This window comes from Apium graveolens, chromosome 7, assembly GCF_009905375.1.
Source record: "Apium graveolens cultivar Ventura chromosome 7, ASM990537v1, whole genome shotgun sequence".
Classification (NCBI taxonomy): Eukaryota; Viridiplantae; Streptophyta; class Magnoliopsida; order Apiales; family Apiaceae; genus Apium; species Apium graveolens.
This window is the reverse complement of record NC_133653.1, coordinates 8,205,166-8,277,254: the sequence shown is the minus strand read 5'-3', so window position 1 is coordinate 8,277,254 and position 72,089 is coordinate 8,205,166. Positions and strand designations below refer to the sequence as shown.

The following is a 72,089-nucleotide window of genomic DNA, read 5'->3' as shown; positions in this document are numbered from 1 at the left end:
GCAACTATGTATTCAGCCTCTGCTGAAGAAGTTAGGGGTGAGCAAACAAAAACCGAAATCGGACCGAAAAACCGAAAAACCAAACCGAAAAAACCGTAACCGAACCGAACCGACAGAACGGTTTGGTAACGGTTACAGTTTTATCCCTATAACCGAACCGAAAAACCGAACCTCTTATAAATAATATAATTTTTATAATTATGATAATATAATAATATTAGCTAATGGTATAATTATTATAATATAAAATAAGTATACATAAATATATTATTTTCTTGTGCTTCCATTGTAATATTCATACTGAGAATAAAAGACAGTCTATGTGTTATTGTCATGATATCTAAGAGAACAGAACTATGGCTGAATTCTTTACGCACAATCTCTGTATTTTGAAATAAATCTCTCTTTTTTGTATAAAGACAGATTACCATTAGTTTACAAACCTCATAATCTCCCTTTTTGTTGTGCCATAAGGACAATAAGTGCGAGTAAATATAAGTTGGTATTTTTTATAATAAAAAAATTTTGTTATATCAATTCTAAATTTATATTTTTATGTTATAGTAATATTTTCGGACTTAATATTATAAAAATGATAAAACATTTTTACAATTTAAAAAAAAAAACGAAAAAACCGAAACCGATCCACGGTTAACCGAACCGAAAAAACCGTTGTGCACGGTTCATTTACGGTTAATAGCTAAACACCGAACCGAACCGACATATACGGTTTGGTAACGGTTTTCGACAAAAACCGAACCGAACCGAGCTGTGTGCACCCCTAGTAGAAGTTGACACGGATTGTTGTTTCTTTCCATACCATGATACAAGTCTTTGTCCAAGAAACTGACAACTTCCACTAGTGCTCTTTCTGTCAACCCTGCATCCAGCAAAATCAACATTTGTGTAGCCAACAACTTCAAAACCAGTTGCCTTAGGATACCATAATCCCAAGTTTGGAGTCCCCTTCAAGTATTTGAAAATCCTCTTTACAGCCATCAAATGTGATTCTTTTGGATTTTCTTGAAATCTTGCATAGAGACATGTAACAAACATGATGTCTGGTCTACTTGCAGTTAAATAAAGCAATGATCCAATCATCCCTCCATAGCTTAAAATATCTACACTTTTGCCCTTTTTATCTTCATCCAACTTTGTTGCTGTAGACATAGGTGTAGATACAGGTGAACATTCAACCATACCAAAAAATTTCAATAAATCTTTGACGTACTTAGTTTGGCTGATGAAGATTCCATCACTTCTTTGACTTACTTGAAGTCCAAGGAAATATCTTAATTCCCCCATCATACTCATTTCATATTCACTCTGCATAAACTTGGAGAATCTTTGGCAAAGCTTTTCATTTGTAGAACCAAAGATGATATCATCCACATAAATATGAACTAGGATCATATCATCACTATGCTTCTTGTAGAAGAGAATCTTATCTATAGTACCTCTAGTAAAACCATGTTTAAGAAAGAATTCTGACAATGTATCATACCAAGCTCTAGGTGTCTGCTTTAGTCCATATAGAGCCTTGAGTAACTTATACACAAAATCTGGAAATTCCGGATCTTCAAAGCCAGGTGGCTGTTGCACATAAACCTCTTCTTCTAGCTCACCATTTAGGAAGGCACTTTTGACATCCATCTGATATACTTTGAAATTTGAATGTGCAGCAAATGCTAAAAAAATTCTTATTGCTTCAAGTCTTGGAACTGGAGCAAAAGTTTCATCATAATCAATTCCTTCTTCCTGTGAGTAGCCTTTTGCAACCAACCTTGCCTTGTTTCTGGTAACTATACCATTTTCATCCATCTTGTTCCTGAACACCCATTTTGTTCCAATTATACTTCTGTTTGCAGGAACTAACTCTCAAACTTTGTTTCTTTCAAACTGATTCAGTTCTTCTTGCATGGCAGATATCCAATCAGGGATCCATTAGAGCTTCTTCAGTTTTCTTAGGCTCTACTTGAGACAGAAAACATGCATATAAATACTCATTAGCAGTTGCACTTCTAGTTCTCACACCAGCAGTTGGATCACCAATAATTGCTTCTCTAGTGTGACTTATATCCTACTTCCTTGTGTGAGTTTTTTGACTTGTGCCTTCATTATTTTCTTCATTATTGGTATGACTAGTAGATCCTTCTTCTCTTTCCCCCCCCCCCCGAGTTTGTGCTATCAAATTCAGGTGTTTGAGATGAGCTTCCATTCCCATGATTTTCCTGTTCAGTAGTCTCTTCATTCATCATCTGTTGTGCATTGACTTCATCTTCTTCATCATAATCACTATCAATGTTAAGGTTTTCAAATGCAAGGGCTTCAGCTTCATTTTCATCAAGGCATTCTAAGCCTGAACACTTGTCATCATCAAAGGTCACATCCGTGCTTTCCATAATTTTCTGTTGAGAAATTACATAGACCTTGTAGACAGTTCTTTCCAATAAATATCCCAGAAAAATTGCTTAAAAAAACTTTGAGTCAAATTTTCCCACATATTCAGAGTTGTCTTTTTAAATGTAACACTTGCTTCCAAACAAATAAAGATGCTTTACAGTAGGCTTTCTCTTAGACATGATTGAGTAAGGTGATTTGCCATGAATCTTGTAAATAAGATATTTGTTTTGAGTATAACATGCAGTATTAACAGCTTCTTCCCAAAAACTTATTGGCAACTTGACATCTTGTAGCATTGTTCTTGCAGCTTCAACTAATGTTCTATTCTTTCTTTCAACTACTCCATTTTGTTGAGGTGTTCTAGCAGCAGAGAATTCTTGAACAATGCCTTTGTTTTTGCAGAATTCACTCAGTGTTGCATTTCTGAATTTTGTTCCATTATCACTTCTCAATCTCTTCCCACAGTCTTGATCTTCAACCTGTTTCTCTATCTTCTTAATGTGTTCAATTATGATGTGTGGAGTTTCATCTTTGGAGTGCATGAAATCAACCCAAGTCTATCTTGAGAAATCATCCACCATCACAAGTGCATATTTGTTTCTTGAAATTGATAAGACATTTACTGGTCCAAACAAGTCCATGTGAATAAGTTGCAATGGTGCACCTATGAATTCACAGTTTTTGACTTGTGACTTGATCTTTTCATTTTTCCTTTCTCACAAGCTTCACAAACTTCTATTTGAGTAAACTCTAGTTTTGGCATGTATATAACTAACTCCTTCTTGACCAAGGTGTTGATTGTCTTGATGTTCAGATGTGAGAGTTTCTTATGCCATTAGTTGTTTTGCTCTATAGATGCCTTGGTGTAGAAGCAACAAATACCATCCTCATTTGTTGAGTCCAAGTCTGCAACAAACAGGCTTCCTTTCCTTGCTCCTTCCAGAGCAACTTCATTGGTTTTCTTGCTGATGAAAATACATTCTTCTTTTTCAAATAAAACTTTAAAACCTTTTTCTGCAAACTGGCTGACACTGAGAAGATTTACTTCAAGACCAGCTACCAATGCTACATCATTAATGACAACATTTCCAGAAACAATCTTACCATATCCCATTGTGAATCCTTTGTTTTGTCTCCAAAGGTCACCAATGGGTCAGCTTTCTCCTCAAATTGTGATAACAGGGCCCTATCACCTGTCATATGTCTGGAACATCCACTGTCTATGATCCATATGATCTTCTTCATTTTGCCCTGCACACAAGGAGTTTTAAGTGTGTTTAGAAACCCAAGCAGTGTTGGGCACTTTCTTCTTGTTAACTGATTTAACAGAAGTGGAATGTGTTGTTTCAGATAAAATAGAATCCATTAATTGTTGTGTATTTTCCCTGTTTGTTGTAGACCCAATTTTTGTTTCTTTGAGGTCTACTCTCAGCTTGTGGCAACTTTTCATTACTTTCAAGTTGCAAGGGATCCAATCAAACTTGTCACAGAATGAGTATGGATCATTTGCATCTGCTTCATTATATTTGCAGGCTCCTTCAACTGGCTTGCTAACAACCTTTTTACAAATGTGAGTTAGGTGATTCACAGAGCCACATTTCTCACATTTCTTTCTTGGAGCATCTGCAATATAAGCAAAATTGTTGCTTTTGTTTATCCCAATCTTTCCATTTCTATTTTTCTTCTTCTTTCTTGCATCTTCAGTTTTTGTTTCCTTGACATGTGTCTTGGAATCTCGGTTGTCCATGAACTTCTTTTCAAATTTGAAAGATTGAGTTGCTTCTGTATTTTTTTTCTCATTGTCTTCATCAACAATTTCTTGCTTTATAATCAACTCTTTTTCACTGAAGTTAACTTCACATGTCTTGAACATAGGTGAAACAACCATTTTCAGCATAGCCGGAATATTTTCATTTTCTGTTGCTTTTCCTTTGTCACCTATATCTTTCTTCTTGTTGTTCAAGGCATCATAATCAAGACCAATAGCAATATTTACGCATGGCTTGTTCTTCTCATGGTATTTTCCAACCAACTCAGATGTATTCTTGAAGGACTTTAACTTGACTTCATTCTTTTCCAGCTTCTCCCTTAACACTTCTTCAATCTCACTTGCACACTTGAGCTTGTTCTTCAGATATGCATTTTGTGCTCATCTTCTCTACAGTTTCCTTATACTGACTCACATTTAAATCAATGGCAGTAAGAGTTGGTACCTATGATTTTGATGAGGATGACTCTCCTTGCTCCAAGGCCATTAGTGCATAATTTCCAACTTCCTCATCTTCATCATTATCAGAGTCATCCCAACTCTTTCCCTCTGCAATATAAGCTTTGTTTTGTTATTTCTTTAGAAGAGCTTCATACTTTGCTTCCGGTTCAAGATAAGCTTTGTCTTTATTTACTTTTTTGGGTTTCCTGCATTCTGTAGAAAAATGGCCTAGTTCATCACAGTTGTAGCATATTATCTTTGATTTATCAACAAATCCAGTTTTGTAACCATTTTTACTAGTAGATGTGTACTTCCCTTTTCCTTTCTAGCTGTTGTTTTTGTTGAATGACTGTCCCTTTACCCTTGAAGAATCTTGGCTTCTTTACTCTAATGTTGGAGAACTTTCTTTCCAGATAGGCCATTGACTGATCAAGCTCATCAAGTTCATCCAGGGTGTAGAACTCATCTTCTTCCAATTCCAGAATGACTTGTTCCTGTGAATCATTGTTTCTTTGCTCACTTGTTGAGGCAACCGGAGTCTGGGATCTTTGCTCATCATTAGAGATTTGGCTTTCATTGACAATTAGAGCACTTGAACCATCTATAACATGCCCTTGACCAGCTCTTAATGATTTCCTTTGAAACATTTGTAATTCATATGTTTTTAGGATTCCATATAGAACTTTCAGTGTTATTCTGCTCAAGTCTCTCTCTTCTCTGATTGCTGAAATTTTCCGTTCCAAATGATAAGGGAGTGTAAAAAAAACTTCAAGTTCACTTCTTCAGCTTCATAGTATTTATCATGCAGTTGCAAGTCATTTATCAGCTTGTTAAACCTTTCAAATACATCAGTGATACTTTCTTTTGGCTTAGTCATGAAACCCTCATACTCTGAAATTAATATCCTTCTTTGATTAGATCTAACTTCCTCAGTTCCTTCGCAGAGTATTTCAATCTTTTCCCAGATCTGCTTAGCAGTGTCATAGTTGACAATGTTGTTGTACATTACATTGTCAAGTGACTCTATCAAGATCAGTTACAAGCCACTATCTAGGGAAACTTTTTCTTTCTCAGGCTCAGTGTACTCAAAAGGGTCTTTAGGAGCATAATGGGCTGGGATGACCATGTCTCCATCTGTAGATTGCTCAACTCTAACCATATGAGTGAATGGCCCATTTTTGAGAATCTGAATGTATAGTGGATTGGCCATCCTGATTAACAACAACATTTTCTTCTTCCAAAAAGTGTAGTAAGCTTTATCAAAAGTAGGAATTTTAATGCTACTGACTTTCTATGTGTTCATTCTTTCAAGATCTTGATTCTGTTTGCTTTCAAATTTTGCTCTGATACCACTTGTTAGGTAATGAATCACACACAGAGGGGGGGGGGGGAATGTGTTTTTATGCTTTTCTTGAAGTGTTTATGGTTATGAACAAAGTAAATTAAATCTTGTGATATGTGTTAATACTGAAATTAAACAAGCAATAACAGTGAACACAAATCTTTCAAAACTCACTTAATTTTGTATTAAAATTAAGACTGTTTTGCTACAAAAATTTTAGGCTCTTTCTTGATAAAGAGCTTAGCTTCTTCCTTGAGAGAATACAAGTTTTTTCTAATCTTAATTGTTACATCTAACAAAAGGACCAGTGTTAACTTTATATGATAGTTAACTATTGGTTTACACAGTTTATAATAAGAGATGTTATTCACTTTAGTAAACTATCACTAATCATTCCATTTTAGGAAAAGCATATCTTCCATTTCTGGCTTAGCATATCTTTGCATATTGTGTTAAATTTGATCTTCCTTTGTCACTTAATCCTCACCCTTGATCTTGCACACTCTTCAAGCTGCGTTTTGTAGACTTGTCAATCCAACTGGTTGGATTGTTTATTGATTGTCAATCTTGGATATTGAACTGGTCTGCACTTTGTACTTTAAATTTTACCTCGAGATCTCCAGTTTGGTATATAGAGAACTTGACATCTCGATAAGTATATTGGCTTATCGAGATCTCTCATAACTCTATAGTTGATTTGACTTGTAGAGGTCTCTGAGTTCTCAGTAAGAGAATTTAGCTTGTCGAGATCTCTCCACTTCATGTCTTCACTATGGCTTATAGACATCTCTGAGTTCTCTAGTGACTAATTGACTTGTCGATAACTCAGAGTTCTCTGGTGATATTTGACTTTTCGATATCTCAGAGTTTTCTAGAGTTCTCTAATGATATTTGACTTTCGATAACTCAAAGTTCTCTAGTGATATTTGACTTGTTGATAACTCTGAATTCTCTAGTGAAGAAATGACTTGTTGATATCTCCATTCTTTATGTCTTCAATTTGGCTTGTCGATATATCTGAGTTCTCCAGTAGCTTTCCTGAGTTTTCTATAAGTCATTCTGGAGTTCTCGAATTACTTCTCTATAACACTAAATCTGTGACATGTAGAGATCTTGACTTAGAACATTTTTCTCAAAACATATTTATTCAACTCCATTCTTCATAATTCTTCTGAGGCATGATCTTCTTGATCTTCTTCCAGATATAATTCTTAGGCTTGAAACTGTTTAAAAAAAACTCCAGTCTTCTCTTTGACATTTTTACAGACTTTAAATGTTACAATACAAAATGCAAACTAAGATTACAATACTACTTATGGTTGTCAATTTGACTTAGTCTTGTTATTGTACAAGCATGTCTTGCACAACATTAATTAAAGAGTTACTACAATTGTTTACATGGTACAGTTACTGATACGATAAATATGAGATAATTCTTACTTTCCTTTGCACATAATTTAATGATTGAATATGAAAGCTGACATATTAAATATAATATTGTACAAGTGACAATATGAATACATTTTTCAATATACTTCATTTTCTATGATATATATATTAATAATTAGGTCAGTAATTCATGGTTATAAAAATTAGAAATTGAAATAAATCGGTTGATCTACCGATTTGCGATTTATCAAAAATCGAAAATTTATCGAAATATTAAATAGAAATAAAATCAGACATATTTTTATATATTTTTAAAATATATAAGTAAAATAATTATACTTGAGATGTGTAAAATTGTCATGTTGTAATTTATACATCCATACCAAGTTATAACATTGTTTTGTGTGCATCATTAATTACAATAATAAGAATCTCAACTTCAGTATAAAACCCCCTCATAACTCACTCTTTAAATAGTATACAAAGAGAATATCTCTTATAATTCATGGGTTTAATACCTGATACACTAACATTGTCGTTTTCAGATTAACTAACATATTAATTTATTTGTTGAAAATAAATTTATTTTATATAGTGTCTTAAAAAAATAAGAATTTAGTATATATATAGGCAAATATGATTAAATTTTAGATATATAATTATGGGTTGATAATATTCAATAATAAATGGTAACATATATAAAATTAATAATATTAACGAGTTAGGTATAATTAACATATGTTATTAAACATGATAATTATTGATATTTATTAATAAATGGTAGTAATGACTTAGGTGTAATTAATATATGGTATTAAATTTGATAAATAATTATTTTTTTATCGTAGGTAACCCACAGTCGCTACCTTTCGGGTGCGTACGGGCTCACGCAATAGCCTGCAAATCACGTGAACCAAGGTAAACCGCATTTAAGCGACATGCTCTGGCTCAGGAGGCATAATCATAAATTCTACTCCCGTGGGATTCGAACCTGTGACCAAAAAGATAGTTATCCACTCTTTAACCAACTGAGCCAACCCTTGCGGTAATTATTTGTATTTATTAATTAGGGGTAATTTAGTAATTTAAGTGGAATAAAATGTCTCATCCAACCCCCTATTTGCTCTATATTAAATATATAATAGATTTCTAACTTTTTTTGAATTTCTCGATCAAAGACTCAAATATTAATGTTATGCATATGTGTCACGTATTTATGGCTTTTTGTACTCTGATTGAAGGCTATTTATACCGTTCATGGGTGACCAATGTGGTGACATATATTTTGGTCTTTTGGAGGCAATTCGTGTGCCATTTTGTAGGCTTGTATGTGTGTTTTAGCTAGATTTTCTATATCGTATTTTATTACATTTTGTGTCTAACTAAAGTTTTTTTGTTAGACTTTATCTTATTAATTTGTAGTTATGAAATATATATATACACACACACGTTTCTTTTAAAAAAAATAATTACAAGATATAATTTTCTCTTATGATTTTTAATATATTTCCCCTTGTTTCATTTGTCCTTATTTTCAGGATGCTTAAAATTTGATTTAACGGGCGTCCTCATATCCAACTTTAAAATACAAGTAGCTATCCAGTGACCTCGAATTACAAAGACAATTTAGCTACAATTTGATGACATGGGGGATTTTCATAACAAGCAGAAGACACTAGTCTGTTTCTTAGTTTTTTGTATAGGATGTAAATTTTAGAACACACTTTTTTTCCCTTTGAGTTTTTTTCCATAGGTTTACTCTTGCGGAATTTTAACGAGACCTTTTTTGTGGTTATCTTTTCAGACATTAAGGTTCTATTATCTAAACTTCCGGGGACATCTCTGCATGACCTTCGGTTAGATGATAAACTTTATGAATAGAAGATATGTACCTTTCGAAATTTTATAAATAAAATTGTTTCATCTTGAAAAAAAACTCACATTTTTAACAAAAAATGCACGAGATCAAAAAAATGAAACGAATTGTACACTTTTGAAAAGTAAGGCATACGTTATGATACGCGAGCAAGTCAATACCGTTGTTAAAATAAATGTAACTTTTACTATAATTCAAAATCAAAAAATAGTTTCCGGTGCTAAAATATAACGTATGCTCCAATGATAAATGCGATATAACATCGAACATAAAAGTGGTTTCTCCTGCTAAAATAAAACTTATGCTCCAATGATAGATGCGATATATATCACCAAATATATTCAAATAAAGTTATATTTTAATTTATCTATCTTTAAATATACAATTATATTTGTCACTATTATTTTATCAATGTATTTTGACACTTACATTATGTGGCAATTATAACAACATTTATATATTCGTTTTATATTTAACACAAACTATAACAACTTGTAATTTTATATAAAACTTTAGCACCTAATTGGTGTTATTTTTTTATTTATGTGCTATGTTTTATATATATATATATATCACCCTTATTAGCATTTGGACTTACTCTCATAATATTGCATCTAATTAAAAATAACATACAAAATATTTTTTAAAAGAAAAATATAGCTCTAAGTAGTATTTTGGGGAGTTATATAAGTAAATAATGTATTTAATAATAAATAAATTTTATTATTTTTTAATTAAGTTGTAAAATTACAAATATACTGTTCGTGTATTAAAAAGACTTTGCCAGGTCAATATATTCTTAGAACATTATATCCTATATATAATTAGCATAAGGGAGTTAATATGGCATTGTTTAGTCGTCAGGGGTACAATAGTAATTTTAGAAATAGTAGTATCAAGTAAATAGACACATGTTCGACTCCTCACAACTACAACAATTAACTTATTATATTCTATAATATTTTATATATGACTAAAGTAATAGTTTAACTATTTGGCTAAAACAATAATTCTAAATGTATAAAACATAACGTGTATGCAATAGACACCGGTATTAGAGCAGACACAAACGAAATACATAACATATAAGGAAAATCATAACTATTTGGCTAAAACAATAATTCTAAATGTATAAAATATAACGTGTATATAATTCAATGCCATAAAACACAAGTATAGTATACAATAGACACAAACAAAATATATAACATATAATTCAATGGAGTGAAGAAAAAATCAAAATTTATACTTAAGAACTCAAAATTTATACTTAAGAACTAAATGTTCAGAAAATATAATTTATAAATCATCTTGTGCATCGCACGGGTATGAAGCTAGTTTTTTCTCAAATAAATAAAGAAATAAACCAACCAACCAAATGTACTACATATATACCGCATAAAATAGTGTATGTGGAGCGTATATTGTACGCAGCATTACTCTCATTTAAACGAATGAATAGTCTGTTTTCACAAAATATCCCCGCTTCTGTTTGCACAAAGAAGTGTGTTATAGATAAACAGTGATATATAATAATATGTAAAAGTACGTAAAAACTCAACATAAAAATTTGCTCATATAATCTATAAAGTAAGCGAGACAATACCTTTATCCATGATTTTCTTCACATGAAACTTACCTAGACGATGAAAACCTGTGTTGATTAGATGAGTTAAACTCTTCTCGTCCGACCAGATTGTTGTTAAATCTTGTAAACACATTTGCCATCCTTCGTAATCCCAAGAAGACAATCGAAGATCGTTCGGATAATAGTAACCCGAGGAAAAAATATTGATGTGTACATATATGTTATTTTTCTAGAATAAATAAGTCTAATATAAATAATTTATATGATTAGATCTTCTATTTGTCAACTTAATCTCTGTTTGAGATTGATGTTAAAAATTGTTATGTTGTTACAAAAAGTGCGAGTGGAAAAAGTGCCTTTATAAAATTAGATGATTGTTTAATACTACATTTGTCTCATTCATTTCTACACACTTTCCTTTTTTGGATGTTCCACTCAATTCTATATATTTCAAATCTTACCCGAAATAGTAAAGTTTTAAAATATAAAAATTAACCCCATCAACTCATTTCTTCAACTACACCCACTATATACATTAGATATTGATTAGACCCACTACTTCACCCACTATTCTTACCTTTTTCACTAAATTACACATTTTGTTAACCTCCGCGCCCAAACGATTTGTATACAAATCAATGGGACGGGGGGGGGTAGTATTTTTTTATATATTTTTTTTAAATTAAAAAAATAATATTTTTGGTGAAATTTGATAGTAAAATCAGCAATTGCTTCCGTAAAAGCTTAAAACCAATTTTTTAATAGAAGGACTTGTTTTCTCTGAAACAACTTTTAGCTGTAATCCCAAACATCGGTCTTGTTCCCTGACAATCATGTGTAAGGGAACTGTTATCCAACACATCACTTCCCGACCGTTGGATATCCAACAGTCAGGATTTAAAAGAAAAAAAAATACCGTTTCGCACAAAATATCTGCGTAAAGCCATCCATTCTATGTAACATATCCGCGGGACGCATAATTACTTTTTTACCCTTAATGACCTTCTGCGGATATTTTACGCGGAAACACCAGAATCAGATTAAATGGGTTCAGACGACCGGTTTAGGATGTTAACCCTAAAATTCAAATTGAGAGCAGTTTCTGACGATTTTCTGGAGATTCTTTTTCTTTATCACTTTATCTTCGATGTCCCAACTCAAACGGCATTAAGGTTCATTTTATAATCAAGAATCTGCATTGTTTTGCATTCTAGGGTTTAATTTTTGGTTCTTGACTGTGTAATTGCGTATATATATGATTACATGTCCGATTCTTGAGGCCCGAGATATGTATGATTATATGTATAATTCAGTTTTTGGATTATATGTATAATTTATTTTCTGGATTCATTTTTTGGATTAGTCCGATTCGTTTTATATGTTTAATTTTTGATTTTTGAATTCGGTTTTGGTTGATTATGTCCGATTATTCTTTTTATATGTATATATATGATTACATGTCTGATTCGTTTTTATATGTATGTTTGTGTTTTGTGTATAGTGAATAAATCATTTTTTTATGATTTTTCAAACGAATTTTTCAATTTTTTTGAATATTAACTGTCACAATGCTTAGTTGAATCGTTTCTTTAATTACACGGGTCTTATCATTGTTATTGTTATTCCACATTTAAATTTGATTGTAAAAATTCGATCTTGGCGGCTTGTGCTTTTGTTGAGTATAGTGATACAACCTAAACATAATTGAGATGGGCAATTATCAAAATTAATTGGCACGTGTTAATATTGACCTTGAATATAATAAGGCATTTGAATATTTTGTACATCTTTCATTATTTAATTTTGTAAAAGTAATTTTGTGTGACTTAAAGTGTTGTACAAAATCCTAGGTTTCTACCATTTTGAACAATGAAATAGAGAACATGTTTAAAATCTAAGAGGTTTTTTGCAATTTGTTGGGGATATGAACAAATGAAGTTTGTTTGATTATGTCATTATTTGTATATATAATCAAATGATTATATGGTTTATGTTTAGTTTTTTGAATTGTTTTCATGTTTATTGTTTCATGATGGATAACATATTGCCGGGTCTAGTTAGTCATACTGTTATCTTTGATAACGAGTATCACGTGAGTTCGGATGTTTGGGAGGGACATGAGTGGGGTCCTTTGGAGTGTTATTGTGGGAAAATGAACATGTGTATTTGGGTTTTGTCTGATGCTCAGAAGGACTTGTTGCATAGCCTTGATTTTAGTGCGTTTGCAAATCCGGGTGTGGTGTTGCCGAATGATGTTAGGCTTGTCTCGGCACTTGTGGAGATGTGGCACCCCGAGACTAACACCTTCTTCATGAGACAGGGGAAATGACAGTGACTCTGGAGGATGTTGGCTATATCTCGGGTTTACCGATTGTTTGACGTCCGATAGTTGGTGACGGTCTTGAGAGTGGTGTGGGGTATTTTGTGAGCCATTGGTTTGAGCCATTGGATGAAGAGGATGTGAATTTGGCATTTGGCAGAGCCGGCATAAAGTACACATGGTTCTATCAAAGATATGGGAGGGTTGATCCGGGTCCTGATCCGAGGAGGATTATTATCCACACACAGGCATACTTGCTTATGGTTGTTGGTTCCGTTCTGTTTCCCACCAGTAGTAGGAATGTGGTGCACCCAAGGTACATTAGACATCTCAGCTTGCTTAGGGGTTTGCGTACATGGTCTTAGGGTTCTGCGGTTCTTTCATATTTATACTGTGGGCTAGAGCATGCAACACAGAATGGGGCAAAAAGTATTTCTTGTTGTACGTGGTTGTTGCAGTTGTGGGTATATGAACGGTTCTTGATTGGGAGACCACTTCCCGATCCTACTAGGGATTCATATCCAGTTCCTGAGTTCCGGACTAGGCCGGTTGATGAGGTGGTTGTTGAGGACGAGGAGGTGGAGGAGGAGACAGAGGAGGAGCCTAAGGGAAATAAGGGGAAAAGGGGAAAGGAGGTGAAAGGAGGTGAAAGGGAAGCATGTGAAGGGAAAGGAGGTTAGGGGGAAGAAGGGGACGGAGGTGAAGGAGATTAAGGGTAGGGGAAAGGGATGGAAGGGTAAGGGGCATGCTGATGATGTTCTTGATGATGTTATGGATGAGGATGTTCCTGGGGATGGGATTGTTGTTGCGGCTAAAAGGAAATGGGATAGTGGTAGGCGCGATAGTAGATTGACGCCTCATCATAGTTTGCCACATTATAGAGGCGAGTTTGATGGAGTTGCAGCTAATATTGTAGCGTGGATGCCATATGCCCACTTTCACGAGGTGGAGGAGGATTCAGATGAGGATCATGACCATATCTGTTGAGGATTGGGAGGCTCGTTTCTTTGGTCTTTCCAGGTTTCCAGTGCTATATTATGATGTTATTGAGTATCAACATTCTGATAGGGTGATGAGACAGTTCGGGTACAGACAGGGTATCCCACGGTCACCAGTTAACATGACATAGTATATGAAGCCTATGATTCTGTTCAATCCCAATGACTGGCAGGGTATATGGTTTGCTGAGATTGGTGAGTGGACCCATTTTAGTCATCATCCGGAGGTTGTAGTGGCTGACCTTCCAGACTCAGTTGATGACACAGGCTATATGCAGTGGTACTCATTGCACAAATGCGTGTGGGGAAGCCACAACCAGTGCCAGAGCCACAGTACAGCACGAAGGAGTTGTTTAACAAATCCCATGTATTTTATAATTCCCCCTGTACTCCTATATTATTTGGCCTTTTCCTCCCTTGCATTATAGTCGCATCTGATTATATGTCACAAATATCTTTGCAGACACAGAAGGGGTTAGCATGCCTGCAGGCTATGGATACCAGCATTTCCCTTGAGTATGAACAGGAGTTTGGGAGTATTGCACCCATGTTTGTGAAGTCATACTGTCGATTCATGCAGGGTATTAGAGGTCCGACATATAAGGCTCCATTGTTCTAGCATGTGTTAGTGTAGGTGCCCTAGAGGCAATACATTATTCTTTTATAATCTTTATGTCAGTTGATCATTCAATAAATGTATTTATTATGACCTTAATTACTGCGATATTTTGTTAGCATAATAAATGTCCTTAGAATCATGATACAAATTGTATAGTTTAAGTACATGAATTGAACTTGAGATTATATAATATATCATATTCTTAAAGGTCCCTAGTCGAGTATTATTATATAGGACAATAATAATACATAGATAGACTAGTATGTTGTTTGACAAGATAACCACATCTCATTGGTTATAAGTATGGGGATACTAAAGTCAATACATAGGTACATGTGAGAGTACATGGTACTGGACAGACCCACAGTGAGATTCTTCATGTTTAATAAAGTCATAAGAAAGACTCACAGTGATAATGTGTAACGATCCTTTGACTTGAAATCATTATATTTCTATACGAGGATTAATATACTTTGACTACATTAAAAATTACTTTTGATCGGGTGATGATAAAAGTGGACATCGGGTATATCATGAGTCGTATGAGAAATATGAATGATAGATAAAGGATTTAACCCTCCTATAATTAGGAGAGATATTATTGGCCTCTTGATTGAGTGAGATTATAAAAGCATGACCATGCTCAAATGATGATTTGTCTCGATAATCTACTCATGGATCAAGTAAACCCGGATTAAATGTTGAAGAGGATGACTAAATACATGCCTCGAGTTTAATCTATAATATGTATGGTTAAAGGGATGATATTACACGAAAAATATTAATCACGAAAGGTTTTATCTAATCACGATTTAATTATTGTTTAATTGGGTAACAATGATGTATTACTAGATACCGCTCATTGTTTATAATTTTATTAGAGAATAAAATTATTGCCAATTAAATAATAGCCTATAGGGTCGCACAAATAGAGCACTTAATGGAATAGTTAATTTAAATTATGGATTTAAATTAATTGATGATTATTTGAATTTTATTATAATTAAGTAAGACTTAATTGAGATAATATAAATTCGAATTAAAAGGAATGTTTTTGCCCATAATAATTAAGTATGACTTAGTTATTAATTAAATAATAGAAATTCGTTTTTATTATTTAATCCAATACCTACTAGGGTTGGGCTTTGCTATTATGGGCCTTTTTAATCAGCCATTATAAATAGATAATGATAGGTTAAAGAGGCTTGTACGTTTTTAAGAAAAAACCCTAGCAGCAAAGAGAGGCAGAGGCAATTCAGATCGTCAAGAAGGAGGCTAGTACATCCATTCCGTAGTCAAGTTCGTGAGACGTTCTTGAAGGTGCTCGTGTGGATACCATAGAGGTGTTTCTCCGAGAGGTAGACACAAAGCGTGATAGCTAGGATCTCCGTTGAGTTCGTGAAAGTTAAGCTCTTGAAAGGTATGATTCGTTATCTCCATAATCTGCCCATAATTATACATGGATCATGTTTTGGGTTTCGAATTTTTGTTTTATTTACGTTTATCCGCTGCGTTTTATGCCTTCGGAACCCAACAATGGCATCAGAGCTACGTGTATAAGGGGCTGATTTGGTTACGTGTTTACTGTATTTTTACAAGTTTACATGTGTGATGAGTCTGCCATGATAACAGTTATGTTATATGAGTCTGCCATGATAACAGTTATGTTATATGAATGATATGATGAATCTGTTAATGATCTATATGATGATACTAGTATGTTTAAGATCTGTCATAACTCATATGTATGCGATCTCTTAAAATATGTATACTGATACATGTTTTTGGTAACTGGGATATGGATCGTGTGTATACTGATACATGCTTCTGGAATAGTATTCTGATACATGTTTTGCTAGTATTCTGATACTTGATTTTGCACACGGAGGTCGATCCGCGTGCTTAGGGTTTTGTTTTTAAATTTGTGCTTATGACATATGCTTTACTTATTTATTATTCTTGATTGGATCATGATAAGTGATAAATAGTATGTCATCTTTATATGATCTATCATGTTCTTTAATGGTTACTTGAGCATGGTGCATAGTTATGGCCTTAAGACCCTAGTTGTAATGGTTTATTCTTTTGGTTTGTAATAAATACGACTTGCATGTCATTTTCTATTTGTAGTTGTTTTATCTCGAATGTAACTCGAGTTCTTTTATAAGTTCATTAGTATAATTCTTAATGTAACATCCAAGAAGAACAAGGGAAAGAGGAGGCATCCTATGGAGGCCAAGGAGACAATGGAAGCAATAGAGGAGACATATGTAATAGTTATTTTTACACCATAGACTGACCTTGATCTTTTCATTAGCCTGAAAAGATCACATAGGATTGGGCCATAACTATTGCACATTTACTTTACGCACTTTTCATATGATGTATAAATAGTATGTGTAGAGTAGAAAATGTATGTTTTAATTAGATTAATGATGCATGTATGTATTAGATACATCACCCATGCCAGGCCTTTAAACAAGATAAAATCTGTAACGACTCGAGATTTAAAATTAACAAACGATCATGATATTCTCGTGTTTATGAAACACGGAATAAAATACGAATTTTCTTTATTTCTGACATGGGGCGATTTTGTCAACAACGGGTTCATAGAACTTGTAAGGCTGTGGGTTTTAAGCGAGACCGATGTGACTCCTCCACTACCTGAAAATCAAACCATTGACGAGTATTGATTTGAAGTATTTTATTCAAGGAAAAATTAGGAATCTCTTTATGATGGGATCATGATCGTTCTAAATTAAAAATCCCTAAGTAAAAATATTAAGTTTTAATCAGATGCTTTCCAATGAATGAACACTCATTAAATCCTAGATCGATAAGGGGAAGGGCTGTCAGTGGCAGGGGACTCCTATCTATCATGGTGAAATGCGACGAATATAAACGGTTATATTCGGACGTTTTATCATTGGGTCTAACTTAAGTGAGTCATCATAATAAGGTGAATATAAACGGTTATATTCAACTATTATGAACTTAAAAGCATAGAGTTTGGTTAAAAATCTATTAGATAGATAAGATCAATTGTTGTTCACCAAAATATCCAAGAATTATATATGATATAATTGACAACTGTTGTCTACCTAAATAATCATGTTTTAAGGATACCAAGGGTTGACTTAGAACATGACGAAATATGGATCTTGGCTCACTAGAAAGATTTATGGGATATACTTTCCGAATTAATAGTTAGGGCTATTAATTTGATAAAAAAATAGTGGGAGATATATTATGAATATATCATAATCATATGAACATAAAATTTTAACTCAAATAATCTAATGTTTATTTTGCGCTTTTATTATTGTAGATACTGAGTAATGGCAAACAACACAAACACACTATCCGTACGTTTAGTCCTTGAGAAGGACAAGCTGACAGGAGGAAACAACTTCCTAGACTGGCAGAGGAATTTGAGGATTGTCCTCAGGCAGGAGTGCAAGCTTCATGTCATTGATATTCCTCCTCCAGGCCCCCTTCCTGAGGGTGCTACTGCTGATGAACGAGCAGCACGCACGAGGGATGAGAATGATGCAAATGATGTTGCATGTCTTATATTGGCAACTATGAGTGCTGAGCTTCAAAGACAACATGTGCATATGGATGCATATACTATCAATGAGCACTTGCAAAGCATGGTGCAAGCCAAACTCGTCAAGAAAGGTTCAACACGAGTAAGTCACTTTTTAATTGCAAACAAGGGGTGAGTGAAGCAGTTGGCCCACATGTTCTGAAGATGATTGGTTACATTGAGTACCTTGAAACTTTGGGTTTCCTGATTGGTCCGGAAACTGGTATTGACCTAATCATGAATTCTTTGAACAACAAATTCACTCAGTTTGTTGTGAACTACAATATGAATGAATTTGACAAAACACCTATTGAATTATTGCATATGTTGAGAACATATGAGACCAACATGAAGACAGCTGAACCTGCTCCCATACTGATGGTGGGAAATAAAGGTAAGGCCAAAGGGAAGGGCAAATGGAAGGGTAAGAAGAAGATTGGATCTGATTCTACACCCAAGCCAAAGTCAGGTCCCAAACAGGCTTTAAAGCCTAAAGGTGGTGTGGCCAAGGGTGAATGTCACTACTGTAAGAAAGATGGTCACTGGAAGAGAAACTGTCCAATTTACTTGGAGGATCTGAAGAAAAAGAAAGCAGTTCAGATTTCTGGATCAGGTATTTATGTTATAGAAGTCAATTTGTCTATTTCTACATCTTGGGTATTTGATACTGGATGTGCTTCTCACATTTGTATAAATGTGCAGGGCCTGCAGAGAAGTAGAACTTTGGCTAAGGGAGAAGTGGACCTAAGAGTAGGCAATAGAGCAAAAGTTGCTGCTTTAGCTGTAGGGACTTATTATTTATCTATGCCCTCTGGGCTTGTTTTAGAACTAGAAGACTGTTTTTACGTGCCTGCGATTCGCAGAAACATTATTTCTGTTTCTTGTTTGGACAAGAAAGGTTTTTCGTTTATAATAAAGAACAACACTTGCTCTTTCGCTTTGAATGATTTAACCTATGGTGTTGCGTGTTTATTTAATGGTTTATATGTTCTTGATTTAGATAACCCTGTCTGTAATATAGAAAACAAACGACTTAAAATGAATGACTCAAATCAAACATACCTCTGGCATTGTCGTCTAGGCCACATAAATGAGAAACGCATATCCAAATTACATAAGGATGGATACTTGGATAAGTTTGATTTTGAATCATACCAAGAATGCGAATCTTGTTTGCTTGGTAAGATGACTAAAGCCCCTTTCACTGGTAAGGGTCAAAGGGCCACTAAATGTCTGGAGCTAATACATAGTGATGTATGTGGCCCAATGCGTGTAATGGCTAGAGGAGGCTACTACTACTTCATAACATTTACTGATGATTTCAGTAGATATGGATATGTATATCTTATGAAGAACAAATCCGATTCTTTTGAAAAATTTGAAGAATACAAGGTTGAAGTAGAGAAGCAAATTGGCGGAGATGCAAGTATTAAGATCTTACGATCCGATCGTGGGGGTGAATACTTAAGCACCGAATTTAGAGAGTATTTGAAAGAGTGTGGTATTGTATCACAACTCACTCCTCCAGGAACACCTCAATGGAATGGAGTTTCAGAGAGGAGAAATCGCACCTTGTTGGACATGGTGCGATCGATGATGAGTCATGCAGATCTTCCAATTAGTTTCTGGGGTTACGCTCTAGAAACAACGGCTTTCACACTTAACCGTGTTCCTACTAAGAAGGTTCAAAAGACTCCATATGAGATATGGAAGGAGAAACGGTCAGGCATGAACTTTATGAAAGTTTGGGGATGTAAGGCGTTTGTGAAACGTCAAGAATCTGACAAGCTTGGACCTAAATCCGAAGAGTGCATTTTTGTAGGATACCCTAATGAAACAAAGGCGTATTATTTTTATAGTCCTTCTGAGCAGAAAGTGTTTATTGCTCGAGATGCTGTCTTCATGGAAAGAGATTTTGTTTCCAAAAGAAACAGTGGGAGAACTATAGATCTCGATGAAGATCGAGAACCGCAAAATAGCATTGAACATGAAGTGGAACAAGATCAGAATAATGATAATGCTCAACAAACACAGGTTGTTCATAGATCTGGTAGATTTCGCCATGAGCCAGAAAGATATGGATTTCTCATGACTCAGTGTGGTGATTTGATGCTCATAGATGAAGATGAGCCTCTCACATACCAAGATGCTATGAACAGTCCAGACTCTAAGAGATGGCTTGAAGCCATGAAATCCGAGATAGATTCCATGTACGAAAACCAAGTATGGACTTTGGTTGATCCACCTGAAGGGGTAAAACCCATAGGGTGTAAATGGGTTTTTAAGAAGAAAAAGGGCATGGATGGAAATGTTCAGACCTATAAAGCTAGGCTGGTTGCAAAAGGTTTTAAACAAATTCATGGCATTGACTATGATGAAACTTTCTCACCAGTGGCTATGGTCAAGTCTATAAGGATTTTACTTGCCATTGCAGTATTCCATGATTATGAAATCTGGCAAATGGATGTCAAAACATCCTTCCTTAATGGAAGCCTTGAAGAGGATGTGTACATGACACAACCTGAGGGTTTTGTCGATCCAAGGAATGCTGGCAAGGTATGTAAATTGCGTCGATCCATTTATGGATTGAAGCAATCCTCTAGGAGATGGAATATCCGTTTTGATGAAATAGTCACAGAGTATGGCTTTGTTCAAAATGAAGATGAACCGTGTGTTTACAAGAAGGTTAGTGGGAGCTATGTGGCATTCATAGTACTATATGTTGATGATATACTACTAATGGGGAATGACATACCTTCTCTAAAGGCTGTTAAGACTTGGTTAGGGAGCAATTTCTCCATTAAAGACTTAGGAGAGGCATCCTACATTCTAGGAATGAGGATCTATGGAGAAAGATCTAGAAGGATGATCGGTCTAAGTCAGAGCACATACATTAATAAGGTTTTGCATCGTTTTGGAATGCAAAATGCAAAAAGGGGATATGTCCCCGTGTCTCAAGGGATAACGATCTCTAAGGACCAGTGTCCAAAATCATTGGATGAGAAGGACCACATGAATAAAGTTCCATATGCTTCAGCAATTGGATCTATCATGTATGCAATGGTATGTACTCGCCCAGATGTCTCGTATGCTTTGAGCATGACGAGCAGATACCAGTCTAATTCGGGTGAAGGTCACTGGACGACAGTTAAGAATATTCTTAAGTACCTGAAAAGAACTAAAGATTCATTCTTGGTGTATGGAGGAGAAGAGAAACTCGTTGTAAAAGGTTACACCGATGCAAGTTTCCAAACAGACAGAGATGATACTGTATCACAGTCTGGTTTTGTGTTTTGTCTAAACGGAGGTGTTGTAAGCTGGAAGAGTTCAAAGCAAGAAACAGTAGCTGATTCTACAATGGAGGCTGAGTACATTGCAGCTTGTGAAGCAGCTAAGAAGGCCGTTTGGATTCGAAAGTTCATTTCTGATTTGGGAGTGGTTCCATCGATCGCAGATCCCATTGATCTATACTGCGATAATAATGGAGCCATTGCACAGGCTAAAGAACCTAGATCACACTCCCGGGCTAAACATATACTCAGGAGATTTCACCTTATTCGAAAGATTAATGAAAGGGGTGACATACACATATGTAAAGTGCACACAAATGATAACATTGCAGACCCACTGACCAAAGGCTTGTCGCAGCAGAAGCACGATGGTCACACTAGTTCCATGGGTATTAGATATATGGGTGATTGGCTCTAGTGCAAGTGGGAGATTGTTAGTGTAGGTGCCCTAGAGGCAATACATTATTCTTTTATAATCTTTATGTCAGTTGATCATTCAATAAATGTATTTATTATGACCTTAATTACTGCGATATTTTGTTAGCATAATAAATGTCCTTAGAATCATGATACAAATTGTATAGTTTAAGTACATGACTTGAACTTGAGATTATATAATATATCATATTCTTAAAGGTCCCTAGTCGAGTATTATTATATAGGAAAATAATAATACATAGATAGACTAGTATGTTGTTTGACAAGATAACCACATCTCATTGGTTATAAGTATGGGGATACTAAAGTCAATACATAGGTACATGTGAGAGTACATGGTACTGGACAGACCCGCAGTGAGATTCTTCATGTTTAATAAAGTCATAAGAAAGACTCACAGTGATAATGATGTAACGATCCTTTGACTTGAAATCATTATATTTCTATACGAGGATTAATATACTTTGACTACATTAAAAGTTACTTTTGATCGGGTGATGATAAAAGTGGACATCGGGTATATCATGAGTCATGAGTCGTATGAGAAATATGAATGATAGATAAAGGATTTAACACTCCTATAATTAGGAGAGATATTATTGGCCTCTTGATTGAGTGAGATTATAAAAGCATGGTCATGCTCAAATAATGATTTGTCTCGATAATCTACTCATGGATCAAGTAAACCCGGATTAAATGTTGAAGAGGATGACTAAATACATGCCTCGAGTTTAATCTATAATATGTATGGTTAAAGGGATTATATTACACGAAAAATATTAATCACGAAAGGTTTTATCTAATCACGATTTAATTATTGTTTAATTGGGTAACAATGATGTATTACTAGATACCGCTCATTGTTTATAATTTTATTAGAGAATAAAATTATTGCCAATTAAATAATAGCCTATAGGGTCGCACAAATAGAGCACTTAATGGAATAGTTAATTTAAATTAATTGATGATTATTTGAATTTTATTATAATTAAGTAAGACTTAATTGAGATAATATAAATTCGAATTAAAAGGAATGTTTTTGCCCATAATAATTAAGTATGACTTAGTTATTAATTAAATAATAGAAATTCGTTTTTATTATTTAATCCAATACCTACTAGGGTTGGGCTTTGCTATTATGGGCCTTTTTAATCAGCCATTATAAATAGATAATGATAGGTTAAAGAGGCTTGTACGTTTTTAAGAAAAAACCCTAGCAGCAAAGAGAGGCAGAGGCAATTCAGATCGTCAAGAAGGAGGCTAGTACATCCATTCCGTAGTAAAGTTCGTGAGACGTTCTTGAAGGTGCTCGTGTGGATACCATAGAGGTGTTTCTCCGAGAGGTAGACACAAAGCGTGATAGCTAGGATCTCCGTTGAGTTCGTGAAAGTTAAGCTCTTGAAAGGTATGATTCGTTATCTCCATAATCTGCCCATAATTATACATGGATCCTGTTTTGGGTTTCGAATTTTTGTTTTATTTACGTTTATCCGCTGCGTTTTATGCCTTCGGAACCCAATAATGGCATCAGAGCTACGTGTATAAGGGGCTGATTTGGTTACGTGTTTACTGTATTTTTACAAGTATGCATGTGTGATGAGTCTGCCAAGATAACAGTTATGTTATATGAGTCTGCCATGATAACAGTTATGTTATATGAATGATATGATAAATCTGTTAATGATCTATATGATGATACTAGTATGTTTAAGATCTGTCATAACTCATATATATGCGATCTCTTAAAATATGTATACTGATACATGTTTTTGGTAACTGGGATATGGATCGTGTGTATACTGATACATGCTTCTGGAATAGTATTCTGATACATGTTTTGCTAGTATTCTGATACTTGATTTTGCACACGGAGGTCGATCCGCGTGCTTAGGGTTTTGTTTCTAAATTTGTGCTTATGACATATACTTTACTTATTTATTATTCTTGATTGGATCATGATAAGTGATAAATAGTATGTCATCTTTATATGATCTATCATGTTCTTTAATGGTTACTTGAGCATGGTGCATAGTTATGCCCTTAAGACCCTAGTTGTAATGGTTTATTCTTTTGGTTTGTAATAAATACGACTTGCATGTCGTTTTCTATTTGTAGTTGTTTTATCTCAAATGTAACTCGAGTTCTTTTGTAAGTTCATTAGTATAATTCTTAATGTAACATCCAAGAAGGACAAGGGAAAGAGGAGGCATCCTATGGAGGCCAAGGAGACAATGGAAGCAATAGAGAAGACATATGTAATAGTTATTTTTACACCATAGACTGACCTTGATCTTTTCATTAGCCTGAAAAGATCACATAGGATTGGGCCATAACTATTGCACATTTACTTTACGCACTTTTCATATGATGTATAAATAGTATGTGTAGAGTAGAAAATGTATGTTTTAATTAGATTAATGATGCATGTATGTATTAGATACATCACCCATGCCATGCCTTTAAATAAGATAAAATCTGTAACGACTCAAGATTTAAAATTAACAAACGATCATGAGATTCTCGTGTTTATGAAACACGAAATAAAATACGAATTTTCTTTATTTCTGACATGGGGCGATTTTGTCAACAACGGGTTCATAGAACTTGTAAGGCTGTGGGTTTTAAGTGAGACCGATGTGACTCCTCCACTACCTGGAAATCAAACCATTGACGAGTATTGATTTGAAGTATTTTATTCAAGGAAAAATTGGGAATCTCTTTATGATGGGATCATGATCGTTCTAAATTAAAAATCCCTAAGTAAAAATATTAAGTTTTAATCAGATGCTTTCCAATGAATGAACACTCATTAAATCCTAGATCGATAAGGGGAAGGGCTGTCAGTGGCAGGGGACTCCTATCTATCATGGTGAAATGCGACGAATATAAACGGTTATATTTGGACGTTGTATCATTGGGTCTAACTTAACTGAGTCATCATAATAAGGTGAATATAAACGGTTATATTCAACTATTATGAACTTAGAAGCATAGAGTTTGGTTAAAAATCTATTAGATAGATAAGATCAATTGTTGTTCACCAAAATATCCAAGAATTATATATGATATAATTGACAACTGTTGTCTACCTAAATAATCATGTTTTAAGGATACCAAGGGTTGACTTAGAACATGACGAAATATGGATCTTGGCTCACTAGAAAGATTTATGGGATATACTTTCCGAATTAATAGTTAGGGCTATTAATTTGATAAAAAAATAGTGGGAGATATATTATGAATATATCATAATCATATGAACATAAAATTTCAACTCAAACAATCTAATGTTTATTTTGCGCTTTTATTATTGTAGATACTGAGTAATGGCAAGCAACACAAACACACTATCCGTACGTTTAGTCCTTGAGAAGGACAAGCTGACAGGAGGAAACAACTTTCTAGACTGGCAGAGGAATTTGAGAATTGTCCTCAGGCAGGAGCGCAAGCTTCATGTCATTGATATTCCTCCTCCAGGCCCCCTTCCTGAGGGTGCTACTGCTGATGAACGAGCAGCACGCACGAGGGATGAGAATGATGCAAATGATGTTGCATGTCTTATATTGGCAACTATGAGTGCTGAGCTTCAAAGACAACATGTGCATATGGATGCATATACTATCAATGAGCACTTGCAAAGCATGTTTGCAAGCCAAACTCGTCAAGAAAGGTTCAACACGAGTAAGTCACTTTTTAATTGCAAACAAGGGGTGAGTGAAGCAGTTGGCCCACATGTTCTGAAGATGATTGGTTACATTGAGTACCTTGAAACTTTGGGTTTCCTGATTGGTCCGGAAACTGGTATTGACCTAATCATGAATTCTTTGAACAACAAATTCACTCAGTTTGTTGTGAACTACAATATGAATGAATTTGACAAAACACCTACTGAATTATTGCATATGTTGAGAACATATGAGACCAACATGAAGACAGTTGAACCTGCTCCCATACTGATGGTGGGAAATAAAGGTAAGGCCAAAGGGAAGGGCAAATGGAAGGGTAAGAAGAAGATTGGATCTGATTCTACACCCAAGCCAAAGTCAGGTCCCAAACAGGCTTTAAAGCCTAAAGGTGGTGTGACCAAGGGTGAATGTCACTACTGTAAGAAAGATGGTCACTGGAAGAGAAACTGTCCAATTTACTTGGAGGATCTGAAGAAAAAGAAAGCAGTTCAGATTTCTGGATCAGGTATTTATGTTATAGAAGTCAATTTGTCTATTTCTACATCTTGGGTATTTGATACTGGATGTGCTTCTCACATTTGTATAAATGTGCAGGGCCTGCAGAGAAGTAGAACTTTGGCTAAGGGAGAAGTGGACCTAAGAGTAGGCAATAGAGCAAAAGTTGCTGCTTTAGCTGTAGGGACTTATTATTTATTTATGCCCTCTGGGCTTGTTTTAGAACTAGAAGACTGTTTTTACGTGCCTGCGATTTGCAGAAACATTATTTCTGTTTCTTGTTTGGACAAGAAAGGTTTTTCGTTTACAATAAAGAACAACACTTGCTCTTTCGCTTTGAATGATTTAACCTATGGTGTTGCGTGTTTATTTAATGGTTTATATGTTCTTGATTTAGATAACCCTGTCTGTAATATAGAAAACAAACGACTTAAAATGAATGACTCAAATCAAACATACCTCTGGCATTGTCGTCTAGGCCACATAAATGAGAAACGCATATCCAAATTACATAAGGATGGATACTTGGATAAGTTTGATTTTGAATCATACCAAGAATGCGAATCTTGTTTGCTTGGTAAGATGACTAAAGCCCCTTTCACTGGTAAGGGTCAAAGGGCCACTAAATGTCTGGAGCTAATACATAGTGATGTATGTGGCCCAATGCGTGTAATGGCTAGAGGAGGCTACTACTACTTCATAACATTTACTGATGATTTCAGTAGATATGGATATGTATATCTTATGAAGAACAAATCCGATTCTTTTGAAAAATTTGAAGAATACAAGGTTGAAGTAGAGAAGCAAATTGGCGGAGATGCAAGTATTAAGATCTTACGATCCGATCGTAGGGGTGAATACTTAAGCACCGAATTTAGAGAGTATTTGAAAGAGTGTGGTATTGTATCACAACTCACTCCTCCAGGAACACCTCAATGGAATGGAGTTTCAGAGAGGAGAAATTGCACCTTGTTGGACATGGTGCGATCGATGATGAGTCATGCAGATCTTCCAATTAGTTTCTGGGGTTACGCTCTAGAAACAACGGCTTTCACACTTAACCGTGTTCCTACTAAGAAGGTTCAAAAGACTCCATATGAGATATGGAAGGAGAAACGGTCAGGCATGAACTTTATGAAAGTTTGGGGATGTAAGGCGTTTGTGAAACGTCAAGAATCTGACAAGCTTGGACCTAAATCCGAAGAGTGCATTTTTGTAGGATACCCTAATGAAACAAAGGCGTATTATTTTTATAGTCCTTCTGAGCAGAAAGTGTTTATTGCTCGAGATGTTGTCTTCATGGAATGAGATTTTGTTTCCAAAAGAAACAGTGGGAGAACTATAGATCTCGATGAAGATCGAGAACCGCAAAATAACATTGAACCTGAAGTGGAACAAGAGCAGAATAATGATAATGCTCAACAAACACAGGTTGTTCATAGCTCTGGTAGATTTCGCCATGAGCCAGAAAGATATGGATTTCTCATGACTCAGTGTGGTGATTTGATGCTCATAGATGAAGATGAGCCTCTCACATACCAATATGCTATGAACAGTCCAGACTCTAAGAGATGGCTTGAAGCCATGAAATCCGAGATAGATTCCATGTACGAAAACCAAGTATGGACTTTGGTTGATCCACCTGAAGGGGTAAAACCCATAGGGTGCAAATGGGTTTTTAAGAAGAAAAAGCATGGATGGAAATGTTCAGACCTATAAAGCTAGGCTGGTTGCAAAAGGTTTCAAACAAATTCATGGCATTGACTTTGATGAAACTTTCTCACCAGTGGCCATGGTCAAGTCTATAAGGATTTTACTTGCCATTGCAGCATTCCATGATTATGAAATCTGGCAAATGGATGTCAAAACAGCCTTCCTTAATGGAAGTCTTGAAGAGGATGTGTACATGACACAACCTGAGGGTTTTGTCAATCCAAGGAATGCTGGCAAGGTATGTAAATTGCGTCAATCCATTTATGGATTGAAGCAATCCTCTAGGAGATGGAATATCCGTTTTGATGAAATAGTCACAGAGTATGGCTTTGTTCAAAATGAAGATGAACCGTGTGTTTACAAGAAGGTTAGTGGGAGCTATGTGGCATTCATAGTACTATATGTTGATGATATACTACTAATGGGGAATGACATACCTTCTCTAAAGGCTGTTAAGACTTGGTTAGGGAGCAATTTCTCCATTAAAGACTTAGGAGAGGCATCCTACATTCTAGGAATGAGGATCTATAGAGAAAGATCTAGAAGGATGATCGGTCTAAGTCAGAGCACATACATTAATAAGGTTTTGCATCGTTTTGGAATGCAAAATGCAAAAAGGGGATATGTCCCCGTGTCTCAAGGGATAACGATCTTTAAGGACCAGTGTCCGAAATCATTGGATGAGAAGGACCACATGAATAAAGTTCCATATGCTTCAGCAATTGGATCTATCATGTATGCAATGGTATGTACTCGCCCAGATGTCTCGTATGCTTTGAGCATGACGAGCAGATACCAGTCTAATCCGGGTGAAGGTCACTTGACGACAGTTAAGAATATTCTTAAGTACCTGAAAAGAACTAAAGATTCAATCTTGGTGTATGGAGGAGAAGAGAAACTCGTTGTAAAAGGTTACACCGATGCAAGTTTCCAAACAGACAGAAATGATACTGTATCACAGTCTGGTTTTGTGTTTTGTCTAAACGGAGGTGTTGTAAGCTGGAAGAGTTCAAAGCAAGAAACAGTAGCTGATTCTACAATGGAGGCTGAGTACACTGCAGCTTGTGAAGCAGCTAAGGAGGCCGTTTGGATTCGAAAGTTCATTTCTGATTTGGGAGTGGTTCCATCGATCGCAGATCCCATTGATCTATACTGCGATAATAATGGAGCCATTGCACAGGCTAAAGAACCTAGATCACACTCCCGGGCTAAACATATACTCAGGAGATTTCACCTTATTCGAGAGATTAATGAAAGGGGTGATATACACATATATAAAGTGCACACAAATGATAACATTGCATACTCACTGACCAAAGGCTTGTCGCAGCAGAAGCACGATGGTCACACTAGTTCCATGGGTATTAGATATATGGGTGATTGGCTCTAGTGCAAGTGGGAGATTGTTAGTGTAGGTGCCCTAGAGGCAATACATTATTCTTTTATAATCTTTATGTCAGTTGATCATTCAATAAATGTATTTATTATGACCTTAATTACTGTGATATTTTGTTAGCATAATAAATGCCCTTAGAATCATGATACAAATTGTATAGTTTAAGTACATGACTTGAACTTGAGATTATATAATATATCATATTCTTAAAGGTCCCTAGTCGAGTATTATTATATAGGACAATAATAATACATAGATAGACTAGTATGTTGTTTGACAAGATAACCACATCTCATTGGTTATAAGTATGGGGATACTAAAGTCAATACATAGGTACATGTGAGAGTACATGGTACTGGACAGACCCACAGTGAGATTCTTCATGTTTAATAAAGTCATAAGAAAGACTCACAGTGATAATGGTGTAACGATCCTTTGACTTGAAATCATTATATTTCTATACGAGGATTAATATACTTTGACTACATTAAAAGTTACTTTTGATCGGGTGATGATAAAAGTGGACATCGGGTATATCATGAGTCGTATAAGAAATATGAATGATAGATAAAGGATTTAACCCTCCTATAATTAGGAGAGATATTATTGGCCTCTTGATTGAGTGAGATTATAAAAGCATGGCCATGCTCAAATAATGATTTGTCTCGATAATCTACTCATGGATCAAGTAAACCCCGATTAAATGTTGAAGAGGATGACTAAATACATGCCTCGAGTTTAATCTATAATATGTATGGTTAAAGGGATTATATTACACGAAAAATATTAATCACGAAAGGTTTTATCTAATCACGATTTAATTATTGTTTAATTGGGTAACAATGATGTATTACTAGATACCGCTCATTGTTTATAATTTTATTAGAGAATAAAATTATTGCCAATTAAATAATAGCCTATAGGGTCGCACAAATAGAGCACTTAATGGAATAGTTAATTTAAATTATGGATTTAAATTAATTGATGATTATTTGAATTTATTATAATTAAGTAAGACTTAATTGAGATAATATAAATTCGAATTAAAAAGAATGTTTTTGCCCATAATAATTAAGTATGACTTAGTTATTAATTAAATAATAGAAATTCGTTTTTATTATTTAATCCAATACCTACTAGGGTTGGGTTTTGCTATTATGGGCCTTTTTAATCAGCCATTATAAATAGATAATGATAGGTTGAAGAGGCTTGTACGTTTTTAAGAAAAAACCCTAGCAGCAAAGAGAGGCAGAGGCAATTCAGATCGTCAAGAAGGAGGCTAGTACATCCATTCTGTAGTCAAGTTCGTGAGACGTTCTTGAAGGTGCTCGTGTGGATACCATAGAGGTGTTTCTCCGAGAGGTAGACACAAAGCGTGATAGCTAGGATCTCCGTTGAGTTCGTGAAAGTTAAGCTCTTGAAATGTATGATTCGTTATCTCCATAATCTGCCCATAATTATACATGGATCCTGTTTTGGGTTTCGAATTTTTGTTTTATTTACGTTTATCCGCTGCGTTTTATGCCTTCGGAACCCAACAGCATGTTCATCTATCTCCCGAGGCGATGAGGCCTACAGTTGGAGGTAGTCGAGAGCCAGATGTCATTGACATGACACAGCCGTCTCAGCAGGTGTCACGGGCCCCTACACATGCATCTGTATTTGCAGCAGCGTCGTCTTCTTCGAGGGACCAGAAGATGGATGTTCGCCGCCCTATGGAACAGAAATGGGAGATAAATAAGAGGCTAAAGCGGGAGAGGATGGAGGCTATTAGGAGGGATTGGTATGGGGAGGTTTTCCCGTGATGACTCGTATTAAACACGATCTTATGTGGACCTTGGAAGCAGCTGTTATGCAGAGTTTGCAACCCAGAGGATGGCTAGATGATAGGATCATATATGCTTACATAGTATAATCTTTAACCTTCTTTCATTTATGTTTTTCTTTTTATTTCATTTCAGAATGTATTATTCTACAATTGTTGTGTGATAACCCATTTCTTGCTGTGGTTGTTGCGTGATCGTGAGGAAGCCATAGTTGCAGCGAGGGTGTATCCGAGGATGCCTTCTTACTACTTCATGGATCCACTTTTTATGGAGTTGGAGAAGAGTGTGGACTACTCGCATCCCCATTCTATGAAGGCCAAACATTTCTTTGTTACTTGGGGGAGTTGTGGGACAGGTCCACCAATTAACCAGGTGGACTACATATTTCTTCATGCGAACATGAATAAGAATCACTGGATTCTCATGGTATTTTCTATGAAGGAATGCGGTGTGATTGTACTTGATCCAATAAACTACAACGCTAAATATCCCAAAGAAGAAGAGTGTGTGGTAATAGTTCCTCAATCACAACTTACATTTTAACTTTAAAATCTTTCCTTATTACTTTCGTGAAGTGATGTTATTTTTTGTTGGGTGTTAGGTTGGAGTTGTTGAAAGTATGCTTCGTTACCTTGGCAAGAATCGAAATGTATCAAGTGAAGAGATTTTAGTTCATGTTTGGGATTCAATGCCTAAACAAGATAACTACTCAGATTGCGGTGTATATGTGTGCAAGTATATGGACTACACCTTGCAAGGATATGATCTCGCTTAAGTGCGTTGGAATGCCTCAGACATGGAGACTTTCCGTTATAGGATTGCCAAGGAGATTCAAACAGGGAGGGCTAAACCCATACCAACGCATCGAATTAGGCAAATGATGGAGAGGGTAGCCGGAAAGAGTAGCAATTAGGTCATTCGTCTAGTTGTGTAGTTTAGTTGAACTTGTGTAGTTTAGTTGATCTTCTGTCATTTAGTTAAACTTGTTTCCTTACATTCGAACATCCTCACGTATTTTTCATTTGATTTATGGAGTTGTGACAAATGTTTCGTTTATATCGGTCGTTTATCGACCGTGTCCCTTTCCCGTCCTTTTTTTTGGTTTTTTTATTGATTTGTATTTGTAATGCCCCCATTCAACTTGTGTGTAAATTTTAAAGGGTTTGGAGAACCATTAAATTTTTAGGTTTTCAAAATTTTTGGCGATTTGGGCTATATTTGGAAGGGTGCCTAATTTTGGCGAATTTTTACAGGCTTGATGTTGTTATGATGTTATTGTGATGTTTTGTTGTCGTTGGTATCCTGTGAAACAGGTGGGAATGTGCCATTACAAATGGCACATTTCAAAAAAACTGTCATTACCTTTCCGCAGAAAATATGCACGGACATGTTAAGGCTTTCCGCGGATATTTTACGCGGAAACGACATTAGGTTTTTTAAAAAATTACCCCTTTATTCTTTGAAATCTGTAAGAAAGTGATGTATTTCAAATCTATCAAATACATTATGGCATAAAATATTGATTAGAACATCACTGCTTATGACTTTCAAAATTTAACCAATACTTTACTATAATGACATAAATGGTTATTTTGCCAACTTTGCATGTAAATTCTCATGCATGACCAACATAGATATCACAAAATAATTGTGCATTCCAATTCATATCACATAAATAAAGTTGTGTTTTGACGTAATAAGTTTTTAAGTAATAGATCAATGACAAATTAAAAATTACATAATCGTCGCAATTCAAAGCCAAATAAGTGCATAACTTGTCTAGTTTGACAACATTACATCAAAATACATCAAAATACTTAAAAGAAGGGAATTCTCATACGAGCTGCCCTAAATAACTAAATATTTCTAAAAAGTTAGAGAAGCCGCTCGATAGTCGGTGCGTGGAGACCCCGGGAGGGGCGTCGGCCCTCACAATGCACGTCACCCAATAGAGCACAACAACACAACCTTCGCGGAGCACACCTTCAGTGACTTTGGCATGGGTTTCGTGATCATTCCATATGATGATGAGAATGGTACTCGACCCGTCGTAGAGAGTGAATTTGCACTATGGTGCACGCCTCCAAGCCCATGCGGTGGTATCGTCGCCACATAGGTGGGACAACCAACCCTTGACATGTTTAATGCGTACTTGGTCCCGGGTGGCACCCTCACGAGGCTTCAACTTACGTATGTCTGCGATCCTATCACATTCCACAAGTTTACCGCCACCCCATTCGGATAGTCTCCATGGGCCATCGGGGGACTCCCTACCAAGTTCAAAACATGGAGAAAGTAAAGTGGCATATTGCTCTACACTCTTTCAAACTTGCAAGAAAAGGTTAACCAATGGCATGCTTCAGCCCAAACCCTTGAACGGTAGGCCTCTTCTTCGGGAAGGTGCAACTCCGGGTCTTCTTCCTCCGCTTATGGAGGTGCTTCGTTAAACCGTGCTATTTCGTCGGTCCATTCACGAGCGATTACATCCAATTCGGATTCCGAGTCTAAGAATGTGTTGCTAACGTGAGACACCGACTCGTCATCCGAAGTATTGCCCTTTTCACCTATATATAACAAGAAATGCATGTTAGTAAAATGAGGTAGACCTACTAAAACCAATATAAGTGTAAAGCATGATAAAAGCAATATATAAGGGAATATTATATAAAATTTTAATTACAACTGGCCACAGTGATTTTTTTTTCACTAAACATTTCCTAGCATCATGTCCCTTCACGTTGCAATATCCGCATTTCCTTTTTTTCTTTGCAAGTTTCTCAATGGGACTTTTAATTCAGTGCTCTTTTTTTCGCCCTTTTGTTTTCGAAACAACGGGGTCAAGGATATTTTCATGCAACTTCTCTCCACTTTCTTGAGTTATTTTGGTGTCAATTTCGCTTCCAACACGTTCCACCCCATCAACGGGCATTTTCTAAATAATTTCGGTCTCTCGACTAATAACTCCCACGACATACTCATAACGTTCCTTCGATGTCATGCAATTATGACTAAACCCCATAGTGAGCAAAGTCATGTGATTAAATATTTCCGTAGGAGTCAAATCATGGGATGAGGCATCATCTCCGGGCATGTAATATGGCAACACACCATCAACTCTATTGGAATCCCTAGTTCACCTCCGTTTCACAAAATGTTCCGGTAATTCGGCCACACGCCTCTTTGTCAAAATGACAATAATGTGCTGACACGGCATGCCCGAATGCTCAAACATTCCACATATGCAAGAACCCCTTAATGACAACTTGTTGAAGATAACAAGGTAAATGGTTCTCTTAGACTCAAGCATTAATGGTCGATAACATTTGTAGTACGTATCATCCACATCTTCTAAGGAACGATCTCTATCCTTCTCCACAAAGTACTTTGCGGCCTCAACCAATTGGTCTTGAAATCCTTTGCACATCTCTTTGGTATAAATGGAAGCGGCATGGTGCTCCAAGGCGGTCTTCATTTGCATGCAATGAATTTTATGACGTGTATTATAATCCTCTTCTTTTTCACGAATGAATTGCCTTTCTAAAGCTTTTTGTGCACCCTCAATAAATTCCTTCAACCCCGTGCAAGACCCTACATAAACATCAAAAAAAGCATTCATTCCTTCGCTTCTCAATGTTGTCTTTTGACTCGCGAAAAAAATGTTACGTGTATAAGCATCATTCCACTTATACTTCAAATTATACAAGCCTTGCAACCATGTATTATTTCCCAACTTGTATTTTAAGATCAATGCTTTCCACCTATCTTCAAAAATTTCTTCGGTCAACGAGTGATATATGCAATTGTTGAAGTCACTTTTAAATTCTTCACTTGCATAGTAGGCTGAGAGCTTCCACGGAAATTTGTTACTAATGTGCCACGAACACAACAAATGTGTCGTGTTTGGTAGTTGAGATTGAATTGCCCCCACTATGGTTTGATCTTGATCGGTGATAATAGCGAAGTGTGCTTTTCCTTCAACGGTCTCTAACCAAGTACCCAAAACCCACTCAAATATAGTCTTCAATTCATCACGCATTAGTGCAAATCCAAAGAGAACCGATTGATAGTGATGGTTCACCCCGGTGAAAGGCACAAAAAATATAACATACAAAATTTTTGTAGGCCAACAACGACCGATGGTCAACCCATAAAAGGCACTTCAATCTTCCTTCTTCATCAATTAGAGTCCAAATAAAAAAGTTTCCTCAACTTTCCTCTTCTAACCGATGTAACATATCCAATCCGGCTTGAGCATCATTCACACCCAAATTATCCTTTCTAAAATCACGCACGACATTTCTCAAATGCTGGGCATGAAACCTTACTTGCTCCTCTCCTCCTTTTATTTTTCCAAATATATTTATTTGTTGTCTAGGTGTGATACGCGAAATATGGAAACTCTTAATTAAATTCTTTTAAGCGGCGGTTACATGTCGCTCCATTTAAATCAAACTCATCTTAGATGACGACACAACATTGTGATTGTGATTTAACTCCAAGGACGTTATCTCCCAATGCCTTGTATTTCACATATTAATCACATAAATCCTAAATTTACATCTACTTCTAGGAAGTTTATCTCTACGCCTTTTCTTCTTCGTACTACCGACACTTCCTATCAAAATTTCTTCATCCTCTACGGGTTCTTTATAGCGATTTTCTCCCGCTAAATTACAAATATAAGTACGGGCATATATTGATTTGTCCACACGCCTTTGTGTATTTTGGATCTTAATTGCAAAATCATTTTTCAAAGCGTAAGCCCTAATTACATTCTCCGCGGCTACTAAATTAGGGAAATTTTGACTCAAGAAAGGAATTACAATATCTTCTTCTCCAACAACACTCTTAACCCTTGTCTCACTACTATCATGCATAAACTCACTACTTTCATGCAAAACATCATTTTCAAACCTATCTTCACTAACAAAACATCTTCATCACAATCATCACCAAGATTCAGATAATCTACGTTATGATTACGCGAGCAACTACCACTAACATCAATAACTTCATTAATTACAACATTATGAACAACTTTATCATTTCTTTTCAAAATTTTTCTACCTACAAATCTAGCAAACATCTTATCTATTATGAAAACAAGAAAAAGCAAAAAATGTAGCTTACCCAATGAAAATTAGTGAGTAAGGATGAACAAAAGTAATAAATCCCCAAATTTGCTCTCCAATTTGACAAATGTGGCACAAAAACACAATTATGATCACTTAGGGTTATAAATTGCAAGTACAGTCCTTACGCGTTTAATATCCGCGAAAAGGAGAGACGTTCCGTGCAAAATATCTGCGAAAAGAAAAGTTTCGGCGCTTAGTATCCGTGGAAGACAAATCCTGGCCATTGGATGCACGGAAAATGATGTCGGTTAACAGTTCATTGTCAGACCCAAACATACCTTTAATATCTTTTTAACATTTCTAAGTTGCCACATGTAAAAAATTAAATTATTAAATTCACATTAAAAAACAAAAACCCAACTTTAATGTGAATTTTTGCCGAGACTTTGGTGTTTTGTTGGTGCATACACATGAACTCACAATATTCCCAAGTTTATTCTCTCCCAAGTTCCTCCTCTAAATCCTCTCCATGTGGTTGCAAAACACTCTCCGCGTTCACAAACCCCTGTCCAAAATCTACTTCAACTTATAAGTTCTAATCTCATCTGGGCATTTCTGGGTGACTTATAAGTCATTATGCAGTCTTCAACTGTGAGTCAAGAACCCATCTTTCCCTTAAATCTTGTACATAAATTAGCTGATTTTGCATTTGATTCTAACTTAACTTGTCTTAATTCAAATGGGGTTTCTCCAAAGTTGTCTAATTTTGCTTGTTTTGATAAATTTGGTGATAACAATGTGAACTTTAAGGCTTCTTTGTGTGTTAGTAATGCTAAAGTTTCGAACTTTAAGAAGTTTGTAAGTCAGTTTAATAGTTTTGTTAGGTTTCATTGTGAAAAGATTCAAATTGGGTTTCCTTTTAGTGGGAATAATAGTGTTGAGGATGGTAATGGATTGGGAGGGAATGGGAATGATGGTGTTGAGGATGTGGGGGTAAATTTGAATGTTGTGGACTCGAAAACCCTGAAAAGAGTGCTTATTTTGATGAGTGATACTGGTGGGGGTCATCGAGCTTCGGCTGAGGCTATAAAGGCTGCATTTAATCAAGAATTCGGGGATAAGTATGAGGTTAGTTGTGGACTATGATGTATAGGTTTGATCAAGATTGAAGTATTGATAATTCGATTAATGTATATTTTGGTTGATTATGTTGTGCTTTATGAAGAGTGTTTGCTGCAGGTGTTTGTCACTGATTTGTGGACAGATCATACTCCTTGTCCTTTTAATCAACTGCCAAGGAGCTATAATTTTTTGGTGAAACATGGGTCTTTGTGGAGGGTGACATACTACGGGTCAGCTCCAAAAGTGATCCATCAACCGTATTTTGCTATAACTTCAGCATTTGTAGCTCGGTAAGGCCATGTTCGTTAAGTTTTAGCTATATCAATATCACCTTTTAGCTGGTGTATTTAGCAAAAGAAAAAAGGAAAAAAACTTTTAGCTAGTGCCAAGACTAATGCTAGTGATTAGATTCAGTCTGAAATTTCAATCTAAAAGTTTTGATCCAGAGGAGTATATTTAATTTTGTAATTAATTTATTGTGTGCTACTGCGATGGGGCCTTTTTTCGTACTAGATAAACTTGTGAATGTGTGTGCGTGTGTAGAGGCTTAAATTCATAGGTATTGTAAGTAATGTCTTAGCCAACAGTAGTTTCGCGCATAATTTGGTGATCCATTTTTCTGCTTTATGGATAGTTCCTCAACCTCTTGGAAAGAAACTCTGATTTCGTTTTCGGTTGTTAAATATAATGGCACAAGTTTCCTGTCAGTCGTTAGGGCTCAAATACGTAGATTCCAACAAATTTCTATGCATTGCAATTGTCACTTAAAGTAGCACTTTAAAGTTAGGCATTCCAAGATGATGCTCTGTTTGGTCAGGAAAATTAGAATGAGGTAGAAACGGAATGAGAAGTTGTGAAATGAAAAAATTAAAAGGGAGAGAAGGATGTTGAATGAAGGACGAGAAAAAGAGAGTAAAAGAGTGCACATTTTCTATGATTAGGGTTGTGAAGAAAATAGGTAGAAAGGAGATAGAGCATTCATTAGGTGAATTGGTAGTTTGAGCTCTATTTTAAAGCGACAGGAATGGAATGGCCAATGGATGATTTATGTTAACCTACATAAAGTACAAATTATATTCCATATTCTCCCAAGTTCATCCTCTCCAACAAAACAAAGCGCGAGGGTATTTTACAAGTAGTTACGCAGGCAGAATGAACCTTTGTTATATTTTATGTTGTCGCTTAATTTCATTGTATTGTATTTCACAGAGAGGTCGCTGCAGGTTTGATGAAATACCAGCCAGATATAATAATTAGCGTACATCCATTGATGCAGCATGTTCCACTTCGTATCTTGAGGTCTAAAGGTCTGCTTGATAAAATAGTGTTCACAACTGTAATTACAGACTTGAGCACCTGTCATCCTACATGGTAATCTCTACAACATATTTAGCTTACTCTATGGTAATTTTCAGGGTAGATTTGAATTTAAATACTGTACGTGCTTATACATGAACAGGTTTCATAAGCTAGTGACGAGATGCTATTGTCCAAGTAATGAGGTGGCAAAAAGGGCACTAAAAGCAGGTCTTCAATCCTCTCAAATTAAAATATTTGGCCTTCCTGTGAGACCTTCATTTGTCAAAGCTGTTCGCCCGAAGGTTTGCCATTATGATTTTTTTTGCAGTAGAATTGTGTTGCATGAGGAATAATAAAATAACCCTGAACACCTAAGAGGTCTTGCTCTAGCGTTATAGCCCTCACTCCCTTCCTTTACCGAAGGCTGCGCGTTTAAGACTGGTTGTAGGAAAAATGGGCGTGTGTTTAAATAGCAAAAATGGAAAACTTCGAACTTGTGCAGAACTTGCAGGTCTTCTTTTCCTAGATAGTAATCTGTTGATCAAGTCAGGAGAAGAAATTTAGATAACGTGTGTTACTAGGGCCTTTAACCGTGTTCCAGAATTCAACAAAAGGAACTTCGATAATTCTTTGTCACTAGGTTCTTAATCCATCCTCTAGCTATTCCGATACTACTGAGTTCTCAAGTTTGATAAGTAAAACCAGAAAAATATAAATGAATATGAAAGTCATGTTTTCATTTAATTGTGAGACCTCTCTTATTCTTACAAAGTTGTCACCATATATATCTCTCTAAACCAACCTAATTTTCTATAAATTCATGAAATTTTTTTCTTTCTTATGTAGTGGATGAGTTGAATGGGTCACTTCGTACAAGAAGGGCTGCAATTTGGGTAGATAATATTATATATATATATATATATGAGTCAGGAGATCTAATTTTTCATTTTATTAAATGACATGAAACATGCCCGTGACTATTGGTACATTGTACAAATAAATTTTTTTATTGATGGGGCAGATGATCGATATTTTAATAGGCTTCATATGATTAACCTTTGCATGAGTGTAAGCTGGGGGCCGGATGATGTTATATAAAAAATATGTAAAGCCAAAGGTGATACCACAATATGTAGCAATACTAAGAACATGATAATGAGAGTTACACAAAGTGTTCGACAGTAAAGACTGTTGACACGTCGACTGCTAAATTATGTTGACCATTTCTTAGCATCCATTTTTGTTATATGTTTATTTGTTTTGATTAAAATCGTAAGTTGCGAGTCCTTTTACATGTTATTGTAGACTGCCATTTGACTAGTCAGATTATTTGTTTCATTCTTGGATGATTCCAGCGAGTATATTACTTTTCATGCTATTCCTTATTTCTCATTTAATATGAGAATATGAAATTATATTTTCCGTCATAAACTATAGGATGAACTGAGGAAAGACCTCGGAATGGATGTGGATCTTCCTGCTGTGCTGCTAATGGGTGGTGGGGAAGGGATGGGTCCTATTGAAACTACTGCTCGGGCACTTGGGGACTCATTATATGATGAAAATCTTGGTGCCCCAGTAGGTCAGGTACTGGTGATATGTGGTCGTAACAAAAAGCTAGCCAGCAGATTACTTGCTATTGATTGGAAGATTCCCGTTCAGGTATATATAATCCAACACTTTCAAAATCAAATAGTTTATGATGTTTAAGATTCCACTCAGTGGTCAGTGTTTTTTGTCCTTGTATCCACATGGGATTACTCCTGAATAATTTGATTTTAGTAGAGATTGTTATCTTTTAAGACAAATTTTAGCAATTCTTTATGTCTTCGTATTATGCTTTACATGCTCTCATAGTTGTATATAATCTTTCATACACACTCTATATTAGTTCTTGTGTATACTTCTATGTTGCTCCTATTGAAAAAGAAGTATACATAAATTAATTATGATCAAAGAATATCTGGTATATATAAGCTTTTTTGAAAAAATTTAGGTGAAGGGTTTTGTCACGAAGATGGAGGAATGCATGGAGGCTTGTGATTGCATAATTACCAAGGTAGACTTACATAGATGTTATATATATTCATAGTTTTGTACTGGCTTTTCTTTTCTCATGTCGAATCATTGCTGTTGTTCGATCATCTGGTCTCTCCTGTAGGCTGGTCCAGGGACTATAGCTGAAGCCATGATTAGAGGCCTCCCCATTATCTTAAATGATTACATTGCAGGACAGGTATAGAACTCAAGAAGCTATAATTCTGTTTTAATGTTACAATTTTGTACCTACTACTTGAATTTCATTACAATCGTTGACATGTTTCTTTTGTCTTGAAAGTATATTTCGTTATGTCTTACACTTTTGAATCCACTAAATAAAATAAAAGGCCAGCATTTTTTTTACACCAGCAAAAGGTTGACAGTAATTTTTAAATAAACCTTATATATAGCAAATCTCTTTTAGGTCGACACTGGAGTCTTTATGATGACTTGAAATGTAAAAAACCAATGCCTCAAGAGCCGGGACACAATTTTAAAGTTTTTAATTACTTCATAGAAGGGAAAGTGACAGTGAGGCGTGAGGCTTTTGCTCTTTTCACTGTTACAACATAAATATATGTAAAATAAAGTATGTATATCCACTCATGATTTCTTATATATGTATTACAATTTACTGTGCAAACTTGTGCATGATGTACATTATAATTTGTACGGGTGTTGAAGCTCTACAAAGATGATTTTCTTAATGGTCCCTGAACTCGTGTTGCAGGAAGTTGGAAACGTACCATACGTGGTGGAAAATGGATGGGGGAAATTCTCAAAATCACCTAAAGAGATAGCTTCTATCGTCTCTCAGTGGTTTGGTCCGAAAGCAGACGAGCTTCATGCCATGTCTCAAAAAGCACTGAGACTGGCAAGACCAGACGCAGTGTTTAAAATCGTCCACGATCTGGACGAGCTAGTGAGACAGAAAAGCCTTGTGCCTAAGTACTCGAAAACCTAAAACCACGTTCATTACATATTTTTGTTCGAGTTTATAGTGGTCCTTTGGAAGAGGAAAAAATGTCTGTTCTAACATGCGATTTCATGTTGGATCATCATACGGGAATTGTAGAGCGTAGTCTTGATTCATTCCAGAAACACGAATTATTGTCTGGGAAAGAATTACAGGGAAGCAGTAGTACTAGTACTCATGAGAAGAGTCCATTGTATTGAATACTACTTTAATTCACATTCATAATTTTCTCTCAATAGCTTTGGAATCAAATAAATTATTCATGAAATTACTTGGTTATCAAAATTGGAAATACAATATGCCGGTTGATAATGAAAAATATTCATCTATTAAAGTTGGCGATTATTAAGTTATGATTGTTGTAAACTTGCAATAGAGAGATTAGAGAACTTATTTGTCCTTCAAAAAACATTTCAAACTCAATTAATTATATACTAATAAATAAATGGTACAGAATACAACCAAGTCGTTGATTAATAAATTTATGTGTGTTAATATATAAAAATATAAAAGCCATTTTTTTAATAATTATGCTTATATGCTTTACAAATGATATAAATAAACTTGTATATAATCTGTACTATACACGGTTATTTTTATCGTTATATATTTTAAAAATAATTTTAATATATTATTATTGAGATTCGAACATTATCCCTTGTATAATAATTTTACAATGCACAATTATTTTTATTATTATATATTGTATATTAGAAATTTAATATGTTGCTGATAGGATTCAAAATTTATAACCTTTTATTAATAATTTTTAAGATTATATTTAACGGTTCTCATCAATCTAATATAACGGTTCTGAATTAAATGATTAAAAAATAACAACCAAAATTTTAATATTTCGTATTTAATATAATAGTTTAGAATGATATACGTTCAAACAAATTTCCGAACCGAGAATCAAGTCTTCTAGTAACCAATTGAAATTATAAAAATGAAAATTGGATGATTGCCTATGACCCGACCCGATCCGAAACAAAGATGCAATCACAAACCGACTCGGAGAAGGTTTTCTTTTGCTATTTTTTCCTATAAATACAAAGAGCGACGAGACGAGAAAGAGAAGAGCGAAAAGCAAGACAACTATGGAGGTGGATAAAACGACGTCGTTGGCAATAGGAAGAGCAACAATGGAAAGCATATCGGAAAGACTGTCGGAGCTAGAAGATTTATACTTTCCCAAAGCTGTTGAATCTGCAACCGTCAATCCTTCTCAACGCAAGTCCCTCCTCCTCGACCTCCTCTCTCGCGACGTCCCCGTCTTCTTAGGTAGGTATCCTCGTGTTTTCGATAAATTAATACTCGATAAATTAATTTCGTATCTCGAGTAATGAATAAAATTTTCGGTCCCGGAATAATAAGGATAATTTAGTTATCCTCGGTAAATAAATAAAATTTTACAGTCCTGGAATATTTATAGAGTAATACTGGAGAGATTAGTAACTGTAGAGGTAAATGAATAAAATTTTACGGTCTGGTAATTTTTTTAGAGTAATAGTGAATAAATTAATTAGGTTTCGATAGGTTAATAAAATTAAGAGCTATTTAGTATTTACACACACGTTATTAAATTGCAATGCTACTGTGTATATGCTTGTTTTTACTTATTGTAGCTACTTATGTGTAATTGCTGAGAGTTTGTGCGTATTTTCGAGTTTTTTGCTCTTAATGAAAGGTCTTGCTTGTTGCGTAATTATTGATAATGTGTGTGCACGAGGGGCTGAAAGAATTTAAATAGATACTTTAGCTGTTGTTAAAACGCAAGCACGCATAGTAGCACACCGGTTATGTGTAATTGCTGAAAATTATGTACATATGATCAAGTGTGAAATAGTAACTAGCTGATTAAAAGTCTCGTTATTAGGTAATTAGAGGTGGTGTTTGTGTTGGTTCAATACGAATGTGCTTTGATTTGTTTATTAATTTTGTTTGCTTCAATTTTTAGAAAGATATGGAGCGCAATTGAAGTTCGAGGAGCTGGAGGAATTTGATGTGTTGAGAGATGATTATGAAGTGAAGTGGCATTTAGATCATTTAAGGAGTGTGATGAGACCGACGGATGAGGAATTAAAGTCGAGGTCAGCGAAGGTTAAGAATAGGAGGCGAGCTTACATGGATAAGTTGATATATGATGGGCAGTATTTTTCGGAGGATGCTATGAGGGAAAGAGAGCCATATTTGCATCATGAGTATGTCGGGCAGTATCAGGATCTTAGCGGGAGGAGAATGGCTAGACCGGGGGAGAGGTGGTCAGATACTTTGATGAGACGGGTTGATGAGGGGATTTTGGTGGCTAAGATTAGGAGGGAACAACAGAGGTTGGGTGTGGCTCAGAAGGATTGGGTTGGGAATGAGATGGAATTGCGACAAGAGGAAGTAGAAGAAGAAGAAAGTGAAGAAGAAGAAGAAGAAGAAGAGAGTGAAGAAGATGAAGAAGAAGAAAGCAGGAAGGGTGGCAATGCTATCGGAAATTCCCATAAGCCAGAGGTAATTTCTCTAAATAAAACTAATGTCTGTTTGTGTTGTGTTTTTATCATATATATATTGCTGTATTATTTATAAACAACTCTGCAATTCTGCATGTTCGTATGTCATTCCATTTGTATTGGGCTATTTATGCTATTGTAAGCACTAGTAAATGTTTGAAATTCATTATTAGAACATTGATGACTCAAGACACTCACAAATGTGTAGGGCTTACAATTGAGTGTTGGTTAAGGCTTTCTTGAGTTCTGAAAGGCTGCAGCAAAGCCTTCCCCTGTTCAAATTTGTCTTTCTCCTGTAGATTAAGTTTGATTTGATGTTAGACAATTGCTCCACATGCTCTCACAAATTTCCTTGCCATTGTATTGTGTTCGGTTGGAGTGAATGGAATGAGGCCGAGATGGAATGAAATAGGGGAATAGGATAGAATGAATTAAGGTTGAATACTGGATTTGAATGCTCATCTTCATTTTTCTGGTCACTGAGTACTTACAATGTCTGCTTGAGTTGGCTACCATATTCTTTAGCTCAGCTTGATGCTCTACAATCCAGTTCTAATTTTTGTTTACTTACATCTTAATGCTTGATATATGTAGGTCCTCTCGACAAGACACGATATCAGCAACACCCAACCCACAACTGTAATGCCTGATCAGGGAGTCCAGTTATCGGAAGAGGAAATGCAAGATCGAATGGATCAATTCACTCACATCATGCAGCAAAAGTTTATGTCAGGGGAAGATCACCAGCATCTAGATTATTCAAAAATAGACAAGGACGAGACTTTAGATGATCACTGGATGAGGGAGGCAAATCAAGATGCTGAAGAGAAATACTTCGACGATGATTAAGAAGACGTCTAAATGTTTGCTTGTATTTCTCATGTTTGCTATAGCATCTCTTCTGATCCTAATCTTCATTTTGTTCAGCTGTATGTGTATATTAGTGAAGCAACTCTCTTTAGCTAGTATGGTTCAGCCAGTTTGAGGATTGAATCCTAGTGGACACTTATTGCTGTTCTACTTATTTTTGCATATGCATAAGGTTGGAAAACTAGGATCTAAATCATTCTACTGCAGTGGAAATCAATTAATTTGTAGTTTTGTACCTTGCAATAATATCTTGTTTGCCACTGGATTCATTCGTACAGCTGCATTTTACTTTACAGCTGCTATTCCATATGATAAATCATAAATCTGCAACACAATTCTTAATTTTTACTTTTGTTTAAAAAAAAGTTCAAACCAGTTTCAAAAGGTTGCAAGGATTTTTTTAAATATAATTAATCTATTTGTTCTTTAAACTTGATAGTAATATCGCGTTACTGAAATTGGTTTCAAAATAACTCCCAATATGAACTGGCTAATTATAATTTATGGGAAGCATATTAATGCAAGATGTGTACATTATTTTATAAAAATTATTATCAATCAAATCTTGTCAATTATCATTTGGTACCTATTTTGAGTACATATTTTTGGAACCTTTATCATTTCTCTTAATTTTAAATTAACTTTAAATGATGTTTCCGTTGACATACAAAATAATATCGAAGTAAAATCATTATTCTCCGCCCTGTTTAACGTAAGGTATTTAGGGAATTCAAAATATCTATATTTTACCATTAACGCTGCCATTTTTTTATTATTTGATCAAAAAAATTAATTATCATTATATTACTACTGCTAAAAAAAATTTAAAATTAATATAATTGTATTTATTGTTCATATTTTAATATATTTTCTTTTGTGTATATATAAAGGCTGGCTTTTAAAATGCTGATGCAAGTATAGAATCACAGTGTTGCTACTTGTCCCCGCCGGTATATTTGGTCCCAAAACCGGCACCAACGGTGACTCTCTCTCTCTCTCTCTCTCTCTCTCTCTCTCTCCCTCTCTCTCGCTCTTTATATACACACAACTCTCTTTACTAATTAGGTTAAATTTGGGGCTCAATTGAATAGTTGCTAGGGCATATTTAAATTCAATTGGAGAGATGTATGGAAAAAGAGGGGGAGAGATAGGGCAAGCTAATCGGAAGAGGATTAATGATGTGCTTGACAAGCATTTGGAGAGATCTTCGCCGTCTTCGTCGAAAGGGGGAGTGAGTTTGAAGAGTAAAGATCGGTTGGCGATGTTGATTGGGGAGAAGAAGACTTCTGTTGAGCTTAAAGCAGGTGGTTTGTGTGTTTTTGTTTGTAAAGATTGGATCTTTGGTTTGGTGGTTGTGAAAAGTTGAGGTTTTGTGTGTGTGTGTTTGTGTGGTGTGTGTGTGTTTTGGGTTTTGAGAGAGAGAGAGAGGGAGAGAGAGAGGGAAAGAAAGAGAGGGAGGAAGGGCGAGTGTAGCTGTAACTAAAAATTGAATCTTGAATTGGAGAGAGAGAGGGAGGGAGAGTGTAGCTGTAACTAAAAATTGAATCTTGAATTGGAGAGAGGGAGGGAGAGAGAGAGGGAGGGAGGGAGAGTGTAGCTGTAACTAAAAATTGAATCTTGAATTGGAGAGAGAGAGAGAGTAGCTGTAACCAAGAAGTGTGAGAGAGGGGTAGGGGGAGAGAGAGAGAGAGAGAGAGAGAGGGAGGGAGGGAGGGAGGGAGGGAGGGTGTAGCTGTAACTAAAAATTGACTCTTGAATTGGAGAGAGGGAGAGAGAGAGAGTAGCTGTAACCAAGAAGTGTGAGAGAGGGGGTAGGGGGAGAGAGAGTGTACCTGTAACCAAGAAGTGTGAGAGAGGGGGTAGGGGGAGAGAGAGTAGCTGTAATTAAAAACTGAATTTTGAATTGGAGAGAGAGAGTAGCTGTAACTAAGAAGAGAGGGAGAGAGGGAGGGAGGGAGGGAGAGTAGCTGCAACTAAAAGTTGAATCTTGAATTGGGGTGAATGTGGAAAGTTGATTTTTTTTTAGTAGAGGTAGTTGGTATTTTTTAATACATATGCATATGTGTAATATATTGTATGTGTGTTAAATTGGGATGAGCATGAAAAGTCGAGTTCTTTGAGTAGTTATGATGTGGGACTTTATGGTTTATGGATTGATTATATGGAACTAGGATGATTTTGGTTGCTGTTGAATCATTGATAGACTGTATCTGTTTTGCGTATATCAATGTAAGAAATACAGTGATCTAAAATGTTGCATCGAAAATTTAGCCCCCACTTGCATATCTATAATGTCATTTGTAGTTCATTGCTGTTTTAAAATGAAATTGGAAATCTTACATTGTTTATTTAATGTATTAAATAATTGTGAATGCATCTTTTGTTTGGGGTGGCTGGGTGATACATGGATGTCATTTGCCATTTGGAACTATGGATACCATTTCAAATAATTATGCTTTTTGTATACATTTTGCATGGCTGGGATTTTTTTCCCTTGTATTAATGATAGACATAACAATTGAAAATGAATACATTATCTGAAGTATACTAGGATGCTTTTACTCCTAATGGTAACTTTAGAGGTCGAGTATATAATTTGTGTTCTATTTGTTTGCAACAAGCACCAAGTGAAAGTCAGGTCCTCACATCTACGATCCAAGTGTCATATAAATATGCTCCCTCATGACTTGGCCAATAGGTTAGTTGTTTTTCCCTAAATGTATCTTCACTAAGCCTTAATTTATTTGCTAATTTTTCATTTAGTTGTTGGAAGGGAAAAGGCCGGGAAAGCAATCCACAATAACAAATCACACCTTTTCTTTAGCGGGGATGTTTTTTTGTGCCGTATCAGATAATGTTCTTTTGATACTCTGAAGTTTAAAATTCTTCTAATGTGTGTTGCACCTTAAAGTTGGTTCCTTGAGTTAATGGCTTCTTATTGACCGAGTTCGAATCTCAGTGAAGCACAGTACTTCACATTGCTGTGTTATTGTTGACCAGCCTGAAAATGTGTTTTATATATGGTTTTTTAAGTGATACATGTTTGCACTGTTTTTAAGTTATCTTAAGGATCTATTTGCTTACTTCACTGTGATTAAGTTTCTAGTATAATAACTTAGCTGCTTTTATCTCGGGGCCTCTCTTCTTGCGCAGAACTCCAGTAAATAAGTGCACTTTCTGTGTTGCTATAATGTCTATATATGTTTGGTGGCCTCTTTATATCTCTATACTGTATATTTTAAAAACATTATCAATTATCGTCATATTTACTGGTTTTTTTTGTTTGCAACTACATTAGAGGAATCTGAAACCGATAGCGAGGAATCAGATGTTAGCGGTTCTGATGGGGATGACTCGTCATGGATTTCTTGGTTTTGCAATTTGCGGGGAAATGAGTTCTTCTGTGAAGTTGATGAGGATTACATTCAAGATGATTTTAATCTTTGTGGATTAAGCAGCCAAGTCCCGTACTATGATCATGCACTTGATCTGATTTTGGATGCTGAGTCCTCTAATGGTAAATCTATCTGGACAGCTTTAGTCTATTACTGTGTGAACAATTTGATTTTTTTGCTTCCAGTAGCTTATCTTTAACTTTGAGGTTTTGCTTTTACATTCCATCTTTTAAAATTTGTTTGATGCTTGTTTGGGTGTTGGAAATATACAAATTAATTTACAGCAGCTCTTAAATATAAAACTATGGTCGGTGTAATATGTAGGTGATATGTTTACAGAAGAGCAGCATGAATTAGTTGAATCAGCCGCAGAGATGCTTTATGGTCTTATCCATGTCCGATATGTGTTGACAACTAAAGGGCAGGCTGCTATGGTGAGCCTCTTTTCTTGATCTTAGCATCGGTTGACTTTTACTTCTTTAGATATCATTATTGGCAATGGCTGGCTATCTGCAGATGGAGAAGTACAAGAATGCCGAGTTTGGTAGATGCCCTAGAGTTTACTGCTCCGGACAACCCTGCCTAGCTGTTGGCCAATCAGATATTCCCCGACAATCCACTGTAAAAATTTATTGTCCAAAGTGTGAAGATATATATGCCCCTCGATCCAGGTTTCAAGAAAGTATCCTTTGATTTAAATCATCTCACAGCTAACACCTGGCAGCACTAATGTGCATATCTATACTATATACTATAATAATCGAAATGGGGTATAATTTGTAATTTGGTTAACCCTTATTTTGGTTATCCATTTTCATCACTACCGTCAGATCTTCTACATCAAATAATCAGAACCGTTAGATCCAAATACTAAAAAATACACTACACAATGTCTCAGGTTCGAATCCCGTCAATAACAAACATTTATATTATTATTTATAAAGATACACATAAGTTATCAGGTTCGAATCCCGTCAACAACGAACATTTATATTATTATTTATAAAGATACATATAAGTTCTCAGGTTCGAATCCCGTTAACAACAAACATTTATATTATTATTTATAAAGAATTAAAAATAAATTTTTCAGGTTCGAATCTTAACAAAAACAAACATTTACATTATTATTTATAAATAAGATCCCATCAATGATTATACTATTCATACTATGTAAACTTAACTTGAAATTATAGATAATGAAATTATAATTATATAATCATTATTTAGTATTTAATTATTTATATAAAATTCTAATAAAATTATATAAAATAAAAATAAAAATATATAAATATTAATCAAGACCCGTGCATCGCACGGACCGTAAGCTAGTAAATTATAATGTTTAGACATGTTGTTATATCCCTTCTCAATTGATATTTGCTTAAAGAGGAAAGACGTAGTCATACAGTAATTTAACATGACTTCCATTATATGCAACCTCCATTCTGGAGTATATTTTTTATTTTCTTATAGCTCATATCTGCACAGCACTTTGAAGGATTTGAATAATAATTAGTATGTTGCCTGCCCGCATGTTTTGCATGATATTTCCTTGCCACCGGGTTTGGGCAAGTTGTAATGTAGATAATTCTATTTAAGATTGCTCATTATTATTTTCCCACAAACTTTCTTTAACTTTATCTAGACCTCGATGGAGCCTATTTTGGAACGACATTCCCTCACCTGTTTTTGATGACCTACGGGAATCTCAAACCTCAGAAGACATTGCAGAGCTATATTCCTAAAGTATTTGGTTTCAAAGTCCACAAACCATGATGCTTGCAGTCTTAATTGGGATGGATGTTTCCTTCTGCTTCTTGAAGCGGCATTCCTTAGTTTTCTTACAGGCAAGATGGTGATGCTGCTATTGCTGAGATGCCCCTCGGAGTAGCAGATCACAGACGACAACAGTTCTCATGTTAGGATAGTGTTTTGAGGGGGATCAGTTTTAAATTCCTAAATTGTAGTTGACTTCCATTTTTCAGTTACCGTGTCTTCTCTACCGAGTATCATTTTGTATTTTTTTTTAAATTTATCCTTTTTTTTAAATATATATTTACATATACTTTATGATTCTGAGACCGGATCATATATCATCGGTTCCTATGTTTTGACTTTCGTGGATTACTCGCCTGAACGTGAAATCGGAACTATCCGATTTCACCTGAATTATATAGTCTGAACGTCCAACTGCATTGCAGATTACAGGAAAGAGATGTGTCGAAAAGTAATACTCAAAGCTTGTACTTCATATGCATGGATGGATAGTTGTAAGATCAACCATACTCACGCTCTCATCCTTGAGTTTTTAGCGATATGATAACCGGAATACTATTCTTCATGAGAATTTCTTATCGATATCACTCAACGATCAATTATTTTAGATTTTCCGCTATTTGTTAGTCATGGAAAGTCTTGGTGGCTGCTTACGAAAACTCATATGCTTCTTCTTGCTAAAGAGGTTCGAATAATACCGTAAAATCATTATGTCTGTGAGCACATATTAGAAGTTTAATTGTTAATTTTTTATCAACTTTTTATTTTTATCAACTTTTTACTCGTGTAAACGTCCTGTGAGCACAAAAATTTCGTCTATAAAAATATGCCAAATTTATAGACACAAATATGCTTATTTTGCTTATTCTCTAAATGGATAAAGTAAATATACAATAATCCCTATAATAATAATACAATCTGTTATCAGGGATAACATTTTGTACCGATCCGATAAATAGTCGATATATTTTGATCCAAATGTGTTTAATGGAACTCAATATTTTTGAATTCGGGTTTCAAACCCAAATTAATATCAAGTCGGAGTATGAATTTTGCCTTTAGCCAACCAAACCCGACTTGAAAACCGAAAGCCAAATTCAACCCGATTCGAACCGATCCGATTAAAAATCTATTGTGTGCTTCTATCATGTTATGTAATTACATATTTATATAACATTATATTATGTTTCAAACATATATTGAATTGTATAAAACATACGGGGCCTTATTTTCGTATACTAATTTTAAATAAATAATGTATTCATCATAATTTTATAGTTATATAATTTTTTTAAGATATTAATTCATCAGTATCCGAATTAAATCCGAATCTCATTCCAAATTTGAAAAATCCAACAAATTAAACTGAACTTACATTTTAAATATCCGGACACAATCCAAATCCAAACCAAAACATAACAGGCCGGGTTTAGTTTTTAAAATCTCACACGGACCTACCGTTTGGCATCCGAATTTAAAATCTGCGGGTCGAAATCGGAATTCAACAAGGACTAGAAGCAAATCTAGGGACAAATATTCTATGAATATAAAATAAATCAGCTTCAGTTAAAGTGTACGAGGTCACAACTATAATGTAATTAGGCTCCGTTTGGTATTGTTGTTACAGACAGTTACAACAGTTTTTTGCTGAAAAACTATCATAAAAATGTTTGGTAAATTGATGTTTGGTAAATTCTAAAAGCGGCTGTTATGGATAAAAAACTAAGGTTACTATTCGCTGTATTTATTGCTAAGGTTCGGGAGCTCAAGACCTTTAATGCCCGCTCTCATGTTTCATAGCTTAATTCCGCTCTTACGAGATGCCTACGTATCTCTGTGAATTAGAGAATCAAGCCAAAAAACGTAGTTCTGATTTGTGGGGTGAGACCCCTTATATAGATGTTGGTAGTCCTTGAATTGGACTTGGTATATGAGACTTGGTGATCAAGTCTCTGAATTAGAATGGACTTTGGAGTCATAAATAGTAGGAAACTAATTCCTTATCCTTCTAGGTCCCTTAGAGGCTAATCTGCAAGGATTTATGTCCTCATTTAGACTCTTTTCAATAGCTGATTTTTCCCTTATTAATTAATTACGAAATTAATTAATATTCAGGGTTCTTGGACCTTCTTTGTTCCATCAGGCCTGATCTGGTCCATCAGGCCTGATCTGGTCCATCATGCCTGATCAATGTGTTAACCTTTTTGGTCTGAATGTCATACATCTTCTTATTGGGCCTAGCAGCCCAAATCATGTATAATTACTGTAATATTTAATTACACAATCAGGATTTATTTATCCCTATCATTTATCCCTAAACTTTTGGGAAACCGTATAAGATTTCGCAAAAGTTAGGTTCGTTCATTCCCTTTCAGGGTATCGTTTTGCGTAAAGTGTGGAGCGACCTACACGTTTACAACGATTTGTCTTGTATGCGGCTTCAGGGTCGTTTAAAAACTTCCCTTCCTATTTTCTTACCTTCTCCCTATTTTTAGGAATTTTCTGGTATTTTTTCAGGAAATTTCCCTTTATCCCGAGATTTTTCCAAATTTTCTACAATTTTTCACAAATATTCTCAAATTTTCAGCCCTTTTTCATCCAGGATCCTAGTCAAAAATTTCGACCTGGATCCTAATTGAATTTTGGGACAGCTTTCCAATCCTGGTCGAAGGACTTCGACTGGGATCCACGACCTGGCTTTCGACCAGGATCCTAGTCGAACCTTCGACCTGGATTTTGGTCGAAAACTAGTGTCATTCTTTGCTTCCTAGTCGTTTGGTTTCGACTGGGATCCACGACCTGGGTTTCGACCGGGATCCTAGTCGAACCTTCGACCTATATCTTAGTCGAGAATTCTGTGTTTATTTGCTTCCTGGTCGTTAGATTTCGACTAGGATTCACGACCTGGGTTTCGACCAGGATCCTAGTCGATTCTTCGACCTGGATTTTAGTCTAGGTTTCTGCACCCCAATAATGTGCTTGATTCAGGAATTTGACCTCGACCCTGGTCTGGCTTTCGACCTCAATCCAGTTCTATTATACCCGTAATTTTCGGGTGTATGTTCGAAAGAATTCGAGCAGAATTCACGACTTGAAATTCGACCTCGATCCAGGTCTATTTATCCGTAATCTTCGGGTGTCTGTTCGAAAGAATTCGAGCAGAATTCACGACTTGAAATTCGACCTCGATCCTGGTCTATTTTTCCCGTAATTTTCGGGTGTCTGTTCGAAAGAATTCGAGCAGAATTCACGACTTGAAATTCGACCTCGATCCTGGTCTATTTTCCCGTAATTTTCGGGTGTCTGTTCGAAAGAATTCGAGCAGAATTCACGACTTGGAACTCGACCTCAACCCTGGTCTTATTGGGCTTCCTTCTTATCCAATTTGGATTGGGCCTTTATTTTTTAAGGCTTTGATTTGGGCCTTCTATTTTTCCAAATCCTAATTGGATTTGGGCTTTCTATTTTCCAAATCTTAATTGGATTTGGGCTTTTTATTTTTCCAAATCCTAATTGGATTTGGGCTTTTTGTTTTTCCAAATCCTAATTGGATTTGGGCCTCCCATTGGGCCTCTTATTAATCTGGGCTTAATATATATTAAAACATCTTCTTCTTTAGAATTCTCTAGAATTCTCGGGATTTTTTTTTGGAATTCCTTGGAATATTCTAGAATGTTCCATTTCTGGGCTTTTTTCTTTGGGCATTTATCCTTACTGGGCTTTTTGTCCCTTCAACTTCACTTTTTCTCCTATATAAAGGAGTGAGTAGAGTCTATTGCTCCTCACTTTCTCATTTCTAAATTCTCCTTCTTTCTTCTTCTGTTAAGAATCTCATAGCAATAACAGTTGGTCGGAGTATCTTAAGCCCCAAAGCTTTCTTTAGGAGCACTACTTCAGGTAAGACTTCTCCCTTTACTTCTTGTGCTTGTTTTTGCATAGTTTGCTTTTCAAAATTGTCTCCTTATGTGCCTTTTTTTTAGAAGGCTGATAAGAAAATGACCCGTTTGGCCAAGATGAATGTGGCCAGAAAGTCCAATAAATTCCCCATTCGGTCAAGGTACACTTCCTTGATTGATATGATCAACACCCGAGGGGACGAGTACCCGTCGGATGCGCATCTAGACGTGCACGGCCATATCAGTGCCTTGCGGGATCCAAAGGAGCTGGACAAGTTGAGTAGTTATTTCAGAATCAAGGATCCTTTCAAGCTAGTTCTTGCAGGTCCGGCCGACAGGGCCTGTCAGTGGAGGAAAGATGTGACGGCCTCAACCGCGGGGTCAGGAGTTGACGTCATCAACAACAACCAAAAGATAAATTATTCAATAATAGGATATAACTACGACCCCTTTACCAAGATCTTTGTCAGGTTTAAGTATGACTTAGGTTACAACTATTACACACCAACTTACTACAATTTATCCTGATACAATTAACCTAATACAGCAACTCAGTAGACCATCTTTGGTCCAGCACAACTACCTCAGAGGAGCCTGACGCAAAAGGAACTGGAACTCTGCCCTGACTATCGCGGAAGAATCTCCTAGGCATCTGCAACACATATATAAAACATTCTGCAAGGGTGAGCAATCAATTGCTCAGCAGTACCACTATATGAATAACAAGTAAAACAGTTTATGATAAAGCAGTGATAGGAACGGAATTCATAGCTCGTTAGAAAACAAGTAAATATTCATAACTGGATATTAAAACTAGCATGCTTCCAATAAAACAAACGTAGTAGTGTGCTGTGTATAAATACCGGAGTTCAATTCTTTTAGCATGCTATTTTCATTTTCAAATCTTCTGTTCCATTACAGGAACCATAAAATCATTTATCCTGTTACGGGGACCCAAAATCATTTGTTCGGTTACTGGAACCACAACATCATCTATCTCAAACACGTTGATTTGTTAAACAATTTCAAAACTGAATCAATCAAATTTATTGGACGTTAACGGGTGAAGATAGCTGATCAGTCTATCCTCACCGGACAACGACTAGCGGCCATCCAGAAATAGAATGTGTTCCAGAACCTGGGAAAAGACTAGCTAGGTCTTTCCCCCACGCTGGACTAATCGGTTAAACATAATACACAACCCAATTAGCCACTTACGCAACCTCATGCTGGGCCGTTACCGAATAACGGGCCTTTTACGCAACTCCAATAGATCAACTGAATTCCCTTTTTCGTCTCTTTCCAAAATTCCACGACATAGGTGGATCAAAACCTTCCACGACATAGGTGGATTAAAACATTCTCTTTATCCAGTTTTCAAAATCACTGTCACCTATCTCTTTTTAAAACCAATCTGTCACAGCACACTATTCAAATACTCTTTTCATTTAAATCACGTTTAGAGATAGGTGTTTTCAGAAGTTACTTTTCCCCAAAACATAATTTTAAACAACATTTCAAATACGGGGGATACGTAACTTAAAACATTTCTGTTCCATTACGAGAATAAAACATTTATCTATTCATATGCACTGAACCATAAAAGAATGGTCAGGGGTACTTGCCTTGCAGAGCTTTACGACTATCTCTGATTGACCTTGGACTAATTTGGGCACTCGGCTTTATCGCCTCACTATCAGACTATCCTGGATTCGACTTTGTTAGATATATTTGATAATGTCATGGCTAATATAATTTATGTTTAGATTTCAGATCTTACTTAACAGGACAAATCAGTACTTAACCGTTGATCAGTACTTATACTGGAAGTCAGGACTTAAGGATATCAGTACTTATATTATCAGGAGATAATCATCAGAAGTTAGATATCAGAACTTAAGTGCTGAAGGACGATCAGATAATGACAGTAGCTGATTAAAGGAAAGAAGATCAAGATAAACATAAGAAGAGATATGCATGAAGAAGGAGTTCCGTGAAGAATGGAATACTTGGAAGAAAAGATATCTGATTGATATATTTTAGGAAGCAGAATTATATTCCATATCAATTAGCGATTATCTTGTAACTGTGTAGTATATAAACACAGACATAGGGTTTACACTATAAGTGTTATCATATTCGAGAAGATTATTCATTGTAACCCTAGCAGCTCTCGTGATAATTGTTCATCACTGAGTGGTAACAGTTCCATACTGTAACAGAGTTTATTGTTTCAATAAAGTTTGTTTTCTGTTACTTAAGATATTAAAGTTCGATTTGATTGTATTATACACTGTATTCACCCCCTCTACAGTGTGTGTGACCTAACAAGTGGTATCAGAGCCTATCTGTTAACACACATACAGTTAAAGATCCAAACACAATCATGTCTGACACAGAAACTCCAACTAAGCCTACCAAAATTGAGGAACCACCAAAGACACAAATTCAGAGTCGGTATGAGACAATCAGAGTTCCCATACTGAGACCATCTGAATATCCCATATGGAAGGTGAGAATGACCATGTTCCTGGAAGCAACAGATCCAGAATACCTTGATAGAATCAAGGAAGGGCCTCACAAACCAACCAAGCTTGCTGTTGCAGTCGCAGGTGAAGCAGCAAAGACTGTACCAAAGGAAAAGAGTGATTATACTGCTGAAGATATAACATCAGTTGCTAAGGATGCTAAGGTACGACACTTACTGCATAGTGCCATTGATAATGTAATGTCAAACAGGGTAATCAACTGTAAGACTGCTAAGGAGATATGGGATGCTCTGGAAACAAGATGTCAGGGAATTGACACAATTAAAAAGAACAGGAAGACAATACTCACTTAAGAGTATGAACACTTTGACTCAAAGACTAATGAGTCATTGAATGATCTATATGATAGATTTGTCAAACTTTTGAATGATTTGTCATTGGTTGATAAAGAGTATGATCTTGAAGATTCAAACCTTAAATTCCTGTTAGCTCTTCCTGAATGCTGGGATTTGAAGGCAACAACAATAAGAGACAACTACAATCTTGATGAAACAACTCTTGATGAAATCTATGGAATGCTCAAGACTCATGAACTTGAGATGGAACAAAGAAGCAAGAGGAAAGGAGGAAAGTCAAGGACAGTTGCTCTTAAGGCTGAAGAAGAATCCCTCAAAGCAGCTTCCTCAAGGAAAGACAAGGGTAAAGCTCTTTTCATAAAGTCTGATACTGAGTCATCAAGTTCTGAAAGTGATGATGACTCAGATTCTGAAAGCTTGCCTGAGACTGATGCTGATGAGGAAATGATGATGCTATGTGCTCTTATGGTGAAAGGAATCACAAAGATTGCATACAGGAAGTTCAGGAAGGGAAAGAAGTTTTCCAAGAAAGGCATAAGTTCTGATAAGAAGAATTTCAGAAGATCTGAAGGCAGAGGAGGAAAGTCTGACAGAGGAGATTATACCAATGTTAAATGCTATAACTGTGGTGAGAAAGGCCACATATCTCCTGATTGCAAGAAGGTAAAGGGTGACAAAGGCAAGGCTCTTGTCACAAAGCAGAAAAGCTGGACAGACACCTCAGACTCTGAAAGTGAGGAAAACTATGCATTGATGGCAAATGCTGATAAAGAAAGTGCTGAGAGCAGTTCTGAAGCTGCTGAAACAAAGGTACCTCAGACTACTTATGCTTTTCATACTGATGATATTAATGAGTTGAGAAGATATCTTAAAAACCATGTTTGTTAGTTATAGAGATCAAACTTTATCATGTGAAAGATTAACTTCTGAAAATCTTACTTTTAAGAAAAGAAATGATTTCTTAGAAAAAGAGTTAGTCATGTTCCATCAAACTCAGAAGGATAGAGATGATGCTTTTTATGTTAGGGATGAAGTGCTAAAAATGAATGAATCTCTAAAAACTGAGTTAGAAAAGGAAAGAGAGATTATCAGGACTTGGACTAACTCTGGCAAAACAACTCAAAATCTGCTAAGTAGTGGAAACTGGAAAGAGGGCTTAGGATATGGAGAGGATAAGAATGATAAAGGAACTGAAGAAATTAAGCCTGTTGTTAAGCAAAAGCCAAAGTTAAAACCTGTTAAGTTTGTAACTGTAAAGTCTGAAAATAAGAAATCAGAAGTTAAAGAGGAATTAACTTCTGACAAACTAAAACAGGAAAAGACAGCTGAAGTAAACATAGACTTAATGACAAAGAAGCAGCTTAAGCATAAGCTGAAAGATGTTAAGAATGCAAACAAGGTAAAATCACCTAGGAAAAATAGGAATGGAAAGGAAGGTGTGAATAAAAGCAATGATTATAAACCTGTTCCTGATGCTCCTAGGAAAACATGTCATAACTGTGGAAGTTCTAATCATCTGGCTTCTTTTTGCAGGAAGAATAAGAATATTAACTCCTTACCTTCAAAATCAGGAGTTAAGAGTCAGTCTGTTAGATACAAATCACAAAATCCTTGTTTTCATTGTGGTAGTTTATGGCATTCCATTTATACTTGTAAGGAATATCATAGTTTGTACTATGATTATTATCAAATAAAACCTTCTTTGAAGAAAGTCTCCATTGTTCCTTCTAGTGTAAATTCTGATTCAAAGTCTGATAATGTAAGTTCTGACAAGAAAAATGTTAACATAAACTCTGATGCTAAATCCGCTGCAAATGTTAACAAACTTAATAAGACCAAAGGATCCAAGCAAGTCTGGGTCCTTAAAACTAATAATTAGTGGTCTTTGTGATTGCAGGGCAACATGAAAAATATTCTAGTTCTGGACAGTGGATGTTCAGGACATATGACTGGAAATAAGGCCCTGCTATCAGACTTTGTGGAGAAAGCTGGCCCAAGTGTTTCCTACGGAGATGGCAACATTGGAAAAACATTGGGATATGGCAATATCAATCTTGGGAATGTCATAATTAAAGATGTAGCTCTGGTCTCAGGACTTAAACACAATCTGCTGAGTATAAGTCAAATCTGTGACAGAGGTTATCATGTTGATTTCTTTGAAGAACACTGTGAAATTGTGAGTAAATCTAAAGGCAAAGTTGTTCTGAAAGGATACAGGCGTGGTAACATTTATGAAGCTAAGCTTTCAACAACTACTGATGGTTCTGCAATTTGTCTGATGAGTAGAGCATCAATTGAAGAAAGCTGGAATTGGCACAAGAAACTCTCTCATTTAAATTTCAACAATATAAATGAACTAGTCAAGAAAGATCTTGTGAGAGGATTGCCAAAGTCAGTATTTGCTCCTGATGGTCTTTGTGATTCATGTCAGAAGGCCAAACAAAGAAAATCTTCCTTCAAGAGCAAGACTGAATCATCAATTCTTGAGCCTTATCATCTACTACATGTTGATCTATTTGGTCCAGTAAATGTCATGTCTATTGCAAAGAAAAAATATGCGTTGGTCATAGTGGATGAGTTCACCAGATACACATGGGTGTATTTCTTGCACACAAAAAGTGAATCTGCATCTATCTTGATTGATCATGTCAAACATCTGGATAAATTGGTCAAAGATTCTGTGGAAATCTTAAGGAGTGATAATGGCACTGAGTTCAAGAATTTGATAATGGAAGAGTTCTGCAAAAACCATGGAATAAAGCAGGAATTTTCTGCTCCTGGGACTCCACAGCAAAATGGAGTTGTTGAAAGGAAGAATAGAACTCTCATTGAAGCTGCACGTACAATGCTTGAAGAAGCAAAGCTTCCAACCTATTTCTGGGCTGAAGCTGTGCAGACTGCTTGTTTTACTCAAAATGCAACACTCATTAACAAGCATGGAAAAACACCATATGAGATGGTGAAGAAAAAGAAGCCAAATCTGAAGTACTTTCATGTATTTGGATGCAAGTGTTTTGTTCTCAAGACTCGTCCTGAACAGCTATTCAAGTTTGATCTAAAAGCTGATGAAGGAATCTTTGTTGGATATCCACTTTCCACAAAAGCCTTCAGAGTCTATAATTTGAGAACAAAAGTGGTCATGGAATCTATCAATGTCTCTTTTGATGACAAGAAGATTACTGGTCTTGAAGATTTCATTGATCATGATCAGCTGAGATTTGAAAATGAAGACTCAAATTCTGATACTGAAAAACCTGACAGTCTAAGTCCTGATACTGTAAACTCTGATGGATTAAACTCTGATGTTATTGAAACTGTGGTGACTACGTCAAAGGAAGATGCACCAATGCAGGGGGAGCATACTCAAGATCCTACCACATCTCAAGAAACATCAGAATATACATCTGGCTCTTCAAGTTCTTATTCGTCAAGTTCTGATAAGCCAAGTTCTGATAGTGCTGAAAATCTAAATTCTGAAGAATCCAACTCAGAGAGCATAGTTTCAGGGGGAGCATCAGAAAATGAAAATGAAGACAGCATGGATCATGGGGGAGCATCCAGTTCTAGAGAAAACCTTCCATCTGCAAGGAAGTGGACAAAGTCACATACACCTGATTTGATAATTGGAAATCCTGATGCAGGTGTCAGAACTAGAACAGGTACTTCAAATGAATGTCTTTACAATTCTTTTCTCTCTCAGACTGAGCCAAAGAAAGTGGAAGAAGCTCTTCAAGATGCTGATTGGGTGCAAGCAATGCAGAAAGAGTTAAATGAATTTGAAAGAAACAAAGTCTGGACCCTAGTGCCAAGACCAAAGAATAGATCTGTTGTTGGTACAAAGTGGGTATTCAGAAACAAAACTGACAGTGATGACATAATTACAAGGAATAAGGCAAGGCTGGTTGCAAAAGGATATTCTCAACAGGAGGGAATTGACTATGATGAAACATTTGCACCAGTTGCTAGGTTAGAAGCCATAAGGATATTTTTGGCTTATGCTGCTCACAAAAAGTTTACTGTCTTTCAAATGGATGTGAAAAGTGCTTTTCTCAATGGAGAATTGGAAGAGGAAGTATATGTTGAACAACCTCCAGGCTTTGTAGATTCCAAACATCCAGATTATGTCTACAGGCTTGATAAAGCACTTTATGGACTTAAGCAAGCTCCTAGAGCATGGTATGAGACTTTAGCTCAGTTTCTTCTGGAAAGTGGATTCAACAGAGGAACAATAGACAAAACACTGTTCTACCTCAACCATGGAAATGACTTACTTCTCGTCCAGATTTATGTTGATGATATCATTTTTGAGTCTACAAATGACAGACTTTGCAAGAAGTTTGCCAAACTGATGCAGTCAAGATATCAGATGAGTATGATGGGGGAACTTAGCTATTTTCTGGGCCTTCAAGTCAAGCAGAATGAAGAAGGCACTTTTATTTGTCAAACTAAGTACACCAGAAACTTGCTAAAGAAATTCGGAATGCAAGATTGTTCAAGTGCATCCACTCCCATGGCCACTGCAACAAAACTGGATAAGGATACTGGTAAATCAGTAGATATTACTGATTACAGAGGTATGATTGGCTCTCTACTCTATCTAACTGCTAGTAGACCTGATATCATATATGCTACCTGTCTTTGTGCAAGATTTCAAGCAGATCCAAGAGAACCTCACTTAACAGCTGTGAAAAGAATTTTTAAGTATCTTAAAGGAACAGCTGATCTGGGATTGTGGTATCCTAGAGAATCAGATTTTAAACTAATAGGTTACTCAGATGCAGGTTTTGCAGGTTGCAAAATTGACAGGAAAAGCACAAGTGGAAGCTGCCAATTTCTTGGAGGCAGATTGGTTTCTTGGTTCAGCAAGAAACAAAAGTCAATTTCCTCATCAACTGCAGAAGCAGAGTATATTGCTGCAGGAAGCTGTTGTGCACAGATTCTTTGGATGAAGAATCAGTTACTGGATTATGGGTTAACATATTTCAAAATCCCTATTTACTGTGATAATCAAAGTGCTATTGCTATGACAGGTAATCCAGTTCAACACTCTATGACAAAGCACATCAGCATCAGGTACCACTTCATAAGGGAACATGTGGATGAAGGTACAGTGGAATTGCACTTTGTTCCAACAGATCAACAACTAGCAGATATCTTCACAAAACCACTGTGTGAAGCCACTTTTACAAGATTGGTAAATGAACTTGGAATGGTTTCAGGTTCTTTTTCTAAATCTGTCTAGTTTTGTTCTGTTTCATTAGACTTTATGATCAGTATTTACAGAATGTAATCTCTTTGTGTATTCTGTGATTAATTGAAATATGCGTTCAAGTACTGATTGTTGTCTGATATATGTTTCTAAACTCTGATAAGTGATATGTATGTTTAAGTAACTATTCAATATGTGCTAGATACTGACCTAGTAGTCTTCAATAAACAAATGATCCCATGTAAGAAGTAATTATTTCTGTGGAAATCTTATGACACAAGCAAATTCTGATAATTGAGCTTAGTTGAGTTTACTTTGTTTATCTTATTACTAAGTCACAAATTAAAATAATGCTACTCATCTGTTAAGTTCTGATACTAGTAAATCTGCTGAATGTACTAAGTGCTGATAAACCTCAATTATCAAAAGAAAAAGCAAAAAGATCAAAGAATAAAATCAGGTACTCTTTTGAGATCTAGAGTAAACATGTGGAAGGGACGACCCAAGTGCATTGCTGTTATTAAGTAAATATGCATTAGAAAAGCAAAATATTTTCTTGGTGACTTTTCACACTCTATGATTACTGGAGAAATACTCTGATCATAACATAAATTCTGATAAGAAGTCGTGACTCACTTACACTGAGAAGCCACTGTAAAATAGAATTTAAAAAGATGCATAAAATTAGCACAAAACAGTTGAGGTGGACTCAAGCATGAACTCATTCATCAGTAGGTTTCAGGATAATGACAGCTCTTTAGCAAAATTTTAGTTATGCCTTATTTCTAAGATGTACTGAAGTGAATCAAACTTTACTCCTTGTCTGAAATTTAGCTTAATGCACACACTAATCACTCCATCTGAATGATGAAAATTACTGTGGCGGTCTATGTTGTTTTAGATAAACAGTCATTGTGTCATTTTGCACTAACTCTGAGGACAAGTTCTGGTTGCATATTCTGACGATTAAGTTCTGAAGAGTATAACTCAGAACTTGTATGTGGATTTACTCAGATAGGCATTCCTTTTTCGAGTTAAGAAATTATGTTCTGATGACTGTTAAGTTCTGATATAAGTCTAAGTTCTGATATTATAGTCTAATTCTTTACTTGACTTATCTGTGGATAAAATTTGATAACAGTCTCGGTTCAAACTAGAATATGTTGAAGTGGAAGATTAATAGTCACTATGGTTAGGGTTAATGGTATTCGTACTTGAACATTCCACTTTTACTTGTTTCTTGTGCGTATTCAACCATGTTTTCTCCTTCCAATGAATGTTATTCTTTTTCCAAGTCTGGGGAGACGAGGTAGAATTAATTCTACCTGTCAGCATTAAATACTTTTACGTCTCCTGGCATTCTCTTGCCTATATAAGCAGCCACTTCACATCAGCCTTCCCATCAAATTCTTTCTCACAAACTTACCTTCATACTTTTTCTTTCAAAAACACAATGGTCAGATACAACATGTTTTTGAACTACCAAAACTTCAATATGGAGCTAAGCTGTGCCGACTGGTAGCATGAATGGCACGTCACGACCATTCCTGAGGAGATATGGGACTCTGTCCCACAGGAGGTACTGATCCACCTTCTGTTCTTCTATATGGATTACCATCGCCATCTGGAGCGATTGGAGGAGGAAAGGCTGGAAGCTCTCCGCCAGCAAGAGCGAATCATCCGACTCGCCATTCTGTTTGTCGAGAGTAGGAAGAAGAAATGATTTAATCTCGTCTTCTTCCTATTTTTCTTCATCATCAGCCTTGCCCTGCTTCTTGAGCTAGGACAAATGCTGTTGACGTTAGGTTTAGTAGCTTAGGGAAATCTTGTATAAATACTGATGTAATTTCAATTTCATGAATGTATTCTCTTGATATATTAATGAAATTTGTTTTTGTTTCAAGATTTTGTCTCTAAGTTATTTTGTAATGCATTGATAAATCCTGATAATTATTCATATTCTGAAGACCATATAAATTCTGTTTTAATTTAAGTTCTGATTTTCCTTTATCAGTACTTACTCATATAATTTATCTTGGTCACTTTAACTTGATTTCTTTTCATAATATTAATGTTGCAGTGAAAATTAATTAAATCAGTGGGAACGGTTTCAATTTTGAATTAAAACTGTTTCACCTTGATTAATGGAATATCTGGGTAAGTGGAACTGTTTTTCCTTGAAAACAGGCAAGTGGGCAAGTAATGATTACTGTTTTCTCGCGCCCAGTAACTATCCGTTATTACTGCATGTCTGACAGGTGTCCAACGGTAACATTTTTTTTCAGAGTATAAGTACGACAGAGAGAGGATTTCTTTAATCTTTTATTTCTTTCATACTTTTTCTCTCTACTTGCTTTTACTCTCTTTCTCTCTTCTTCTCACGTTGGTTTTTCATACAGACATTTTATCAAACACCTAACAGGCACTTTTAAATCTCAATTTTTCACATGGCACCTAAGGATTTAATCAGTGATGGAGCTAAGTTTGTTCCAAACAATTATGCTGCAATTCTTGATCATGCTGAAGCTCCATCTGAATTGCATTTTGTGCAAGATCTTCTTGCACACAGTGAGATTGGGTATGCATTAACTCAACCTTCAGTCTTTTCGAGCCAACAAGTTCTGACGTTTTGACGGACTGGGCACTTTGATGATGGTGGTAGACATGGCACTCCTAGTATTGTTTTTGAAATGGGTGATTCTTCTTATGCAGTTACTCCTGGTACAATACGCAAGGCTCTACATCTCCCAGAAGGTTGCACCTTTTCAATTCCAGAAGAATCAGCTCTTCAGGAGTTAATGGCAAATTTGGGGTATGAAAAGAGTTTGGAAAAACTTGGGCAGTTGAAACGGGCTCATATCAGACGAGAATGGAGCTTCTTCTTCGACTGCATCACTAAAGCTTTTGGGAACAAATGTTCGAATTTTGCTGCTATCCCAATTCTGAGTCAGCACATCGGGTATGCTATTATACATCAAACTCATTTTGATTTTGCAACTGGTATAATTGGTTTTATTGGGGATAGGATGACAGAGGATAGGAATGTTGTCTATTTTGCTAGATTCTGTCAACTTATTTATACTTTTTGTACTGATGAACCTCAATTAGTCAGTTCCTCAACCCCACCTTTTAAAGTTGCAAAACGCTACTTTAATGACCTGGTAAATGCTGACACTAAGAAATCAGTGGTTAGACCATTACAGATTCCTCAGTCTGTAAAACAGATCCTAGTAAATGCTGATCCTGATACTTATAGATCTGTTTACTCTGATGTCCAAACAACAACAAACACTCAAAAACCATCATCCTCAGCACCTACCACTCATTCTACTCAACCTACCCTCAGGAAATATCTCAAATCCTATCTCTCCACTTCACAGACTGATCAACCCTCATCCTCAGCACCTATTGTGAAGCCTTCATCCTCCAAGCCAAAGAGGACAAAGACTGTTCCTCAAACACCTCAAAAGAGAAGGAGGATTGCCTTGAGAGATGAATCTGATACTGAGGACCAGGTTCCTTCTTCAGAACCTGTTGTAGGTGAAGCTGAGAAAGAGACTTCTCAGAAGGATTCTGGAATTGGGGGAGCTAGGCTTCTCAAGAGGCTTAGAAGAATGACAGTTCCTGAAACTCCCAAGGAATCCAAATCCACAAAGAGATACAAGAAACAGAGGGCACACAGGCCAGTTTCAGATGATGAAGAGGAAGCAGCTAAGGAAGGGGATCAGGAATCTCTTATCTCACAAGACAAGGAATTTGCTCCAGTCACTTCTTCTCCGTCAACTCCATCTAAGGAAGCTGTTTCTGAAAAGGCTAACACACCTTCTGTGTCTCCTGTTCATCCAGGCACAAGTGCTGATATTGATGTTCAAAACTTGGTTGTGCCTGAAGTAATTCTCTTAGAAGCTCCAACAACAACTAATCCTTCAACAACACCTGTTCCTGATGCTGTTCAAACTCCAGAGTTATCTACAACACCTTCTCTGCATCAAGATGCTGATGATCAGACTTTAGGTGAGCATCAGGATATGGCTGTTGATCAGAACTTAGAACCAGATCAGCAATTAGAGGATGCTGAAGCCTCCATTGCTACTCACACTGTTGTTTTAGCAGAAGATACTGATTCTTTAAGTTCTGATGCTGCAAATGATGGAGATACTGGTGATGCTGCTCCAACTGCAGATGCCGATGCATCAGGTCCTTCAGGACATGCTCCTCAACAGACTATTCTAAAGTCTGAACTGGTTAAGAAGTTTGTTACCAGAGAAGCACCAGTACCTTGGAGTGAAACTCCTGCAGGACAGGAGTGGACTAAGGAATGGAACTCAGTTTCATGTGTTCCAACTGAAAAGCATCTTGCTGAGCACTTGACTAAAGCTGATGAAATGTTAAATTCTGATGATTTCAAAACCCAGCTTAGAGTCACTGCATTGAGTACTAAACATCTACAAGGTCTTCACTCAACTATTCATGCAGAGCTACACAAGATTCAGGAATAATTTTTCAAACAGGATCAAGTTTGGAAAATTGATAAGAAAAAGTTCTTCCAACCTACCTTTGACAGGATTGCTTATATTGAGAAGACTCAAGATCATCAACAAGCTCAGATTGATGATATTCTGAAAAATCAAGCTTCTCAGCAATCACAACTGACTGAAATCCAATCCTCAATGGAATTGCTTATCTCTCTTCTACTACCTGCTGATGCCAAAAAGGGGGAGAAAGTAATTAAGTCCAAATGCAAGACTGACAAGACACTGACAGGGAAGGATGATGAAAAAGATGATCAAGGAAACCCTGGAATGGGTAGAGGTCATAGTCAAGGTAGAAGATTCACATCAAGAAAAGCTGAAATCACAAGTCACAGGACAAGTTCTGATACTGGGAAAAGAATAAGTTCCGCTGCTGGTAAAAGGATATGTTCTGATGAACTTTTAGATCTTGATGAGGAAATGTCAAGACAGTTATTTCTTCAGGAAAATCCAGGATTGGAATTGGAAAGTTTAATGGAAGAAGAAGCCATGCTTAAATCAGAGAAAGTCACATCTAAATCTGAAGCTTCTGGTAAAAAGTCACTTCCAAAACTCAAATGCATTGTGATGAAAGAAAGGACACATACTGAAGCAACATTGGCTAGATCACAACCGCAGATAGATCCAAGATCCAAGGGTAAAGAAAAGGTTGGTGAACCTATCAAGGTTTATGTGCCACCTGAGGATGAAGAAATTACTGATGAAAAGGATAATCTTGCTCTGACTTCAAGAAAAGTTCTTAAAACAACCTCTGACATGGCTCAAGTTGTTCAGAGTCAAGAAATTGTAAGTTCTGATATTCAGAAGAAGCAAGTAACCTCTGACATAGCTCAAGTTAACTTGATATCAGAAGATAGACCAAAGACACTCTTACCAGGATTCACTAAAGCAAAACAGACTCAATCTTTGAAGACTACTGCAAGTGATTTTGAAGCAAGAGTAGTTACTGGAAAGGAAGCAAGAGATAAAACTGGATTGGGAAGTGCTGATGAAAGAAGAATATATAACACTACCAATGATCCAACTTCCTTGAGTGAACCAGGTATTGGAGCAACTCCTGAGAGATTGAATCAACTGGAATCTGTACAGATGGTTTACCATACCTACTTGAAAGAATACATCTTGTTGTATTTCATGACAGATGGTGGGGTTTATCATATAAGACAAAATGCCATTCCATTGAAGTATTTTGAAGAATTGGAGCATGTACTATTCTTACTTCAAGTGGATGACAGAATAACAGGAACTGCTGTAAACTATTTGAAAGAACAGATTCAGAGACAGAAAAGGCTTTATTCTGTTAAGTCTAACAGCACATACGTTCCAAAGTACAGAGATCACAATGATGATATAGTTGAAATGAAGCCCAACACTGCTAAGATTATAACTACCTTTCTGGGGTACAGGGCTGTTGAATTCAATCTTGAGTCTGATAAAGCTTATTTGATCAGACTGGATCAGGATATAAGAAAAGCAAAGATCAATGATCTCAGAGCTGCAATCTTTCAAATTGGTGAAGATACTGTAGAGCTTAAAGATGCCAAAAGGAGGATGATTGATGAACTTAGATATGCTGAGAGATGTTTGTTGAAGAATTATCTCAGAACAACTCCTGACATCAGAGAGATCAGATGATGAAGCCAAGTCGAAGATCTACAACTGCTTAAATTCTGATATTTGTACATCCTGAAGTTGTTATCAGAAGTTGAATATTGGTAAAGCTTTAAGGACTGTAAGTTGTAGTTATCTAGTCTAATTCTCATGCATTTGTACTTAATATTTTTGACATCATCAAATATCTGTTAAACTTGTATATTATACTAATTTACAAGTTGGGGGAGATTGTTAGATATATTTGATAATGTCATGGCTAATATAATTTATGTTTAGATTTCAGATCTTACTTAACAGGACAAATCAATACTTAACCGTTGATCAATACTTATACTGGAAGTCAGGACTTAAGGATGTCGGTACTTATATTATCAGGAGATAATCATCAGAAGTTAGATATCAGAACTTAAGTGCTGAAGGACGATCAGATAAGGACAGTAGCTGATTAAAGGAAAGAAGATCAAGATAAACATAAGAAGAGATATGCATGAAGAAGAAGTTCCGTGAAGAATGGAATACTTGGAAGAAAAGATATCTGATTGATATATTTTAGGAAGCAGAATTATATCCCATATTAATTAGCGATTATCTTGTAATTGTGTAGTATATAAACACAGACATAGGGTTTACACTATAAGTGTTATCATATTCGAGAAGATTATTCATTGTAACCCTAGCAGCTCTCGTGATAATTGTTCATCACTGAGAGGTAACAGTTCCATACTGTAACAGAGTTTATTGTTTCAATAAAGTTTGTTTTCTGTTACTTAAGATATTAAAGTTCGATTTGATTGTATTACACTGTATTCACCCCCTCTACAGTGTGTGTGACCTAACAGACTTCAATGCTCAGGTCCTTCGCTTAGGAACCTCGCTGCGCTTGTCGACTGATCACTAAGTTATCTTAGTTCGATATCAATTCTTGAGTCCTTCGACTAGAACCTACAAAGCCGAAATACCCTACGTTAGACGTCTAGGTATGCTTGACATATCCTCGACACCAATCCTACCCAACGATATTCAAACCCGACTCGTAATTATACATATTATTATAATACACGCATCAATTTAGGGTTCACGTTCTCAAAATCGGTTTGGTTTTCATTTTCGGAAAATACGCTTACTCGTTCTTTTACGAAATTAGGGTCATTGGGTTTTAACAAAACATTCACCACAACACGCAATCACGTTTTGCACGGAATATATATATATATATATGTATATATACTTATTTATACTCATTCGACATTCCGACAATTACAGGGTATGTCCCGAATTTCTAAAATAATTTCCAAAAATTCGGGCAGCACCTCCACTGTTTATCGGCCTACCCGTCGAACAACTCGACGTCAAATCACAACAACAAATCCACAATTAATCCAAATGCGATTCCCAACCTTCGACTCAACTCAATCAAAACTCCACACAATCCCAAGTTTCAACTTAAGTACACTTATTAATTATTATTCGTGTTTCATATTTATTTATTTTAAAATATTAGGACTCAGAACCGCATCATCACAGTCCACCGTCGGCTCGCCGAGGCTCATCGCCGATGGCGGTAAAATTCGTCGGTGCCCGAATATTTCGGGTTTTCATACGAATTTCACCGATTAATTTCTAATAATACCCGTACCAAATATTTATTTATTTCACAAAATTAGTCAATGGAATTCCTGCAGAAAATAAACATAAGAATTTATATAATAATTCCCAATTACAATCTGCGAAAACAAACAGGCCAAGAATAATATCTATACGCGCCGCACACGCGAGAAACAGAAAGAAAACTACGGGGCAGCTAACCACGTATATACGCAAACACGAGCCACGCGCCACAACAATCTCCACGCCGGAAAAGCGACGAAAGGCGGCGGCGGTAATCGGAAATAATGAAAACGATCAGGAAAATATAGGCGAACAACACCAACTACACAACTCACGCCCAACCTGCTTACACACACCTATATATATATAAACAATTAACAGAACCGAACAATACCCACCGGAATAATCCGAGAGCAAAATGGCCAGAATCAACAGGAGACCGGGGAAAAGAGGGAAACGGAGAAGAAATTAAAAGTAGATAGAGTGAAGTAGGATAGAGAGAGAGAAGACTGTAGAGGGAGAGAGAGATCGAGATCGAGAGAGAGCAAGGGATTGATGCTACGACCCTGGAAAACAGATAAAAATAAAACGAAACATGTAATTCTGCCACGTATCTGTTATTTTAACAAAAATAAGACACGTGTCCAGAATTTGACTATAACCCCATATTTTATACGCGTTTGCGAAATAACGAAAACTCTATTGGTAAAAATTAACCCTAAAATTACCAAAATAGTTTTAAAATATCACAAATAATTCAAAGTTATTAAAATAATTTTTTTTCAAAATTTTCAAAGTATATTTGAAACGTAACTCGTACCCGCATTTCGTAATTAACGAACCGAGCTGCACTTAAAATAATTTCAGAAAATCATGAAACTAGTCTTAAAATATTAGAAATATCCCGAAGTTTATAAAAAAATAAATTTCCTAATTTTAAAATAACTTCTGAAATACAATTTATACTCGCTTTTATCAATTAAACGAATCGACGCGCGGGTGAAACTAACTCCGAAAATTCCAAAAATAATTTTAAAATTCCCAGAATATTCCCAACTTAAATAAATATGAGTTTCATCATTTTTGAAGAATTCAGGAATTAAATACAGATTTTACAAATAAATGAAATCAGAAAATCATACAGGGTTGAATATTTGATGAAATATTGATCTCTAAATTTTATAAAATCCCAAAAATAAATATTGAAATTATAAAACCAATAAAATAATTTTAAAGACATTTCACGTATTTATGCAAATAAATTTGCATTAAATCCGCTTTTAAAAGTGAAAACAATTCAGTATACTTAATAATTAATTACACGAACAATCCTGTATACCATAATCACATATACAGATAAAACCCATAGCTTACAGAAGCTATACACATATATAATTCATTTAATAATTCCATAATTACGCATTTAAATAATATAAAAATACACGAGTCGTTATATCCTCCCCCCCTTAAAAAGATTCTGTCCTCAGAATCTGATCTAACTAAACAAGTGAGGACTTTTGTCAAGCACATCTGACTCTAACTTTCAGGTAGACTCTTTTATTTGAGGATTTATTCATCGCATACCCACTATAGACATAAACTCATTACCAAGGACTCACTCTTAACGATCTAGAATTTGGATTGATCGTTTCACGCAAAATAATTCATATGAGAGCCTCTTGACTCTCAATCAGTGACTTAGTCCAAATCAGGTACATATCGCATTGACACGTATAACATATTATTTATTTATATATATATTGCGACTACGGCGGTGATACTAACTTATAGACAACTTTACCTATATTCTTTATACTTCGAATGGTTCAGTACAATTAGGACTTTTACTTGCCCCTTCTATTCATACTTAACCAATATCTTCTAAGGTAAAGCTTTTGCCTATACCACGATCCTCATTCTATATATTCATATTCTTTCGATGCAAATTCGCTTTCTCTCTTTGTCTATCCTGAGCTGTTTCAATTCTTTTATGAGTCAACACCACCACACTCTGGATGTATTGAATTAGTTCAGGACTTAACACTATCTCTATTCCCACTTTATCTCAATATAGTGAGGACTCACACTTGTGTCCATACAACACTTCGCAAAGTAGCATTCTCTTACTTACATGATAACTATTATCAT

At 35.8% G+C, this 72,089-nt stretch overlaps 4 protein-coding genes across 7 annotated transcripts; 3 read left to right on the top strand and 1 right to left on the bottom strand.

Moving 5' to 3' along the window:
- Positions 1 to 33,248: 33,248 nt before the first annotated feature.
- Positions 33,249 to 35,216, bottom strand: LOC141673205 (protein FAR1-RELATED SEQUENCE 5-like). Its single transcript, XM_074479938.1, has 2 exons — positions 34,318 to 35,216; positions 33,249 to 33,450 (listed from the first exon to the last, which is right to left on the bottom strand). The coding sequence occupies exons 1-2, from the start codon at positions 35,214 to 35,216 to the stop codon at positions 33,249 to 33,251; spliced, it is 1,101 nt and encodes a 366-aa protein (XP_074336039.1).
- Positions 35,217 to 36,693: 1,477 nt separating this feature from the next.
- On the top strand, positions 36,694 to 41,928 carry LOC141671974 (putative monogalactosyldiacylglycerol synthase, chloroplastic). 3 transcript variants are annotated; one of them, XM_074478445.1, is made up of 9 exons: positions 36,696 to 36,906; positions 37,140 to 37,383; positions 37,495 to 37,667; positions 38,587 to 38,748; positions 38,837 to 38,978; positions 40,114 to 40,338; positions 40,673 to 40,735; positions 40,838 to 40,912; positions 41,447 to 41,928. In XM_074478445.1, exons 2-9 carry the CDS (start codon positions 37,300 to 37,302, stop codon positions 41,678 to 41,680), a joined length of 1,158 nt encoding a protein of 385 aa, XP_074334546.1. In that variant the 5' UTR covers positions 36,696 to 36,906; positions 37,140 to 37,299; the 3' UTR covers positions 41,681 to 41,928. The 3 variants fall into 3 exon arrangements, with proteins under 3 accessions (XP_074334545.1, XP_074334546.1, XP_074334547.1); XM_074478444.1 differs by having other exon boundaries at positions 36,694 to 37,383; XM_074478446.1 differs by lacking the exon at positions 37,140 to 37,383.
- Positions 41,929 to 42,652: 724 nt separating this feature from the next.
- On the top strand, positions 42,653 to 45,328 carry LOC141673049 (uncharacterized). Its single transcript, XM_074479778.1, has 3 exons — positions 42,653 to 42,976; positions 43,653 to 44,194; positions 44,788 to 45,328. Exons 1-3 carry the CDS (start codon positions 42,793 to 42,795, stop codon positions 45,040 to 45,042), a joined length of 981 nt encoding a protein of 326 aa, XP_074335879.1. The 5' UTR covers positions 42,653 to 42,792; the 3' UTR covers positions 45,043 to 45,328.
- Positions 45,329 to 45,979: 651 nt separating this feature from the next.
- On the top strand, positions 45,980 to 50,537 carry LOC141671916 (putative casein kinase II subunit beta-4). 2 transcript variants are annotated; one of them, XM_074478357.1, is made up of 6 exons: positions 45,987 to 46,043; positions 46,155 to 46,367; positions 48,362 to 48,580; positions 48,783 to 48,892; positions 48,975 to 49,140; positions 50,107 to 50,537. In XM_074478357.1, exons 2-6 carry the CDS (start codon positions 46,187 to 46,189, stop codon positions 50,235 to 50,237), a joined length of 807 nt encoding a protein of 268 aa, XP_074334458.1. In that variant the 5' UTR covers positions 45,987 to 46,043; positions 46,155 to 46,186; the 3' UTR covers positions 50,238 to 50,537. The 2 variants fall into 2 exon arrangements, with proteins under 2 accessions (XP_074334459.1, XP_074334458.1); XM_074478358.1 differs by having other exon boundaries at positions 45,980 to 46,367; positions 48,798 to 48,892.
- Positions 50,538 to 72,089: the final 21,552 nt, after the last annotated feature.

Excerpts from the sequence above, each read along its gene's own strand:
- LOC141673049 (XM_074479778.1), top strand. The coding sequence starts at position 42,793 with ATGGAGGTGGATAAAACGACGTCGTTGGCAATAGGAAGAGCAACAATG. Across the intron at positions 42,977-43,652 it reads CGACGTCCCCGTCTTCTTAG|AAAGATATGGAGCGCAATTG; the intron begins GTAGGTATCCTC and ends TTCAATTTTTAG. Across the intron at positions 44,195-44,787 it reads GAAATTCCCATAAGCCAGAG|GTCCTCTCGACAAGACACGA; the intron begins GTAATTTCTCTA and ends TGATATATGTAG.
- LOC141671916 (XM_074478357.1), top strand. The coding sequence starts at position 46,187 with ATGTATGGAAAAAGAGGGGGAGAGATAGGGCAAGCTAATCGGAAGAGG. Across the intron at positions 46,368-48,361 it reads TTCTGTTGAGCTTAAAGCAG|AGGAATCTGAAACCGATAGC; the intron begins GTGGTTTGTGTG and ends CAACTACATTAG. Across the intron at positions 48,581-48,782 it reads GGATGCTGAGTCCTCTAATG|GTGATATGTTTACAGAAGAG; the intron begins GTAAATCTATCT and ends TGTAATATGTAG.
- LOC141673205 (XM_074479938.1), bottom strand. The coding sequence starts at position 35,216 with ATGCGTGATGAATTGAAGACTATATTTGAGTGGGTTTTGGGTACTTGG. Across the intron at positions 33,451-34,317 it reads GAACATTTTGTGAAACGGAG|GGAGTCCCCCGATGGCCCAT; the intron begins GTGAACTAGGGA and ends TGAACTTGGTAG.
- LOC141671974 (XM_074478444.1), top strand. The coding sequence starts at position 36,892 with ATGCAGTCTTCAACTGTGAGTCAAGAACCCATCTTTCCCTTAAATCTT. Across the intron at positions 37,668-38,586 it reads ACTTCAGCATTTGTAGCTCG|AGAGGTCGCTGCAGGTTTGA; the intron begins GTAAGGCCATGT and ends TGTATTTCACAG. Across the intron at positions 40,339-40,672 it reads ATTGGAAGATTCCCGTTCAG|GTGAAGGGTTTTGTCACGAA; the intron begins GTATATATAATC and ends GAAAAAATTTAG.